General features: G+C 38.0%; 1 protein-coding gene and 1 non-coding gene across 2 annotated transcripts; one reads left to right on the top strand and one right to left on the bottom strand.

Moving 5' to 3' along the window:
- Positions 1-17,330: 17,330 nt before the first annotated feature.
- On the bottom strand, positions 17,331-18,344 carry LOC141601398 (uncharacterized). The gene has a single exon (XM_074421675.1). The coding sequence runs from the start codon at positions 18,342-18,344 to the stop codon at positions 17,331-17,333; it is 1,014 nt and encodes a 337-aa protein (XP_074277776.1).
- A 27,171-nt stretch (positions 18,345-45,515) lies between these two features.
- LOC141603962 (small nucleolar RNA R71) lies at positions 45,516-45,621 on the top strand. Its single transcript, XR_012525795.1, has one exon. It is a non-coding gene; the product is annotated as a small nucleolar RNA R71 (small nucleolar RNA).
- The last annotated feature ends 14,080 nt before the right edge of the window (positions 45,622-59,701 follow it).

The raw sequence follows: 59,701 nt of genomic DNA, 5'->3' as shown, positions 1-59,701 counted from the left end.
TATTTCTTTCTTGATCAATTGTTTGAGTCCTAACAATACTCAAAGGACTCCCACCTTGGTCTTATTGAGGTGTCTTTTATTTTTCCACCATGAAAAATCCAAAATGACAAATTTAGTTTCATGCATTGCATTCTTGTGCATGAACTTTCCTATTTTTGACATTAGCAATAGTGTCTCATTTGGTTTGGGGAAGTTCAAGCACAAGCATTTGGAGTTAATCTAAATTATGATCTCCAACCAAACAAAAATTCATGCATCATATAGTATAGTGTAGTTTGCATTCATTTGTTTATATTCCATATAGTTTGCATTTGATGTAGAAATCATGCATTCACGTATAGCTGCATAATTACCTATCGTATTGGCCATTGAGGACAATGCCCATACTAGTGTGGGGATGGAAAATTCTAACATGACTTTTGAATCAAAAATGATAAAAAATGAAAATTTTTGAAAATACAAAAACATGTCTCTTTATTTCATAAACAAAAACCCATAAAAATTTGAAAATTTGAAAAACCAAAAACATGTTCATTACTTTATAGTGTAGTATTGTATATATTGTACTTGTTTGTTTGTTTTTCTATCCTTCTTCACATTGATCGACTACGCCACATCCGAGACATGAGGATCATGAAGACCGCATGGTATGATCTTTCCAATCTCAATTTTCCTCTTTATGTTAATGGCTATGTGGCTTTATTTTGATTGATGCGGTATGAAACAATGTGATTATAGGATTGCATTTAGATTATTTGGCATACTAGTTGGTAGAAGCATTTGCATTAGGTTGTATAAATGATAGTTGCCTCATGGCATATAGCTGCATTTAGGAAAAATTTTGTGAAAACATCTACTTGGGAAACTTGACAAGTGTATATAGGCCCTTGTAGATACTTTTTGTTCTTGAGACTTTGCTCATTAGAATACTTGTAAAACACCCTAGGATGTGTCATGCTAGTATCCTTTGACCTATGGATTAAGGCCTTGTCAAGAGTACCTTGTGGTGTGATAACTCCTTGGCTACCATTTATTCCAAGGTGACCCTTGAAGCCATGCAACCATCTTCCATATTCTACCACATTTTTGTCAACAAAAGGGAATGGGCACAAAAATTGTTCAAATTTGAGTTCAAGAAATGAAAAGAAAAGAAAAAGTTTGCAATTCACATCAAACAAAAAAGAGGAGTTCAAAAATATGAACTCCTATGCTTCAAATATAAGCACCCTCGCTACAAATGGGGTGACTTTGAAAATGTGCAAAAAGTATGCAAAAAGTTAAAATTGTCAAGCGTTGAAAAGCTAAACATCAAAGAAATGGCAAAAAGAAATTGTTCTCAAAAAAGTCAAATGCCACAAATTGGAGGGATAACAACAACAAAAGCAAACTACCATAGGAAACTCAAAATACAAATTATCCCTTTTATGCATCAAATCCATTTTTGTGCATGGTAGAAAGGGGACGACCCTTCTTCTTGTCTAGGCAAGAAGGAGAATTCCGCGATCCTCCAGTGTTTCTAACACCATATGCAGTCTACTCTTAACGAAAGCATTTAACGATTGAGGACAAAGGTACCCTAGCTTGACACAACTTGGAGGTGATTTATTGCTAACCTCTTAGGCTTAGTAACTTGAATAAATTGTATCTATAATGGAGTGTGTACCCTTAGATTGCTTCCCTTATAGACAATTTCCGCCACTTAGATGAGAAAAGTGGCTATTCATTTTTGTAGGTTCATCCATTTCTTGTTTTTGTGTGCTTAATGCTTGGATGTATCGCCATTTTGGCAAGCCCAATCTTGTCTTGCAAGAAGGCATCCTACCTCATGGTTGTCTTGTTGTGAGTTGAAGGGGCGGAGTGAGACCCGCTAATTGTCTCATATCGGCTATATTAGTAGGTTAGTTTAAATAAGGGTCCTAGTTTTTGCCACCTCTTTACTCGGGATGAGCAAAGGTTCGGTTTGGGGATGTTTGATGTGACTCATATTTGAGCATATTTAGTCCCCGAATTAACCTCGTTCCTATGCTTTATAGTGCATAATTGGGTCATTTACTATCTTTAGTTTCCCATTTTGCATATTCTTTGAGGTTTTGTCACCTTTGGTAGGAAATGAGTGCTAACCTTGCATTTACATGGCGAAATGAAGCTAAATTGATCGCATCTAATGACCAAGAATCAAAGAGAAGACATTACTAGAAGGCCTAAGTAGATAATAAAGTGAATAGGGCAATGATGAAAGGATCCTTGCATCCTCAACACAATCCTTGCGGATTGTTAAAGAGTAAAAAGAAGAGAAGCTGTCTGTCCCAGGATCCGAGCGGATTGAAACCAATCCGGGCGTCTCCCAACACCACAATCCTGGCGTCTTGTGCGCAGCACAGGCGTCTCCCAACAGCTCAATCCGAGCGTCTCTTCCATGATCCGCTCGGATCACAAGTCAGAACCAACCGTGCAGCAACTCAAGACGCGCGGGACAAGCATATTGACGCGGGACTAGCAAGACGGATATGCTCATTTCTTCCGAGAGGAGCATTTCTTCGACTTTTCTTAAGGGTCTTAATAGTCATTTAAGCCCTTAGTAACCCTAATTTATGTACCTAATCTTTAGTATAAATACCCATTGTACTACCTAGATTAGCATCATCTATTAATCATCTCTTAATCAATCTTTAATCCATCTTAATTAATTCTTAATACTCTCAAATTAGTTGTAATAGAATTCATCAATATTAATCACATCTTAATCTCTTCTTAATTTCTCTATTGTTCTTCATTTATTTTGGGTAATTAGAAGATTATTTGGGTTTTATTGGGAGATTGACAACCTTCCATCAATCATCAAGCACTTCTATTATTCTTTGCTTTATTATTTTGGAATCTCCATAAGTATAATTCTCTTAATCCTTGTTTTAATTATTGTTAATCTTTCTTACTTGTTCATCATGTTTTGCCTTGTTAATATGATTGACAACCTTGTTAGCATGTTAAATTTGATAATTAGTGAGTAGTTTCCTTAGCTAGGGTTAATGGGGAATGAGGGGAAACCAACATGGGGAATGATTCATGCTTAATCTAATATGTTTTCATAACATATTTGCTTGATTGTTGTGATTTCAACTTATGCACATGTTATGTTTGATGAAATGAGAGCCTATGAATCCTTGCATTTTTTACCCATCACCTATCTTTTCAATGAGGCTTGTAAGCTTATACACCAACTCGAGCCTCATTAGACCATCCATATAGTTGGATAGGAAGGATTAAGTCGACTTGTAGGTCTTGTATAACCTAATCGATTCGGCTTCGGAACCTAAACCTTCCTAGGGATTGTAAGCTTATACACCAACTCGATCCCATCACAACAATAATTGCTTGCTTATAATTTGAGAACATGTTTGTATGATCAACTCCCATGAATCCCCTATGAACTCATGACATCCTAGTGCTTTTAATCAATTGTTCACATCTCCATTTATTTACTTTGCTTTGTTTTTACTATTGATTAGTTTTTAGTTGATCTCCTACCTCAACCCCAAATTGTGACACCCTAAGACATGACCATTTACAATTGAAAATCCTACATCAATACCCGTCCCTTGGGATCCGACCTTTACTTGCCTCTTTACTAAGAGTAGTTTGTAAAGTTATAAATATTGTTTTGCTTGGTAGCTTTTGACGATGAGTTCATACCACACCAAGCCGCCCATGGTAGAAGATCTATGGAAGCTTGGCTTTTATTTTGTATTGTCTTCTTAGTATTATTATATTTTAACTTGTTGTTTTAGAACTCGTTTTGATTTCCGTGTTGGACATGGAAATTTGTTTTATTTCCATTTTGCAAATAATGGTTGTATGAATTTTCATGACTTGGCTTTCAACCCAAGTCATTCGGTTTATGGAATTTTCTTTGTTATAAAAAAACTTGTCATTACACACCTTTTACATTAACGACATAAATTGATTTGACTTAGTTGATCATAAATGAATTACAACGATTGGATCATTATAATAAGTTCATAAACCATTAATTCGATTCCCTCTTATGATTTTATGACCAAATATCACATCTTAGGGAATTTAATAAACCAATTGAAAACACCCTTATAGTTAAGACTTGTAACCACTTATATGACTCCATACGAGCTAGGGAGGGCTTAAGACCCTAAAATTGTATAAGACATGGATATGAATCTAATCCTTTATCTTATAAAGGTTAGTCTATCTTACTACTATATTACAATGTCATTACAAGAGGGTCATCTATTTAGGTCATAATGTGCGATATTTTTTTCATTCACAAGTTTAAGTATCAAATTGTTTGTTACTTATATAGCTATTTTTCGAGAAAATTAGGTGTATTTGTCAAAAGATAGAGTGGGAGAAAATTAGCAACAAGACTAGTGAGGAGACCAAAAGAAAGCTTCTTAGGTCAAACTCGTGACTTGTGAGGAGACCAAAAGAAAGCTTCTTAGGTCAAACTCGAGAATAGTGAGGAGATCAAAAGAAAGCTTCTCAGGTTAAACTCAAGACTAGTGAGGAGACCAAAAGAAAGTGTTCTTCAATAAAGATTATGAAGTGGTTGTATCAAGAAATTTCAATTCAACTTACATAAGAGCCTAATGAACCAAAGTGAAATCTGTGCATAAGAGTTGCATAGATAGACATTAAGTTGCCTACAAAGCTGAGTTAAAGAGTAACTACGCTAAGATCCATATCATCATTGCTACACCTCAAAGTGTGAATAATCAAGTTAGATGTTAAAACCAATCTAAATAGGTATTTAGAAAAGGTGTGTGTGAGACATTAACACAAGGTTTTAATCAACACTTAAAAATTGCAACGATCATCTCAAATTATGTGATAAGAAAATGGTTTCACTTGAGTTGTCGAGAAGCCATGAGTATACATGAATTTATGTGGGAGTCAATATTGTCATGTTTAGACATGAAAGTCAATGGGAGAAATTGTCTTTCATGTTAATGTCCTTGAGGATGACATGCTAACATTACCGTCGATGAAGGAGTGTTTTTTTTTTTCAATTATCGATGAAAGAAGACATGATGCATTCTTAAATTCCAAATCTATCAGAATATAGGGAAATTTAGATTGGCACTTGGATAAGTATCTTATGATTGATAAGATTCATTATCTGTTTAATATCAACATAGGTTGAGGAGGTTATTCATTTTGATGAAAGTGGAATTACTATGAGAGAGTCATAGTCATTCACTGAACCCCATGAGTTGTTGATCACATGAAATTGATTGCTAATGTTTCCACCATTAGAACGATCATGTATGCCAATATATGCACATGTCATGATGAATCATATGCTTGGAGCATAATGAGTCAATGACAAGTTATTTCATATAAAAGTCATTTGAAAGCCTTCAAGAACATCCATTTATAAATTCCTGAGAAGGAATGAGGATCCGTTCTTGTGCTTGGATAACATACTAAGTTATGTGTTGAAGCGTTACACAGACTTTAGTATCCAAACCTATAAGGATATATTGAAATCCTAGGCTAATTTTATTGACTCAGGAGTAAGTGACTAGAAAAATATTTTAGAATCAACCATTGCAAATTCTACAAATGGACTCTGAGTACATTGTGATAAGGTGGTTCATAAAGGGACTATAGGTAGACCCTTCCACCAAGCATTTTATCACAAGTTATATGATGACAGTGGGAGCACCTTTCAAGTTAAAGAGCCCAAGTAAATGAAGAAGTCTAGACATGTACTTAGAAAAGTTCATGACATTAAAAATGACATTGAATAGAAGGAAATAGTAATTCATAAAGTTGGACTAAATGGATACATGGTACATCCACTAACCAAGATTTTATTGCACCTTGATAAGTGTAAAATATACACTTTAGATTATAAGATATGAAGTAGTAATATAGTATTGACTATTCATATATGATAATCATCGTTTGAGTTTCTTAAACTCATCTATTACTTTGTTATATCCAAGTAGGTTGTTGAGACAACATTGAACCTTATTAAAGTGAACTGGATTAACATAGTAATTGCCCCTAGTTACTTACATGAGATGACATCTCCAAGTGACTAGAGTGTGAGTCGATTGATGGCAAGTTCAAGTGTCATAGAGTCATCAGAGATGACCAGTCGATCACGTAGACAGACTGTAAGAGACACTCTGTCGGGCAGTGACCGCTTATAGAGTTGTGGTAATTAATATAGCCTGGTCGTGGCGAGAGCTACTATAGTAATCTTTTGAGTCAATTCTTTGACTAGAGATTGTTCGCCCAAGTTGGCACAATTTCTGAGTGACTTTAAATTATGCTCTACGACTATCGTAAATGAGGTAAAATGGGCGTCTCTTGGGTCATGATGAGCTATGGCTTGACAAAGGGAATAGTGTGATAGGAATTGTCCACCCCCTTGTCAGAGTTATTTAAAAATCTCAGGGCCACTCGAGGAATAGTGAACTTAAAATGCGGGGCCACGCTCGGAAGGTATCTACGGTAGATAATTCCGGTCAGACAGTTACTCTCCAGATCGAGGAAACCACTCTTGATATGATCACTTGCAAGGACGACCTGCAAGACACTTTGCATTGAGTGGGAGATAGTAATAGGACAAGAGAATTGGTGACGCACACTTGTCTCGGACAAGTGGGAGATTGTTGGAGTATGTGTCCTCAACAATAGTGCGATCACATTATTAAAACTCATAATAAGAATACATAATGGGATGATTAATTTTTATACGTCAACTGATGAACATTAATCGGTAATGATTGGTTGACTAGAGTTTAACATTACTGTGGTTTGACGGTGGTGATCAGTTGATCCCTTAAGGTCACACCTAAAGGACAATTCCCTTAAAAGATAAATTAATTAATTGTATAATGATACATATTAATTAATTTCTTAAAATGGAACAATTTATATATGTGAGTGAGAATATGAATCTTATTGTAATTCGATTAAATAAGATTCATTTTAGTAAATAAAATGTTTTATATTACTAAAACTTTGTTCATGGAACAATTAAATAAAGAATGATCGGTTAATTATAATTGCAATCTGATGTAGATTATATTAACGTAAACCATTTTATATCCTTGTAATCATGTATTACTAGTCAATTGTTATATATAATTGAATTAATATATGTAATGATATTTAATTGTTAAATATGCATTAATATTATTAATAACATGTTACATGTTACATGTTATACATTATATGACAAAATAGCAATTGACAAAATTAAAATGGACTCCATATTATGGGAACCGGTTTTTGGTGGGTAAATAGGGCGAAATAGTTAATTAATTTATATTGTGGAAAACACAATGATTAACATTGTAAGCTAATCTACACCCTATTATATTTAGAGAAGCACAACTCTAAAAAGAAAAGGTGCATGCATTGGCTCCCTTTGGCCTCTCCCATCCACCGGTTTTCCCCCCCTTTACCCTAATAAGAATTGTTCTTATTTTGACATTCTTCATTCTTACATTTTCCACAACTCACTCTTCTCTCTTAATCTCTCTAAATATGTTTTAGATAATAAATTGTTCTCATATAATATTATTTAGTTTACTAAAGGTAGTAATAAGAAATATTATTAGATTATATATATTTTAAGGTCTTTAATTTCATATATCTAGTTAATATATAAATTAGATTTATGGGGTTTGTCTTGGTGCAATTAAAAGGAGGTTCACACAATATTGAGACAAAGGGGATCATCCATTTATTTTGAGCTCAAGAACAAGTAAGAAAGGTGTTCTTACTTGTGCCCTATAAACCGTTTTTATCATTTTCAGGAACTTTCTTCTTAATCCTTGATTTATTTATGTTATGCATGCATAAGATCTATATCTATTTTAAAGAGTAAATTAGATTTATAATTAAAACAGTTTAATTTGAGGGTTAATGAATCCTTTCACCATTACCCTTTCCGAATATCGTCTTGTTAGATCACCATACACAACAAATTACACGGAATAACCAGATAACAACTTTATGACTTTCATACCATACCGCTGCTTCTGAGGCCAGAACCTCACACAAACATTTACACATATCATAGACCCATAATCGAATCTAACTAGCCAATTCTGATCACGTAAGTTACAACTTGATAAAGGTTACCTCTCGCCCGAGATTAGCTCGTATGTCCCTCATATCACATTCTCCCATTCGCATAACTATCACCTCCTGACAAATGTAACCATATCATTAATACCCAAGTACGCAACCGCCTCCTATAATCACATCTTATACTCCCTCACAGCCATACATACCAATCAGGCCTCCACAAAATCAACCTTTTTAGAACGACTAACTTCCCTATTTAACATCATCCTTAACCACTAGTGACAACATTACGACACCACCATCTTTCATGCAACTAATCTCTTACGATCACTTCTTAATATAACAATCTGTTTCTTCTCTTTGGTTATCATCCCAAATAATGAACATTAAATCCATCAACAAAATTTACCTCAACATTATTTCCAATTCTATCCTTTATTGTATCGTCACCTAACTCTCCACCAAAATCTCATATCGTGCAAATACCCTACCAGCTTCTTACTCCCTTAATACCTCAAAACTCATGGCTAACATGTCGTCCTCAACTTCTATATAACCATCAACTCACACCCTCTCATGATGCTATCGTACATTTCCATGATTCCTTACTTTCATGTCCCATAACTTTGGTCAACGTTCTCTCAACTTACTTCCATCCAATAATACCGATTAATAATTCATCTTCTTCCTTCCTCTACCTAACTCTTTAGTAATTTGGTTACCTTCTTGTTGCTCCACAACTCAAATTCCATTAATTCATATCAATATCTTCTCATTATTTCTTATCACTGATCCTCTCCCATCATACCACTCACTCACACTTGTCACCATCAAGTCTACACAACTAACGATTACTCTTCAATTAGTTGTATATCCCTTTCGTATCCCTAGAAAACAAAAAATTCACCTCATACCGTTAATTGCCCAAAGAATTACACACTAGGCTCACCTCTTGATAATCCAAATACCCAAACTCGACCACTCTCTACACATTGCGGCCTAACTCGATCTCACTATACACAATTCGTTTCCATCCCTTTATAACGACCTTCCATCACATATATCCTTAACCAACACAATCCTAACCGTCTCCCTCCATAAATCCTTATACATCCTAATTTGCCACTATTCGCATCCCTCATCTCAATGTTTGCATTCTCACATTTCTTTATACTTACATCACCCTCACCCATATTGTTGGAGTAAGTGTCCTTAACAATAGTGCGATCATATGTTTACATCTCATGATATTAATACGTAAGGGATGATTCAATTATATATAGTTAACTGATTAACATTAATGGTAATGATTGGCTAACTAGAGTTTGAAATTACTTTCGATTGACGGTGGTGATCAATTGATCCCTTAAGGTCACACCTATAGGACAATTCCCTTAATAGATTAATTAATTAATTGTATAACGATACAGATTAATTAATTCCTTAAAATTAAACAATTTGTTTTGTGAGTAAGAATAAGTATCTTATTGTAATTTGATTAAATAAGATTTATTTTAGTAATTAAAAGATTTCTTTACTAAAATTCATTATTGTTGTGAAACAATTAAATTAAGAATGATTGATTAATTATAATTGCAAAATATTGTGAATTATATTTATATGACCCATTTTAATAATTGTAATCATGTATTAATAGTTAATTTGTCACAAATAATTTATTTGTTATAAAATGATATTTAAGGGGTTAAATATGCATTGAAATATCTATGGGCATGGTCTGTGACACGTGACCTACCTTATTACAAATGACAAATTGACAAACATAAAATGGATGTCTATTTTATGAAATAGACCGAAAAAGGGTTGGGTTTATAAGTTAGTGGGTATTTTATTTAATTGTTAAATAAAACACAATCATAACCTACTTGTAAGTAAACATGCATCAACTTTCTTGTGAAGAACAAAAGCAAAAGGGTGAAGGCCATGCATTGGCCTTCTAAGACCCCCAAAACCGACTCCCCATTACAATATAGAAAAAATGGTTCTCTATTATTCATTCATGTATTTTTGTTCATTCTTACCACTTCTCCTCACTCACTCTAAAATAGTTTTAGATCTTATAAAAATTGTTCATCAAAATTCTAATACTACATCATATTATTACTAGTGTAGTAATAAAAATATTATTAGAATATTTAAGGATAACTAATATATTAATCTAGTTAATTAGTATATTAGTATTAAGGGTTATTGTCTTGGTGCAACTAAGAGGAGAGTTCCTAATATGGAGCTTGGGTTTTGGAGTATCATTATTTCACTAATTGCTCAAGATCTACAAGAGAAGGAGTCTCTTGTGGTGCCCTATTTCGAACCATAAAACAATGTAAGGAGAATTGTTTTTCTTCTCAATCTTCTTATTTTGTATAATTTCATTTTGCATGCAACTAGATCCAAGAGATAAATTAATGAGTAATTTATAAAATCTATTAAATAAGTTTAATAGGGGTTTTAGAAAATTTCAATTGGTATCAGAGCTTTGGTGTTGCCTGCATATCATTTTATTGTTTTTTATAGGTTATTTGATAACAAAATAAAAACTAAATTTGTGATTTATAAGGACAAAGCCACGAACTTTTTTGCATGTAATATATTTTGGTTCTAAAATAGTTTTAGGTCATATTGATGATTTATGGATGTTTATTGCTTATTTTCATGATTTTTAGTGAAATAATTGCATGTTAATGAAGAAAATGGCATTTTTTAACTAAAAATAGTTAAACTTTGATTCTGACCATGAAATTTTAGTATGACCTCACTTGCAAATTTTACTTATTGTATGTAAAATTTCGTATTAATGTGATTAATATTGCATGATTTATGTTTTTTATGTGATAAAAATGCTATAAATAGAGGTTGAATGACTAAAATTAGTTAAACTTCATAACAGACTACGAAATTTTAATATGTCATCACATGCATATTTTAAAGATTGTATGTAAAATTTGAGATAAATGTGATTTATTTGTATGATTTATAATTTTAATGGTTAAAATGATATAAATATTGACTATTTTTAGCAAAATAGCTAAAATAAATTTTATGGCATAAAATTTTTCCCTAATGTTGTATATATGACATGAACATCAGATCTAAAGTTGTATGATTAATTTTGATTGATTTGGTATGTTTATTGATTTTTATGTGATAAAATCGATAGAACGACAACTTTATTAGTCATAAAATTAATTCGAAATTTTTGGTTGATATTTTGTAATTTCCAGGTTCTAGAAATTTCTTAAGAATGTTCAAATTTTTGATTTTGTTTTTTTCATAATTTTTACGTTTAATTTGGAATTAAATAGTAAAAGTTATGATTTATTAATGAAGTAAATTGTAATTTTTTTATGGGCAAATTTTATTGAGTTTTTGGAATCTTTATTATATTACATTATATACAAAATTGTGATTTCAAATTTTTTCAAATTTTTATGACTTATTGGGAATTATTTTATAATTGTTATGATTAAAAGAAGTTTAATAAGCAATAATACAAAACCAAGTTGAATTATAGTCAAAAATTGAGTGAAGACTAATTTTTGAGTCCTTATTGAGTTAGGGTAATTAACTTGAGCTTAAATTTGATTTAAGTATTGATTTGTGATTTTAATAAGTTACGATCACGCATTTCCATAGAGCCGAATTATATACTATATAAAGTTTAAGTAGGGCGATTTGGCAGATTAATCTGGCATGTTAATCACATATAATAATGCTGCATTTTTATTGATGAATGTCATAATTTATTTATGTAATTTTGAATTATGTAATTTATCTTTGTATGGCCTTAGTTTTAATCGGTATCACCCGCAATGTAAGGGAATACCGATTCGGTTGTAATTTAATGTGATCTCGTATCACTTTTATTTTTACTAGTTTTTCATATTACAAATGTATAATAGGAATAGCTATGTATTTTATTATTTTTGTAATTCCGGAGTCCCTTCAAGACGGTGCCAATCAGAAAGGCGTTCCGATCAAGACGGAGTCCTTAGGAAGCGTGCCACTTGGATTTCAAGGGACCAATGGAGTTGGTTTCCGAATTTATAAATAGATTATTAGATTTTCTACTTTAGGAAGGCCATACTAGGAAATTTATTTTTTGCTTTGCATCTTTCTTTGTATGTTACATGCATTGCCAAATCGCCATTAAAATCACATGCATTTTTATATATTTATATCGTCTTTTCGACCGTGTCAATTATAATTATCGTTAGTTCACTAATATAGTTCACATAAAAGTGATAGATAATAAATCGACAAGACCTCTCACATGTTTAAAATTAGGATTAGCCTTCCCAAATAGTAGGACCCATAAATCCCGTTGACATTTGAGGTAGACTCGGTTTTCAGGGGTACTTTCATTTTTCATTGGCTCTGTGGGGTAATAACAAGTTATTACCCACGAAATTGGGTTGGACTCAACGAGACATGAAGACTAGTCTTATGTTCCGGGGCTAGAGATGAACTTAACGTAATTTTATCGACCGAGAGTTCTAATTGTAGAATCGGTTAAAGAGTTAACCCACCGAGTTATATTAATAAGGGATGTATCGGTTTCCCCGTGCCCGAGTTAATATGGATTTGGATCTCGGAATCATTTATATAATTGGGTGGAGGTCATTATATAAATGCAAATACATGCTAAAATGTTTTCATATTTTAACGATGAATGTTTTTTTTCCCATTATTTCGTTGTTTTATATTGTTCTTTATCATCGCTCCTACTCATATACGATATCATTCGATTATAACACAAGTCTCCGCTAAACCACTATTTCTAATGACAAGTATAATCTCTTTTTAAATCCTCAAATGAACCGTTTAAATAGGGCATGGACTAGTTCCATAGGAATCGTTCTATTCCATAGAACTCCATAGGAATTGTCATATGTCATATAAGATTAGCATCTTAAATTCCAAACATACCTATGTATGATTTCTAGTGAAGAAATATGAATAGAAATAATAATTAATCAAAATATGTTTTGATGAATTCTTCTATACATTCATGGTTCAACAATCTTATTGCTCAACCTAAACACTTGTCATCAAGCACTTAAGTTGTTAAGAAGATGACGATGTTAAATTGGAAAATTAATTTGGTAGAAATTTTGATTAACCAATTATCTTAATAGAGTTAACCCTTGTAAAGGATTAACTAGGAATTTATATGAAAATAAGTCTTCATCAAGTAGAAATTCTTGAAGTTAATGGGAGCAATAAGAAGTAAGTATCTATCTTAATTGTTAAAGATAGAACTAGGCTCGAAAGAGAAGGTGTTAAACACTAAAATAGATACAAACCCCAATAAGTAAAGATCAAGGAAGTTGGTCGTGTGACTCCAACATATTCCTTCTCGAATATCTATGACATGACATTGCATTCTTGCTAATTACCACATCATGAGTATTTGATACAAATTTGTGAATCATGTTAGAAATTGCCACATTTTATGATTACGAAATATGGCAAAAGGATGTCAAAACCACCTTTCTAAATGGGTATTTAGAGGAGGATGTGTTCATAACACAATCCGAGGGTTTTGTAAATCCTTAGAATCCTAACATTGAATAATCGTATGACCACTAGCAAGAATAAGTTCAGAAATTTGCATAAATGGAACTAGGGTGGTTGCCATTTCATCCATGAACATATGAATTTTGTAGCGTACACATTTTAGTTTTGTATTTAGAAATGTACCTCAATAATTGTCATGATGTACACCAACTCTAAATAAGAATATAATTCAAGTTTTTGTATAAAACACAAAGGGTTCCCCAATTATGCATTTAAAACAAGCGTTGTGCCCTAACATACCACGATTAAGTTTATGGTGAGACCATACAAATCAAGGTAATTACATTTAAACTAAAAATAAATGTCATATAGGACTCGAGTTGGTGATCCCAAATTATTTCTCATTTGAAAGTCGCATTAAAACTAGTTTTCACTAGTATCCCACACCATTTGATTGTGAATCTCATGAAATGTACGAATCTTGTATTCAAGGCAAGATATTTTCGTGACTTTTCTTGAAAAGTATAGCGAATAGAATAAGTTATTTACCAAATTACACTTCAATGTGTATGGTCGAATATATTTTCAATCTGAGAAGGTCATTATTACTTTACCGACGAACTAGGTAGATACTTGGTATCCACTTAATGAGACAAGAAGAGAAATTCTTTGAATATGTTCAATGAATGTTTAAAAGGTATCAAAACCTACAGATTATAAAACCAAAGTATTAGTACTTTGCTAAAATTGGGAACAATAAAGTAAAGACTTTGATTTACACCAAATAGAGTGTGATATGGTATCACAAGATCACTATCATAATCACATCCTATGAAGATAAGGTGTTTTATAAGGATACAAAGAATCCTATACGATATGATTGAATCTTTACTATAAAGTTGGAAGTAGTTTCTATCACAATTTGTCTAGTATTTATTTTTCCCACAAAAACAAAAGCATAGTTAAAGCAATCAAGTAAAATTCATATATAATATGATTAGGCATGACACCTATGTTTTAGCTTGTTTCAGAAGAAAGCGTGTCGCTTTGTAACCCAACTATCATGAGAACAACATGATTGTGGCTCGTTAATCACATATAATAATGCTGCATTTTTATTGATGAATGTCATAATTTATTTATGTAATTTTGAATTATGTAATTTATCTTTGTATGGCCTTAGTTTTAATCGGTATCACCCGCAATGTAAGGGAATACCGATTCGGTTCTAATTTAATGTGATCTCGAATCACTTTTATTTTTACTAGTTTTTCATATTACAAATGTATAATAGGAATAGCTATGTATTTTATTATTTTTGTAATTCCGGAGTCCCTTCAAGACGGTGCCAATCAGAAAGGCGTTCCGATCAAGACGGAGTCCTTAGGAAGCTTGCCACTTGGATTTCAAGGGACCAATGGAGTTGGTTTCCGAATTTATAAATAGATTATTAGATTTTCTATTTTAGGAAGGCCATACTAGGAAATTTATTTTTTGCTTTGCATCTTTCTTTGTATGTTACATGGATTGCCAAATCGCCATTAAAATCACATGCATTTTTATATATTTATATCGTCTTTTCGATCGTGTCGATTATAATTATCGTTAGTTCACTAATATAGTTCACATAAAAGTGATAGATAATAAATCGACAAGACCTCTCACATGTTTAAAATTAGGATTAGCCTTCCCAAATAGTAGGACCCATAAATCCCTTTCACATTTGAGGTAGACTCGGTTTTCAGAGGTACTTTCATTTTTCATTGGCTCTGTGGGGTAATAACAAGTTATTACCCGCGAAATTGGGTTGGACTCAACGAGACATGAAGACTAGTCTTATGTTCCGGGGCTAGAGATGAACTTAACGTAATTTTATCGACCGAGAGTTCTAATTGTAGAATCGGTTAAAGAGTTAACCCACCGAGTTATATTAATAAGGGATGTATCGGTTTCCCCGTGCCCGAGTTAATATGGATTTGGATCTCGGAATCATTTATATAATTGGGTGGAGGTCATTATATAAATGCAAATACATGCTAAAATGTTTTCATATTTTAACGATGAATGTTTCTTTTCCCATTATTTCGTTGTTTTATATTGTTCTTTATCATCGTTCCTACTCATATACGATATCATTCGATTATAACACAAGTCTCCGCTAAACCACTATTTCTAATGACAAGTATAATCTCTTTTTAAATCCTCAAATGAACCGTTTAAATAGGGCATGGACTAGTTCCATAGGAATCGTTCTATTCCATAGAACTCCATAGGAATTGTCCTATGTCATATAAGATTAGCATCTTAAATTCCAAACATACCTATGTATGATTTCTTGTGAAGAAATATGAATAGAAATAATAATTAATCAAAATATGTTTTGATGAATTCTTCTATACATTCATGGTTCAACAATCTTATTGCTCAACCTAAACACTTGTCATCAAGCACTTAAGTTGTTAAGAAGATGACGATGTTAAATTGGAAAATTAATTTGGTAGAAATTTTGATTAACCAATTATCTTAATAGAGTTAACCCTTGTAAAGGATTAACTAGGAATTTATATGAAAATAAGTCTTCATCAAGTAGAAATTCTTGAAGTTAATGGGAGCAATAAGAAGTAAGTATCTATCTTAATTGTTAAGGATAGAACTAGGATCGAAAGAGAAGGTGTTAGACACTAAAATAGATACAAACCCCAATAAGTAAAGATCAAGGAAGTTGGTCGTGTGACTCCAACATATTCCTTCTCGAATATCTATGACATGACATTGCATTCTTGCTAATTACCACATCATGAGTATTTGATACAAATTTGTGAATCATGTTAGAAATTGCCACATTTTATGATTACGAAATATGGCAAAAGGATGTCAAAACCACCTTTCTAAATGGGTATTTAGAGGAGGATGTGTTCATAACACAATCCGAGGGTTTTGTAAATCCTTAGAATCCTAACATTGAATAATCATATGACCACTAGCAAGAATAAGTTCAGAAATTTCCATAAATGGAACTAGGGTGGTTGTCATTTCATCCATGAACATATGAATTTTGTAGCGTACACATTTAGTTTTGTATTTAGAAATGTACCTCAATAATTGTCATGATGTACACCAACTCTAAATAAGAATATAATTCAAGTTTTTGTATAAAACACAAAGGGTTCCCCAATTATGCATTTAAAACAAGCGTTGTGCCCTAACATACCACGATTAAGTTTATGGTGAGACCATACAAATCAAGGTAATTACATTTAAACTAAAAATAAATGTCATATAAGACTCGAGTTGGTGATCCCAAATTATTTCTCATTTGAAAGTCGCATTAAAACTAGTTTTCACTAGTATCCCACACCATTTGATTGTGAATCTCATGAAATGTACGAATCTTGTATTCAAGGCAAGATATTTTCGTGACTTTTCTTGAAAAGTATAGCGAATAGAATAAGTTATTTACCAAATTACACTTCAATGTGTATGGTCGAATATATTTTCAATCTGAGAAGGTCGTTATTACTTTACCGACGAACTAGGTAGATACTTGGTATCCACTTAATGAGACAAGAAGAGAAATTCTTTGAATATGTTCAATGAATGTTTTTTTTTTTTTTTGGTAAATGTAAAAATTATATTAATAAACCAATCACCAAATACATCAACAATTCAAGCTGACATGAGAATCAGCTAGCCATGAACCTAATTACATATTACATAAGTTTCTCAAGCCAATTACGATCTCTCCTTGACATTATGCCCTTGCATTGCTGTTGAACTATAGCTCGAACTTCATACTGAATCAGTTTCAGGCACCCTGCTGGAGCTTGAATTTGCAATTCATGTCTGCTGCCATTTCGTTGCCTCCAAATGTGATAAGTAACAGCATTCAGAATGCTATTAATAATTCCAACTTTCAGTCTAGACAATCTAGCATTCCCCCTCCAATCCTGGTCTCTAGTTTCAGGCAAAGAGTAACCAGTCCAATCACAAACCAAGGCCATCACTGCCTTACTGTACTGGCATTTAAAAAACAGATGTTGCAAGGTTTCTTCCTCATTCCCACAGATGCAACAGAGATTATCACTAGCAATGTTGAGTCTAAAGAGCTTGTCCTTAGTGTTAAGCCCACGATGATGGTACATCCAGGCTATAATAGAATGTTTAGGGACAGTCCACTTATTCCAAACCTGATGATGCCACTCTATATCAGGAATAGAGTGATGTAGCCAAGCATACCCTTTAGCTATGGAATACTCTTTACCAGGGCAGGAGCTCCATTCATTCTGACTGTAAGCTGGCTGCATCTCAATTTTCAATCTGCAAACCTTCTTCCACGTCCAACTTGCTGCACTAGGACATTGATAGCTATCCCAGGTAGTCCCTCTCATATATATGCTATGGATCCATTGAACCCAAAGTTTGTTAGGGTGAGCATGGATCCACCAAAGTAGCTTACCAATTGCAGCTTTGTTCCATATGACTTCATTCTTAAGTCCCAGACCTCCCTGTCTTTTCCCAGTACAAATTTTATCCCATGCCACTGTAGGTGTCTTAAAATATTCAGAGCTTCCACACCACAGGAAATTCCTACATATGGCTTCAATCTTAGCAATGACACCTTTTGGCAAGATGAAAATAGAAGCCCAATAGGTGTGTAAGGACTTGAACACAGCTTTGACCAGGACTAACCTCCCTGCATATGATAGTTTTTTGGTCCCCAACATTCTGATTCTCTCTAACACCTTGTCTATTAGAGGCTAACAGTCTTTGATAGTTAACTTAGATGGTTTGATTGGCACCCCTAAGTATTTGAAAGGAAGGGTCCCTTCAATGCAGCCTGAAACCTGGACAATATCAGCTCTAACTTCAGGTGGCACCCCATTGAAATACACATTTGATTTGCCTTTGCTCATCTGCAAGCCTGAAGCCTTGGAAAAAGTGGCAAAAGTTCTGAGTAGCACCATAATAGAACCTATATCCCCTTTGCAAAATAGGAGAAGGTCATCAGCAAACATTAGACTACTCAGTTTCATTCTTTTACAAAGAGGGTGAAATTTAAAGTTCATAGTAGAGGTAGTGTAAGCAAGAAGCCTGGTAAGATATTCCATACAGATGGTAAACAATAAAGGGGAAAGTGGATCTCCTTGTCTCAAACCTCGTTTCCCTTTGAACCACCCAAAAGAATCACCATTCAGAGACAAAGTATAGGTGGCAGTAGTCACACACTCCTTGAGTTCAATGAATGTTTAAAAGGTATCAAAACCTACAGATTATAAAAAACCAAAGTATTAGTACTTTGTTAAAATTGGGAACAATAAAGTAAAGACTTTTATTTACACCAAATAGAGTGTGATATGGTATCACAAGATCACTATCATAATCACATCCTATGAAGATAAGGTGTTTTATAAGGATACAAAGAATCCTATACGATATGATTGAATCTTTACTATAAAGTTGGAAGTAGTTTCTATCACAATTTGTCTAGTATTTATTTTTCCCACAAAAACAAAAACATAGTTAAAGCAATTAAGTAAAATTCATATATAATATGATTAGGCATAACACCTAAGTTTTAGCTTGTTTCAGAAGAAACCGTGTGGCTTTGTAACCCAACTATCATGAGAACAACATGATTGTGGCTCGTGATGATGTATTTTGAGAAAAGGAGTTTATTTCTTAAAGACATAGTGGGAGAAAATGTTCAAGAGCCACAAACTTAGAATAAGACATAGGAAGATGTTCCTTCTTGATCAAAACCAATAATTATTGATTCGAAACCTAAGTGGACAGGAGTCATGTTATGAGTCCGAAATGCTTTATCTAGTCTCAACTCCACAAGTCCGAAATAAGCATAAACCTGAAAATGTTTATTTAGCTTGGTTGGTTAGTGGCAAAGGGTTTTGCACGCAACAACGCTTTATTGTATTTGGATATGATTTGATATAGTTGGATTTTAAAATCATCTTGCATGAGTTTTGTAAATCGCAACTATCCTAAGGTAGGATACAAACTTAAGAAGAAATCTTAAGTAGAAGTTAAGGAGTTGAATTGTATGTTTTGATCATGTGATAAACCTTTCTCGAGTTGTCGATTAGTTTTGTTTATACATGGAGTTTAGTGGGAGTAATGTGGTGGTACTAGTCTTATATGTAAGCGACATATTGATCATTGTGAATGATGAAAGACTTAGGAGAATAATAATACATCTCTAAGGTATCCAGACCTATAAAGATAGATCTAAGAGGATATTAGCGTTAAAGTTAATATTCTTATGTTAATAAGAATCTTGACAAGTTCAAAAGTATTGAACATGAAGGAATTGAATCCATTTGCTTCCGCTGCGGGATTAATTCATTACGCTAAGATCTATTACCATTCTTAAGCCTCGTATACTTGGAGTATGACGAGATGTTACAAATCGAATCCTTGAGAGAAGTCTCTATTTAGCCACATAGTTCATTAGTTAGTACTCAGGAAGTACTAAAGATATGAGGCTAAGCATTTAGAAATGAGATGGATTTATGTGCAAGGAGTTACACAAATCCATGTTCTAAACACATAAGGATGGTTAGAGAACCATCGGGGCTATATTATTTAAAGAGGATATCTGCTAGAAACATCCTAGGCAGTTGAACAATGAGATATGCACAACGGAAATTGAGTACACTTGCAATAATGAGATATGCAAGAAGGAAGGGATGATATTAGGATTCGGTTTTGTGAATTGGAGGAACTTTTGTAGTTCGTTCTAATAACCGAAGATCCTATCCCTACTCACTGTGAGGACAATGGGAGCTATTCTAATGCAAGAGAGCCTATGTCTAGATTGGATCTAGACACGTACTCAAAAGTTCTATAATAAAGATTATACATAACAAAGGGAAAAGGTATATAATATAGTTAGTTAAGTGCAAAGTGTTGCTGAGACTTACTAACCAAAGCCTTCTCAAAAGCTTAACATGACAATTTATCTCATTTCAATTCACTTGAAATTTACAACCATATACAAAATTAAAAATGGATTATAGATTATTTAGTAATTGATATTGTATCAATTTTACATATGTGATAATACATACGTCGTTAAAGTTTAATTACAAACTCTTTTATTACTTTGTTATATCCAAATAGGTTGTTGAGACAATATTGAACTTTATTAAAGTGAACTGGAATAACATGGTATTGGCCCCTCGTTGCTTATATGAGGTGACGTCTCCAAGTGACTCGAGTGTGATGCGATTGATGCTAAGTTCAAGTGCCATAGAGTCATAAGAGATGACTAGTCGACCACACAGGTAGAGTGTATGAGACACTCTATCGGGCAGTGATCTCTTATAGAGTTCTGGCAACATTTATATAGCCTGGTCGTGGCGAGAGCTACTATTGTAGTCTATTGAGTCAATTCTTTGACTAGAGACTGTTCACCTAAGTTGGCACAGTTTCTGAGTGACTTTAAATTATGCTCTACGACTTTCGTAAATGAGGTCAAATGGGCATCTTTTGGGTCATGATGAGCTATGGATAGACAAAGGGAATAGTGTGATAGGAATTTTCCACCCTCTTGTCAGGGTTATCTTGAATCTCAGGGCCACTCGAGGAGTAGTGAACTAAAAATGCGTGGCCACGCTCGGAAGGTATCTACGGTAGATAATTCCAGTCAAGAAGTTACTCTCCAGATCGAGGAAACCACTCTTGATATGATCACTTGCAAGAAAGACCTGCAAGACACCTTGCATTGAGTGGGAGATTGTAATAGGACCAGAGAATTGATGACGCACACTTGTCTCGGACAAGTGGGAGATTGTTGGAGTAAGTGTCCTCAACAATAGTGCGATCACATGTGTAAATCTTATGATAAGAATACGTAAGGGATGATTCAATTATATATAGTCAACTGATCAACATTAATCCGTAATGATTGGCTAACTAGAGTTTGAAATTACTATCGTTTGACGGTGGTAATCAGTTGATCCCTTAAGGTCACACCTATAGGACAATTCCCTTAATAGATTAATTAATTAATTGTGTAACGATACAGATTAATTAATTCCTCAAAATTGAACAATTTGTTTTGTGAGTAAGAATAAGTATCTCATTGTAATTTGATTAAATAAGATTTATTTTAGTAATTAAAAGATTTCATTACTAAAATTCATTATTGCTTGTGAAACAATTAAATTAAGAATAATTGATTAATTATAATTGCAAAATATTGTGAATTATATTTATATGACCCATTTTAATAATTGTAATCATGTATTGCTATTTAATTTGTCACAAGTAATTTATTTGTTATAAAATGATATTTAAGGGGTTAAATATGCATTGAAATATCTATGGGCATGGTGTGTTACACATGACCTACCTTATTACAAATGAAAAATTGACAAACATAAAATGGATGTCCATTTTATGAAATGGACCGAAAAAGGGGAGGGTTTATAAGTTAGTGTGTGTTTTATTTAATTGTTAAATAAAACACAATCATAACCTATTTGTAAGTAGCCTTGCACCTAGTTTCTTGTGAAGAACAAAAGCAAAAGGGTTAAGGCCATGCATTGGCTTTCTAAGACCCCCCAAAACCGGCTCCCCCCTACAATATAGAGAAAATGGTTCTCTATTATTCATTCATGTATTTTTGTTCATTCTTACCACTTCTCCTCACTCACTCTTAAATAGTTTTAGATCTTACAAAAATTGTTCATCAAAATTCTAATACTACATCATATTAATACTAGTGTAGTAATAAAAATATTAATAGAATATTTAAGGATAACTAATATATTAATCTAGTTAATTAGTATATTAGTATTAAGGGTTATTGTCTTGGTGCAACTAAAAGGAGAGTTCCTAATATGGAGCTTGGGTTTTGGAGGATCATCCTTTCACTAATTGCTCATGATCTACAAGAGAAAGAGTCTCTTGTGGTGCCCTATTTCGAACCATAAAACAATGTAAGGAGAATTGTTTTTCGTCTCAATCTTCTTATTTTGTATAAATTCATTTTGCATGCAACTAGATCCAAGAGATAAATTAATGAATAATTTATAAAATCTATTAAATAAGTTTAATATGGGTTTTAGAAACTTTCACATTTACACTTACTTTTATATTACTCAACACGCGACTATATCACTCACCACATTTCACAAGACATGCTCCCTGCCTCGATAAGCTCATCAATCTTTCCTTTCCCTTTCCACTATCCCTCACAATCACAGATAACTCATATCCTCCCTACCCAACACATATCCCTCATAAGTCGGCATTCTCTACATCATTGCATCTCGTAACTTACGTATCAAGACCGTCACATACGTAAAAGAATGCTTTAAGACTCAAACATACGTGTGCACATAACCTACGACTCAAAACATAGGTAAGAAGGTAGCCGCCGACTCAAAACAACCGCCCAAATAGATACTCGGTCGAGTGCATGCATACTCGGCCGAGTATAGGACACTCGGTCGAGTAATGAGACTACTCGGCCGAGTTCACGACTCCTGAAGCTGAACAAAATTAGCACGGGAAGATTACTTGGCCGAATATGGGATACTCGGTCGAGTATGAAAGATACTCAGCCGAGTAGGGCCTACTCGGTCGAGTATCGACACATTTTTCAGCAACGTCTAGTTTTCGTAAAGCAGTCATATCTCACTCGTTACTTGGTCATTTTGGGCGTGTGACCTATCGTTAGAATCATAAGAAGACAAGCTATCACTGAAATTGAAATTACAGCAATATCATTTCTAGAACTCGACTTATGACCAAATATAGACAGCCTTATCGAAATCAAACTACAATTCACTTTTTCTTGCTCAAACAACTTAAACAACAATAAAGCGAACATAAACAACTCAATACTTTTAAAAACAGTATACTAGATGAGCTTTTATCATACCAACATCTTATGCACATGATTCTATTACCAAACAAACAAAACATACTTTTTTCTACTAACATGTCATACTACCATCTCCACTTTTCGCAACACTTAAGGCCACTCAACCATCCCATCTCGAACCACAACATGCATATCATACTATAAGACATAAACACAAACACAAGCATACATCGATTCCCACAACACACCCCGTAGTGACCCGCTTGAACTTGTATGGGCAATATTGCGGTTTCGAGACGTCTCTCAAACTGTTGCGGTAGCTCCAAACAATTCCTACCCGAGTTCATTTTAATTAGACACCCTAAGTTCATTTGTTCATTAGTTTTAGGTTCCAAAATCTTTGCTCTGATACCACTTTGTGACACCCCCATATACCATGGTGCCTTACCGGGACTACCCTAGCATGAGAGACCGTCACCATCTCGGTTTCCCGAGGCTAGTATATCAAAGTTACCATTCCAAAACAATATTTATTAAAGTATAAAGAATTAACGGTTACATGTTCCAAAACCAAATCCAAAACAATGATCACTAGTGCTCAAACAACTAAAACTAAAACGATAAATCTCATGGCAGCGAAAGCTAGAGTCGAAGTGATGACTCCCATCTCGTCCCCAAAGCTAAAGACCATCATCACCTGTCACAATCTGCTCGCCATCTCCGAATGGATCAGTACAGGTTTAGAAACCAACAACGGGGTCAGTTTATTGCATAATCAAAATAAGACAAGTACGATAAGATAAACAGCTGTTCACAAGCCACCTCCAACTCCCTATCTCATCACGTAACTAACTACACACTAAAGTGTGTAGCCCTGCCAGTGGGGGACCGAAGCCGTACCCACCTAAGCCCCGTTCATAAATGAGCGATAACCCTGTTCATTAATGTGCACATTCCCTCCTGTGGCGGGTTCCATAGAGGGCGAAACTAGGCCGTGAAGCCACTCCCACAAGTGACTCCACTCAGCGGAGGACGCTCCTCGCGAACATCATCATCAACCATCACAACACCTACACCAAACCCCAATCCAACAACAGCAGATAATCACAATATCAATCGTACAAACAATTACAACACAATATTAAATAAATTAATCAGTAAACCGAGTAGGGAAACCCTACCTTCTCGCAATCTGTTATGCCGCAGCCAATCATACAAATGCACAACGAGTAATACATCATCACCTACAACAACGATAATCAACAATCAACAACACATACGATGACAAAACCCTAAACTCCCAAATTAACTCACACTAGGGTTTGCTAACTTATAAGAACAACAATAGATCGACAAAGATAAGACACTTACTACGGCGATTGACACAGAATAAGATGTTAGAACCCACAATCGACGACCTTTGCCATGGAATTGATGAAGATAATTAGAGGAGAATGAAACGTAGTTTATATTTTAGAAACTGACAAATGACTTATATATAATCTGTAACCAGTTTAATCAAAACCACGGAAATAACCCGTAACAGATCTGGCACTCGGCCGAGTACCTGACGTACTTGACCGAGTATGACCTACTTGACCGAGTACCAACATGATTGGTCGAGTGCTGACACTCCAGAACCCAAACTCACGACGCCAGAACACATACTCGGCCGAGTAAGCCTTACTCGACCGAGTCCCCTATGATCTGAAACTTGTGGTAGTACAACTATAACCTTGACTAAGCTTGTCTCGAACTCTACAAATTATTTTCCATCCCCAACTAACATCACCACTGACTATACAATCAAGCCAAGTCTTGCCCTTTAAATAAATTTGGTTGACCCATTTAAGCCACAACTTATCAGGACTAAAGTAGATCCACCAAACTAACTTCCCCATTGTAGCAAAGTTCCAAGCAAACTGTCTCTAATTCCTAATCCACCTTCCTTTTTGGGAGCACAGTTTTTTCCCTATTTACAGGAGGAACTCTCAGATGATCAAGTTTCCCATCCCACAAGTAGTTCCTACAGATGTAGTTCAATTTGCTCAATACTCCTTTGGGTATGATAAAAATTTGCATCTAATATGTATACAAGGCAGTAAGTACAAAGTTGACAAAAACAAGTTTGCCAGAGTAAGATAAATGCCTTCTCCCAAAGCTAGTAATTCTAGAAATCATTTTCTCAACCAAAATTTATCCCTGAGCTTTTGTTAATCTACCAGCAGTGATAGGAATACGAAGGTATCTGATTGACAGTTGCTCCTCCAGAAAGTCTGAAACCTAAAGAATATCCTCCTTAACCCAGCCAGGAACACCGTTGAAATATGAACTGGTTTTAGAAGGTTTTAGAAAGGTAGCAAATACTCTTAATAAATATAATACTTGGTCATTGTGGGACCCGTACTTGGACCTTGGGACACGTGAGAGGACCGTTAGACCCGAAAAGAGATCACTCAGGAGGGAAGAATAGCCTTATACTAGACCTAAACTACACCAAGTGGAGCTGTAGCGGACCGAGTGGGTCCACTCGGTCGCGTGAAGAGTATACTCGATCGAGTGAGTCCACTTGACCGAGTGAATTCAGCACTCGGTTGAGTGACATTGTTCAGAACATGGGATTAAACCCTTTCTTCTCTAACCCTAAAATCATTTCTATCTTTCTCCTTATCTATCCAAACTCTCTCTCTTCTCTCTTAACCATCATAAACACCTACTACTTGGGATTCAAGCTTGGATTAGAGGAGTTTCCACCTTCCTCTTCATCTCTTTCATCTAGTACGTAAAGATCTACCCTTTTCTAGTCTTTTAAACGCTAACTTTTGGGGGATTTCGTTATGGGTAATTAATTAGTATCAGTATGTGTAATAGGGGTAATTAAGGGGTAATAATAAGGGATTTTGTAGTATATATTAGAATAGAATATATTGTGATAGTTATTATGTGATTTGTATACAATGAGACGATTCCTTTAGACGGTTTCGGTACGGATCCGAGTAGCTTGAGGAGATTGCTAAAAGGTAGGTTAATCCTACTCGGTTTCAATAATGTGGTGTTGTTTATGTTGATGTTGTAATTAGTCTAACATAATTAGGGAATTTGTATTATAACATGTTTAATGGTTAATTGCATCAATAAGAGGATGATTATGATATATTGGGTTGTATTTCATGTATTGGTTATTATCATATATGTTGAGGATGTATTGTTATTGAGGAGACGTAAGATGGTTGGGAAACCGTCTTACGCTCGAGTCGCCTCTTGGAGCTTCCCACTCCAAGAGGGATATGCACATTAATGGCTTGAGTCACGGAGTGACTCGTGTGGTTGAGACACGACGCCTGGTAGGGGATTCGACTGGCTTCCGGACCCGGTATGTCTGGGCGTGTCCTGATACCTGTTTGTGGTTGTTGGTATGTCCGTGCGTGTCTCGGTACCAGTGTGGTTGTCGATATATCTGGGCGTGTCCCACTACCATGGTAGTGGTGGTTGTTTGATAGCGTGTCATTCATATTATAGTCATGTTGCATACTCACACACATTCAGTTGAGTCACACTTTATTTATTTATTGAAACTAACGTTTGTGTGTCTGTGTAATTGTCACCTATTTCCGGGGTGGCCTGTGTCGATCCATATGTTATTTCCGATCATATGGGGAGCAGGTTAAATACAGGTTTGCTTATTGACGTGATCGGGATTCGGGTCGCGCTATGGACTTTGGAGTAGAGTACATAGACACATGGTAGTAGATGACATAGTCATAGACGAGTTGTATTTCATTTATTCATTAGTTTATGTTTGTAATAATTAAACTTGTCATTTAGTTAAGGAAGTTTATTAATTGTAATTCCGATTTCACTGCCTCAGGAAACCAAGACAGTAATATTTCCTAATTACCCTGGCCGGGTAAGAAGGGGGTGTTACAAAGTGGTATCTAATTCACTCAAGTTTTATGAATTATTGGCATACTTGTGTTCAATTCATGTTGCAACTTAGCATTCTACATCATTATTGTTGCTAAAAATCAAATTTTTATGTCAAAACAGTGGTCACCATTAAGGAACACTAAATTGCTTAATAATCAACTTATATGTGGATTTTTGTGCTAGTTGTTGGGTAGTTGAACAACAAAGGCCTAACCTTTGTTGTTATGGATGGATCTCGTTGATATGTGAAAATTTTGTCTTTAAACTTTTGTCTTAAAATTTCGAATTTTAGACAAGTCATACCCAAATCTTGATTTTCTTGGGTAAAAGTTGCTTTAATTGCTTTATAAGGCTACCATCATAATTGGTAATGTGGTATGTGGTCTCAAAACGAAATTTTCCGTCCTGAAATTTGGGTGAAATTCTTGAAAACTTCCTAAGTAGCCATGAACAACTTTGATTTCCGTCTTAAATATTGTCTAAAAGTGTTGATAAGCTAGGAATTTGATGGTTATTATTACACCATGAGGTAAACGAAGAAATTTTCATCTTAAAAATGTAAATAATTTCTCCAAAATGTTACACTAATCCATGGTTAACTTATCCATAGTTATCTTAAATCTTAAGTTTTATTACCTTAGGAAGCTCCACATTGATAATTTTTCCGTCTTAAAGGCCTTGAATGTGTTGAAAATAAGCACTATAATTATCCGGATTTTTGATTTTATAGAAACAACTCTTGTCCTAATTTTTCTCCTTGATAATTTACATTGATGTGTAATAACATGTAACCTTTCATACTAGAGTCTCCAATCTTAAAATTTTAAGATTTTCAGAATGAACAACCGTCACCTTGGAATTTGGTTATGAATAAGATTTATGCTCATGTTTAAAGGATATGTTTGGAGTCTCATGATGTCGGTAATGTGGAATATTTTAGTATGGGTTAAAACATAACAACACTATATGAGAACTTCCTAAGAGGTTAACTAATAAATTGAGGAATTAGGAGAAAATTTCATCCATTTTCAAAGTTAGTTCCAAGTCTCATCATTCCCTTCGATGTCTTGTTGTGTGATTTCTCTTGTAGCATGTCAAGGAACACGAGGAGCAACCGTGGGACAAACAACCGCCAACCTCAACCCGAACCGGCGGCACCACTCCTCATTACCCATCCGGGATACCCGAGGTTAGAGTTTGAGAGAGAACCCCATAAGAATACCTTCTTAGCCCTCACCGAAAAACATATGAACGCCACTAGATGTGTATCGGAGAGTTCCTTAAAAGCCTTGGGGATAGAGGTGCAAGTGCATGCCATTTTTTGTGTACTTGGCATGAAGGGATTGTAGGAAAAAGGGACACCCTTACTCTTGACAAGGTAGGGAAGATATCTGTAAAGAGTCCGTCTATTTGGTCACAAAATGGGGGGGGGGGGGGGGGGTTATAATTGATTTCTAAACTAATTAAGGCTTTAAAGGAAGAGAAATAAAGAAGAACGACAAAGGCAGAAAATGAGAATAAAGTGATCAATAAAGAAGGGACATGTCAGGATTTCGGTTCACTACGGTAGTCCAGTGACTCAACTGTAAAGAACTTAGATAAATTACTGTGAGCCGGATATGGAAAGGTCCTTCTGGTCCACTTTCTATCCTAAATTTCAACTAACTTAACTTCCTTCCTCGTCAGGGTATTCTACGGTTCATAGCAGGTCTATTTAGTCCAATCTTCCGATCGAGAATTAAATTTAACCAGATTATAAGGTGACTCAGAAGTGTGCACTCAACTAAGTCGGTAAATACAATTATATTGCCATGGGGACAGAATCTCACAAATAATTCATCTAACCTACTCACTACATCGTCACATTTCTATCGTAGATCCCCTAATCCCAACATGAAATGATTTAGCTACTCATGCTATTAATATTATCAAAACTAATAATAATGAAGGAACTAATAAATAACATATTGAAATGATAATTAAATTGCATAAAAGAAATTAGGGCAGAAATTGAAGAGAGCAAAATATGTAATTAAAGTAAATAAATGAAGAATTATGATTAAAAGAGAGTAGAGATTACAATCGCAAGAATCCGGCGTAAAGAACAACTAAACCCGAGCGAGAGAATCCGAAAGCAAAAGTTACAGTGAAAGAAGAAAAGCAACGCAGTCTTTTTTACAGTGAAAGATGAATAATAAGATAATCAGATCATTCGATTCCTAATGACCTAATTAATGTACATTTAAATAGGAAATTGCTAAGTCCAATAACTAAAAACAAGTTCACAGACTAATTAAAGCCCATAGAAGACAAAACCACTCGATCGACTAGTCTGAAACAGCTCGATCAAGTACTTCTCCAAGAAATCTACTCGATCGAGTAGAATTAGTGCTCGATCCAGTAACCTCTATTTCCAGCACTATTTGATCGAGTGAAATACTGCTCGATCGACCATCCTCAGCCATAGAAACCACTCGATCGACCAATAAAAGGGCTCGATCGAGTGTTCTTCCTCTGAAACAGCTCAAACTCGTAACCGACTGCTTCGTAGACCGTTCCTTCACTATCCCAATGCAAGATCTCGCTCCGAAAATCCCGTCTCCTCAAAATGCATGCAAAGAAGGACTAAAATGGTACGATTCCACTACTTTCACGTTCATTTCTACAAAACGGACAAAACGAACCAAAGTAGCCAATTCGGGGCATAATGCGATATAAATAGAACAAAAGTACATGGAAATACGTGCTAAAATAGGCTAAAAAGACTATACAAAATGCAAGTATCAAATCTGCCCAAACCGAACCTTTACTCGTCCTCGAGTAAACTAAAATGCAACTAATGGAACGGAAATGAAAACTCAGAGCTGCCTTAACTTGTCTACTTGAACCAGTTTAATACAACAAAAATTAACAGTTACAGCTATGCAGTAAATACGCAAACGAGTTATAAGTTGTTCAGAAATATAGACGACCTATCGACCTTGCAAGACCAACAAAATCGGACTCTCACGTGGTCACTCTTCTCTCATGAAGCAATGGGTGAATAATATATATGAAAGAGAGAAAGAGAAACAGTCACTCAACTAACTGCGACCTACAGAGCATGCATGCAACAAAAATGAAAGACAATTCAAGTACTAATGCACACACTCCAACCGATAATGTCCGTCACAGCCGAGGGCTTACAAATGATATGGGAATAGTGAGGTTCAGGTGAGAAAAGGCAAAACAAGTTATGGAAATGTGGAGGTAAAAGCGCCAAGCTAGTTCCTAAATAGGACCATATAAGACCGTCCAAATCTCAACTGACTGAAAAGTAAAGTACAAGTGCCTTTCATTTGGCACACAACTCACTAATAACATACACTATCTCCTCAAAAATATGGAATGAGAATGGAGGAGTTAGACGGTCACAAACTTCCCTTATTAATACCGTCTTAATAAATCAATTGATACAAATCAAAAATTATTTCCAACTTTTTTTTTTCATTTTTTCTGACATACGTGAATCATACAATTTTCATTTTTTTTCTTCTATTCACGTTTTTCGTTTCTTTTTTTTTCAATTTTTTTTTCTTTTCTCCTTCCTATTTTTACACCAACTCCAATCAAAATGATACGGGCCAAACTGCAGACGGAAAATCATACCACAAAAGACATACTAAACTAGCTTAACTAGGCAGGCTCAGTTTGGGATGTAGCTAATGGGTCAAAAAGGGAAGTTTTGGCTTAAGTGGAGCTAAATGAGTGAAAAATATAAGAAAAGGGGAAAATTTGCAAGCAGCTCCCTGTATGTGACACCGACCACAAACCCGAATGTGTGCATTTGACAAGAAATCGAATGTCATAAAAGTGCAAAAACGATGAACATGCTATGCAAGGAGTACTACTCTCAATTCCTAATGAACCGGTCATGAATGTCACCAGTTATGGGCTCTAAATCTTAGAAATTGTAAAGTAGGTTGCCAATTTATCAGGTCAAGTCTAAACAGTCAGCTATATTTAAACAAAAAATCGTAGACTATGCGTATGACAAAGGTAATAACTGTCAATAAAGTGCAAGGCTCAAGTGAAGTGACAAGTTAAAGTGCAATATCATCACGGAAATCAACCGTTTCGACTCAACCTATATACAAAAATAAACGTGAATATTTTTTGAATTTTTGAAATTTTCTAATTTTGTTTTGTTTTGTTTTTTTTAATTTTATGAAATAAATAAACAATACAAGATGAAAATATAAACGTAAATGCAAAACAAATGCAGATGCAGAATCAAGAGGATGCAATACCCTCCCCAAACCAAAACGGACAACGCCCTCGTTGTCCTCCAGCATACACCAGCAGATATATACAAGGGAACGAGAATATACAACCAAAAAAGAATGAAAAACAATAAAATAAAAAGGAGACAAAAGAAATAAAAAAGAGAGGATAGACATACAAAACACGAACTTCCCCAAACCAGCCTGAAAACTGGGGAAGTGAGTAGACCAACAGCTACTCGTCAGCCTCCTCCGTCACGTCCTCCACCTTCACAGTGTAGTCCGGGTCCACCTCCTGCTCTCTCCTCCTCCTCTCCTCAGCTCGAGCTCTCTCCACCGCAGCCGCCGGGTCCTCGTCGTCGTCCTCCTCCTCACTAGCAAGCTCCGGGTACCCTTCAGCTGGGTACGGGTAAAAGGAAGGGTGTGGCCAACCCTCTGGGCTTGGACGGTGTCGCCTCATGTGATACTCGTATAGAGGGAACAAAGTCAAAGCTAAGTCCCGCTTCATACGAGCCTGTCTCTCTGCAATCTTGATCAACAAACCGTCACGGCGCCCTTGGTCCATCGCTGAGGACGCCCCAAAGGGTGGAGGAGGTACTAAATTAGCCGGTAGGGCCGGCTGTGTCTGGTCAGCAGGCGCGGGGTAGGAGTAGGAGTAGGGATCGGGGTAGGTGTGGCTGTGGAAGCCTGACCACCCGTGGAAGGTGCGGATCCATCTCCGGTCTCAAGTCTACGCCGCTTCTTAGCAGCGAGTAAGGTTGTAGGTGGTCGGACCGGTAGGTGGTACTCTGGTAAAGGTGGTGGTCGGGCGCCTCGTGCAACAGTGGGCAAAGCGGCTAGACGAGGGAGAGTGGTACAAGGTAGGTCTACGGACAAGGAACCATCTATCTTATAGGTCCGGTAATCAGAAGTCAGCCAGGTCTGAGAGTGCATAGACGCTAGGCTCAGGTACCTATCTCCCTCGATGTACGGTAGGTCACGAGGCAATGCCTGGAGGAGAGAGCGGGTAAGAATGGTGGCTATGCCACTGCAGACGATAGTGCTAGTGATCTTCTCTCCCTGAGCCTGGAAGTACTGGGCGGTCAAGTATGCGATGTTGAGGATAGAGGGACCCTCGCAGTCGATGTTCAGGTAACCGCCTAAAATGGAGAGCTCGTTGTTGTTGATGTTGTTTGGCTCCTTTCGGCCAAAAATAGTGCTCCCCATCAGTCTAAGGAAGTAACAGGCAAGGGAAAGGTGGACCTTAGCGAGTTTTCGCTCGGGAAAGTTGGTCTAGGCCAAGGTCCGCCAAAGCTGACGGATGACCTTCGTAGGGGCAACAGTGGCACCCGTAGAGGAAAGTCTAAGCCTAGTACCAAACTCCTCCAATGTCATCGAAAAAGTCCGGTTGAACAACCGGAAGGACACAGAAAGACTAGTGGGGGCAGCATCGTGTGCCCCGGAGGAGAAGGTGAAGGAGCTGAAGAACTCAAGACTAAGCTCCCGAAAAGTATGGCCACTCATAGTGATGAGTCCATCCATCCCCGTGCCCCGTAAATGCTCACAAACCGGCTCATAGAAGCTGAGCCTCTCAAGTGACGTACGACAAAGAAAACGCGTAGGGAGAAACTCGCAGTCAACTAAGTTATAAAATCTAGTACGATGTACACCATTGACAAAAATTACCTGCGGGTACTCAGGGTGGGAGTAGAGGGTGTCGTCCACTCGAATCGTAACACGGCCAGCAGCAGGTGTAGCACGACCACGACCCCGGCCTCTAGAACCTGAAGTAGAAGATCGTCCACTAACGGTATGAGATACTAGGGCCACTCTGAAAGCAGCTGCGGCTGCAGGTGAAAGTGAAGCTGCAGCAGTGAAGCTGCAGTAGTGGACGCAGCAGTGATATATTGGGTTGTATTTCAGGTATTGGTTATTATCATATATGTTAAGGATGTATTGTTATTGAGGAGACGTAAGATGGTTGGGAGACCGTCTTACGCTCGAGTCGCCTCTTGGAGCTTCCCACTCCAAGAGGGATATACACATTAATGGCTTGAGTCACGGAGTGACTCGTGTGGTTGAGACACGACGCCTGGTAGGGGATTCGGCTGGCTTCCAGACCCGGTATGTCTGGGCGTGTCCTGATACCTGTTTGTGGTTGTTGGTATGTCCGTGCGTGTCCCAGTACCAGTGTGGTTGTCGATATATCTGGGCGTGTCCCAGTACCGTGGTCGTGGTGGTTGTTTGATAGCGTGTCATTCATATTATAGTCATGTTGCATACTCACACACATTGAGTTGAGTCACACTTTATTTATTTATTGAAACTAACGTTTGTGTGTCTGTGTAATTGTCACCTATTTCCGGGGTGGCCTATGTAGATCCATATGTTATTTCCGATCATATGGGGAGCAGGTTAAATACAGGTTTGCTTATTGACGTGATCGGGATTCGGGTCACGCTATGGAATTTGGAGTAGAGTACATAGACACTAGGTAGTAGATGACATAGTCATAGACGAGTTGTATTTCATTTATTCATTAGTTTATGTTTGTAATAATTAAACTTGTCATTTAGTTAAGGAAGTTTATTAATTGTAATTCCGATTTCACTACCTCAGGAAACCAAGACGGTAATATTTCCTAATTACCCTGGCCGGGTAAGAAGGGGGTGTTACAAAGTGGTATCTAATTCACTCAAGTTTTATGAATTCTTGGCATACTTGTGTTCAATTCATGTTACAACTTAGCATTCTACTGTTGGAGCTTGTGTCCTCCACAGTTAGTGTGATAACGTATATAAATCTCTTATAGGTTCACAAGGGTATACTTAGTATTTTTATCAGTTGATTAACGTTTATTAATAACGGTTGGCTTGCTAGAAGTTTGACGTAATTATCATACTGATGGCGGTGATCAACTGGTCCCTAAAAGTCACACCTAAAGGATGTGTTTGACAGATGTGATTATATGAAAATATAATCACATTGATGCCTTATATGACTAAAAGGTTAGTTCATGTATTTGACTAAAAAGTTAGTCAATGTGATGATGAGACGATCATTTAATACAATTAAATAATACCAGCTGAGACGAATTAATTGTTAAATTCGTAAATTGAGTATAAACTCTTATATTTAATTAATGTATATAATGTTAGCTTAAACGAATTAAGATGTTAATTCATAATTATACGTAAGCGGTTATATTTAATTAGCAAATTATAAATATGCAATATTTATAGTTAATGTATATATTATGCGAAATTGTCATAATAAAATGTTGACAGACCGGTATTAATAAATCGACTGCAAACTGTTGTGTGTGGACTTATTAATACGTGACGACATAAATGACAATTGAGATATTAATACATATTTTATACAAAATTAGAACAACCGAAAATAAGAAGATATTCTCCTTATTTTTTTTTGGTTGTTACACGAAAAAAGGGAAAGAAAAAATCTTCCCTTATTCTCCTCCCATTTACACGGTTTAAAGAGGGAAGAGGGGAATCATTTTCTAACCGAATTTTTGACCTAATTCTCACATCACAATAAACCCTAAAATCATTAGAAATTAGGGATCTATTCTAGCAAAGAAGAGAGGCATTTCTCAAAGCATTTTGGGTGCAACGATTAGGAGAATATCGATCTCGATATTTGTTCTTAGGCCAAATTGCTACGACCAAAGGTTAATTCTAATCTCTATACTTTTGTTTATGCAAATTCGTTTATGACTAGTTATTTCATAATTGTAATTTCGTTATAATCCGAAATTTTCTTGATGAAATATACCGATGTTTCCTCCATCTACATCATTATTGTTGCTAAAAATCAAATTTTTATGTCAAAACAGTGGTCACCATTAAGGAACACTAAAATGCTTAATAATGAACTTATATGTGGATTTTTGTGCTAGTTGTTGGGTAGTTGAACAACAAAGGCCTAACCTTTGTTGTTATGGATAGATCTCGTTGATATGTGAAAATTTTGTCTTAAAAATTTTGTCTTAAAATTTCGAATTTTAGACAAGTCATGCCCAAATCTTGATTTTTCTTGGGTAAAAGTTGCTTTAATTGCTTTATAAGGCTACCATCATAATTGGTAATGTGGTATGTGGTCTCAAAACGAAATTTTCCGTCCTGAAATTTGGGTGAAACTCTTGAAAACTTCCTAAGTAGCCATGAACAACTTTGATTTCCGTCTTAAATATTGTCTAAGAGTGTTGATAAGCTAGGAATTTGATGGTTATTATTACACCATGAGGTAAACGAAGAAATTTTCATCTTAAAAATGTAAATAATTTCTCCAAAATGTTACACTAATCCATGGTTAACTTATCCATAGTTATCTTAAATCTTAAGTTTTAATAACTTAGGAAGCTCCACATTGATAATTTTTCCGTCTTAAAGGCCTTGAATGTGTTGAAAATAAGCACTATAATTATCCGGATTTTTGGTTTTATAGAAACAACTCTTCTCCTAATTTTTTTCCTTGATAATTTACATTGATGTGTAATAACATGTAACCTTTCATACTAGAGTCTCCAATCTTAAAATTTTAATATTTTCCGAAATGAACAACCGTCACCTTGGAATTTGACTATGAATAAGAATGATGCTCATGTTTAAAGGTTATGTTTGGAGTCTCATGATGTCGGTAATGTGGAAGATTTTTCTATGGATTAAAACATAACAACACTATATGAGAACTTCCTAAGAGGTTAACTATTAAATTGAGGAACTAGGAGAAAATTTCATCCATTTTCAAAGTTAGTTCCAAGTCTCATCTTTCCCTTCGATGTCTTGTTGTGTGATTTTTCTTGTAGCATGTCAAGGAACACGAGGAGCAACCGTGGGACAAACAACCGCCAACCTAAACCCGAACCGGCGGCACCACTCGTCATTACCCATCCGGGATACCCGGGGTTAGAGTTTGAGAGAGAACCCCATAAGAATACCTTCTTTGCCCTCACCGAAAAACATATGAACGCCACTAGATGTGTATCAGAGAGTTCCTTAGAAGCCTTGGAGATAGAGGTGCAAGTGCATGCCATTTTTTGTGTACTTGGCATGAAGGGATTGTATAATTCGGCGGAAATAAGCTACTGCAACCGTACCTTAGAATTATTGAGCTCTTTCATCTATAATCCAACGGACCATGCCGTGAGCTTTCGACTCAAGAACACGTCCTTTCACCTATCTAGCGATGTCTTTGTGAAATGATTAGGTGTAGGAAAAAGGGCCAACCTTACTCTTGACAAGGTAGGGAAGTAAATAAAAGACACGAAATGCATCTATCTTTCTACGGGTAACTGACAGGGCAGTCGTATACCTATCAAAAATAACTAACTAAACTAACTATATAACTACGTAAGTTAGGTCGATCTCCTCAGGGAGGCAAGATATCTGTAAAGAGTCCGTCTATTTGGTCACAAAATGGGGGGGGGGGGGGGTTACAATTGATTTCTAAACTAATTAGGGCTTTAAAGGAAGAGAAATAAAGAAGAACGACAAAGGCAGAAAATGAGAATAAAGTGATCAATAAAGAAGGGACATGTCAGGATTTCGGTTCACTACGGTAGTCCAGTGACCCAACTGTAAATAACTTAGATAAATTACTGTGAGACGGATATGGAAAGGTCCTTCCGGTCCACTTTCTATCCTAGATTTCCACAAACTTAACTTCCGTCCTCGTCAGGGTAGTCTACTGTTCATAGCAGGTCTATTTAGTCCAATCTTCTGATCGAGGATTAAATTTAACCAGATTAAAAGGTGACTCAGAAGCGTGCACTCAACTAAGTCGGTAAATACAATTATATTGCCATGGGGACAGAATCTCAAAAATAATTCATCTAACGTACTCACTACATCGTCACATTTCTACCTTAAATCCCTTAATCCCAACATGAAATGATTTAGCTACTCATGCTATTAATATTATCAAAACTAATAATAATGAAGGAACTAATAAATAACATATTTAAATGATAATTAAATCGCATAAAAGAAATGAGGGCAGAAATTGAAGAGATCAAAATAAGTAATTAATGTAAATAAATGAAGAATTAAGATTAAAAGAGAGTAGAGATTACAATCGCAAGAATCCGGCGTAAAGAACAACTAAATTCGAGCGAGAGAATCCGAAAGCAAAAGTTACAGTGAAACAAGAAAAGCAACGCAGTCTTTTTTGTAGTGAAAGATGAATAATCAGATAATCAGATCATTCGATTCCTAATGACCTAATTAATGTACGTTTAAATAGGAAAATGCTAAGTCCAATAACTAAAAACAAGTTCACGGACTAATTAAAGCCCATGGAAGACAAAACCACTCGATCGACCAGTCTGAAACAGCTCGATCAAGTACTTCTCTAAGAAATCTAATCGATCGAGTAGAATTAGTGCTCGATCCAGTAACCTCTAATTCCAGCACTATTTGATCGAGTAAAATACTGCTCGATCGACCATCCTCAGCCATATAAACCACTCTATCGACCAATAAAAGGGCTCGATCGAGTGTTCTTCCTCTGAAACAGCTCAAACTCGTAACCGATTGCTTCATAGACCGTTCCTTCACTATCCCAATGCAAGATCTCGCTCCGAAAAATCCCGTCTCCTCAAAATGCATGCAAAGAAGGACGAAAATGGTACGATTCCACTACTTTCACGTTCATTTCTACAAATCGGACAAAACGAACCAAAGTAGCCAATTTGGGGCATAATGCGATATAAAAAGGACAAAAGTACATGGAAATACGTGCTAAAATAGGCTAAAAAGACTATACAAAATGCACATATCAAATCTGCCCAAACCGAACCTTTACTCGTCCTCGAGTAAACTAAAATGGAACTAATGGAACGGAAATGAAAACTCAGAGCTACCTCAACTTGTCTACTTAAACAAGTTTAATGCAACAAAAATTAACAGTTACAGCTATGCAGTCAATACGCAAACGAGTTATAAGTTGTTCAGAAATATAGACGACCTATCGACCTTGCAAGACAAACAAAATCGGACTCTCACGTGGTCACTCTTCTCTCATGAAGCAATGGGTGAATAATATATATGAAAGAGAGAAAGAGAAACAGTCACTCAACTAACTGCGACCTACAGAGCATGCATGCAACAATAATGAAAGACAATTCAACTACTAAAACACACACTCCAACTGATAATATCCGTCACAGCCGAGGGCTTACAAATAATATGGGAATAGTGAGGTTTAGGTGAGAAAAGGCAAAACAAGTTATGGAAATGTGGAGGTAAAAGCGCCAAGCTAGTTCCTAAACAGGACCATATAAGACCGTCCGAATCTCAACTAACTGAAAAGTAAAGTACAAGTGCCTTTCATTTGGCACACAACTGACTAATCACATACACTATCTCCTTAAAAATATGGAATGAGAACGGAGGAGTTAGACGGTCACAAACTTCCCTTTTTAATACCGTCTTAATGAATCATTTGATACAAACCAAATATTATTTCCAACTTTTTTTTAATTTTTTCTGACATACGTGAATCATAAAATTTTCATTTTTTTTCTTCTATTCACGATTTTCCTTTCTTTTTTTTCAATTTCTTTTTTTTCTTTTCTCCTTCCTTTATTTACACCAACTCCAATCAAAATGATACGGGCCAAACAACAGACGGAAAATCATACCACAAAAGACATACTAAACTAGCTTGACTAGGCAGGCTCAGTTTGGGATGTAGCTAATGGGTCAAAAAGGCAAGTTTTGGCTTCAGTGGAGCTAAATGGGTGAAAAATATAAGAAAAGGGGAAATTTGCAAGCACCTCCCTGCATGTGACACCGACCACAAATCCGAATGTGTGCATTTGACAAGAAATCGAATGTCATAAAAGCGCAAAACGATGAACATGCTATGCAAGGAGTACTACTCTCAATTCCTAATGAACCGGTCATGAATGTCACCAGTTATGGGCTATAAATCTCAGAAATTGTAAAGTAGGTTGCCAATTTATCAGGTCAAATCTAAACAGTCAGCTATATTTGAACAAAAACTCGTAGACTATGCGTATGACAAAGGTAATAACTGTCAATGAAAGTGCAAGGCTCAAGTAAAGTGACAAGTTAAAGTGCAATATCATCACGGAAATCAACCGTTTCGACTCAACCTATATGCAAAAATAAACGTGAATATTTTTTGAATTTTTGAAATTTTCTAATTTTGTTTTGTTTTTTTTGAATTTATGAAATAAATAAACAATGCAAGATGAAAATATAAACGTGAATGCAAAACAAATGCAGATGCAGACTCTAGAGGATGCAATACCCTCCCCAAACCAAAACGGACAACGCCCTCGTTATCCTCCAGCATACACCAGCAGATATATACAGGGGAACGAGAATATACAACCAAAAAAGAATGAAAAACAATAAAATAAAAAGGAGACAAAAGAAATACAAGAGAGAGGATAGACATACAAAACACGAACTTCCCCAAACCAGCCTGAAAACTGGGGAAGTGAGTAGAAAAGCAGCTACTCGTCAGCCTCCTCCGTCACGTCCTCCACCGTCACAGTGTAGTCCGGTTCCACCTCATGCTCTCTCCTCCTCCTCTGCTCAGCTCGAGCTCTCTCCACTGCCGTCGCCGGGTCCTCGTTCTCCTCCTCTTCCTCACTAGCAAGCTCCGGGTACCCTTCAGCTGGGTACGGGTAAAAGGAAGGGTGTGACCAACCCTCTGGGATCGGACGGTGTAGCCTCATGTGATACTCGTATAAAGGGAAAAAAGTCAAAGCTAAGTCCCGCTCCATACGAGCCTGTCTCTCTGCAATCTTGATCAACAAACCATCACGGCGCCCTTGGTCCATGGCCGAGGTGCCCCAAAGGGTGGAGGAGGTGCTAAATTAGCCGGTAGGGACGGCTGTGTCTGTGTCTGGTCAGCATGCGCGGGGGTAGGAGTAGGAGTAGGGATCGGGGTAGGTGTGGCCGTGGAAGCCTGACCACCCATGGAAGGTGCGGATCCCTCTCCGGTCCTAAGTCTACGCCGCTTCTTAGCAGCGGGTAAGGTAGTAGGTGGTCGGACCGGTAGGTTGTACTCTGGTAAAGGTGGTGGTCGGGCGCCACGTGCAACAGTGGGAAAAAGGGCTAGACGAGGGAGAGTGGTACAAGGTAGGTCTACGGACAAGGAACCATCTATCTTCTAGGTCCGGTAATCAGAAGTCAGCTAGGTCTGAGAGTGAATAGACGCTAGGCTCAGGTACCTATCTCCCTCGATGTACGGTAGGTCACGAGGCAAGGCCTGGAGGAGAGAGCGGGCAAGAATGGTGGCTATACCACCGCAGACGATAGTGCTCGTGATCTTCTCTCCCTGAGCCTGGAAGTGCTGGGCGGTAAAGTATGCGATGTTGAGGGTAAAGGGACCCTCGCAGTCGTTGTTCAGGTAACCGCCTAAAATGGAGAGCTCATTGTTGTTGATGTTGTTTGGCTCCATTTGGCCAAAAATAGTGCTCCCCATCAGTCTAAGGAAGTAACGAGCAGGGGAAGGTGGACCTGAGCGAGCTTTCGCTCAGGAAAGGTGGTCTGGGCCAAGGTCCGCCAAAGCTGACGGATGACCTTCCTAGGGGCAACAGTGGCGCCCGTAGAGGAAAGTCCAAGTCTAGTACCAAAATCCTCCAATGTCATCGAAAAAGTCCGGTTGAACAACCAGAAGGACACAGAAAGACTAGTGGGGGCAGCATCGTGTGCCCCGGAGGAGAAGGTGAAGGAGCTGAAGAACTCAAGACTAAGCTCCCGAAAAGTATGGCCACTCATAGTGACGAGTCCATCCATCCCCGTGCCCCGTAAATGCTCACAAACCGGCTCATAGAAGCTGAGCCTCTCAAGTGACGTACGGCAAAGAAAACCCGTATGGAGAAACTCGCAGTCAACTATATTATAAGATCTAGTACGATGTACACCATTGACAAAAATTACCTGCGGGTACTCAGGGTGGGAGTCGAGGGTGTCGTCCACTCGAATCGTATTACGGCCAGCAGCAGGTGTAGCACGACCACGACCCCGGCTTCTTGAACCTGAAGTAGAAGACCGTCCACTGACGGTACGAGATACTAGGGCCGCTCTGAAAGCAGCTGCGGCTGCAGGTGAAAGTGACGCTGCAGTAGTGGACGCAGCAGAGACTGCCACTAAGAAAGAAAGGCTAGGAGCAGTGCTAGCAGCTGTGGCCGAAACGGGGCTAGCAGCAGTGCTAGTAGGAGTAAAGATAGTACCGGCAGCAAAAACAAGAAAAACAGAGGTACTGGCAGGTGCGGAGACGGTAGTAGCAGCAGGGACTACTGTCTCGGACAAAGACAGGGACGGACTGGCAGCACAGCTCGTAGAAGGCATAGAGCTAGAATCCATCCTAGTCAAATAGGGCAGGGGAAACTGATAAGAAAACAAAGATGAAAACAAATTTGAAAATTTCCCTAAACAAATCGAAATTTTCGATTGGCGAAATTTAATTCCCAAATTTTTCCTCAATAATTCGAATGAAGCAGGTAATCAGCGATAGGGGAAGGGTAGCAAATGACAAGTGCAGCAAATTAAGCAACAATTGAAGCAAATTAGGCATATGACAACAGGAAAAACCCAATTCACAGTCGAAAATTTCGACTAACAAGAATCCTAATCGCAAATTTCCCAAAAAATTCGAAGTAAACATGTGAAAATCAATGAGGTAAGGGAATTAATCATCAAGTAAGGCAAATTGGGCAGAGAATCACAATTATAGTCGAAAAATTCGACCCAATAAGGACTACCCGAACCCTAATTCCTAATTATCTTCATAAAAAGCAAAATTAATGAAATTAAAATGCAAAGAAGTATTGAAATTACTTACTTGATGATGAGAAACCTACAAATTGAGCAATTAATCGACAAAACAAGCTAGAATGGCGATTTTTGATCGAAAAATCGCAAACCCTAATTCCTCTAATTGACCGTGTAAAACAACAAGTATCAAGGGGAAAGCAGAAAGAAATGGACGATTAAATAGCAATGAATAAAATGTAGGTGGTGGATTTGGTATAAGGGCAATAAAAATGGAGATATTGGGGATTTTTGGTCGCAAATAAGATGAAGAGAGGACGAAATAATGAAAGAGAAAAGGAAGTAATAAGAAAAAGAAGGAAGTTAAAGAGACTCCCTGCGTGTCCTTTGCAAAATCACTCGATCGAGTGATTTAAAACCACTCGATCGAGAGTTCCTGTATATATTTCACTCGATCGAGTACTCCCCTTTTCAGCTTTTGTCGATCGAGCAATAAGAAACCATTCGACCGATCAACTTTCACTTGATCGAGTACAAGAAGTACTCGATCGAGCTCTTTTCCTCGTGTAAGCCTTTGAATTTGCGTGTAATCTCCCCAAACTTGCATAAAAACACTCGCAAAAATTTCCCAAAATAATAAATATGAATAGTAACAGTCTATAGTCTTCTAAGCGACGCTAAAAATGTGTAAATTCTATTTGTCCTAATTAAATGAAATAAATAAAATCCGATGGAAATTAAAAATTGTTTACACAATTTGTTACACGGGGCATTTCCCCGCTGACTCTCAAAGCAATTCAGCAGCCCCTCGGAGGGCTCCTGACTGGAGGACGTTACCTCAGCAACATTAACCATCCTCTTTATTCTCCACGAGCTTGTATTTGAATCATTAGGACGATAATAGTTGACGTCCACATACGCGCGTACTTTCCTCGTCCTTACTCCTTTCTTACCAGCTTTAGCGTCATCACTCCCACTTTGACTGACATTAATTGTACAATAACTATTGACAGCTCCTGCATTATTTTCATCTGTACCTGTAGCAAGGAAAACAGACGAACTTTCCTCCTTCTTGCTCTCACTCTGAGGCGGAGGGGTCACGATAGCAGCACAATGTTCTAAATCTTCATTTTGAGTGTCAATAGAAGGGCCCGTAGAAGAGAGGTCATTGCAAGGCTGAGCTTGCATGGGAGCCCTTCGGGACTTAGAATGATGGAATGTCAATTCCTCGTCCCAAATCTGAAAAGTCAATGTCATGCGCCCGACGTCTATCACTGCAAGAGCAATGAATAAAAATGGTCTCCTTAAAATGATAGGGGTATGTGTGTCCTAGGGGATGTCAAGTACAACGAAGTCAACGGGAATAAAGAATCTCCCGATCTTAACAGGTATGTCTTCTATCACACCTAATGGCCGTGATATACTACGGTCGGCCATCTGAACATTTATATTTGTGCAATTAAACTTGGTCAAACCAAGTCTCTTAGCAAGAGACAGTGGTAAGACACTCACGCTAGCGCTAAGATCGCATAACGCGTTATCAATTAAGTGGGTACCAATGTGACACGGAATCGAGAAACTACCCGGGTCTGACGGTTTGGGAGGTAACTTATTCTGAACTAGGGTCGTCCCTACCTCGGTCAAAGCTACCGTCTCATGATCGTTAATGTGCCTCTTACGTGAAAAAATTTATTTCATAAATTTAAGGTAAGAGGGTACCTATGTCAACAGCTCGGCGAACGGAACGGTGACATGCAAGCTTTTCAGGAGTTCGGCAAATTTACCGAACTGTTGATTAGCCTTTGTGTTCTGTAGTCGCCTCGGGAAGGGTACCGTGATGGGTATCTCGAGCCCCTTGTTCCTCTCTTCCAACGTATCAGCTGGATCATGCTCTACATCCTTCGATCGAGACTTCTTTCCTGTCGAACGGGGTCTATCAGGCGATATTTCACTCGATCGAGCACTAGCAGGCTCTCGATCGAGGTCTTCTTTATCAGCATCACTCAATCGAGCAACAATATCACTCGATCGGGCAGAATCCTGAATAAAATCACTCGATCGAGCTGTTTATGTTACTCGATCGAGCTGTTCTTTTTCCTGGTCACTCGATCGAGCAGAAATTCCACTCGATCGAGTCCTTTCTTCAGCTTTTTCACTCGATCGAACTCCTGAAATCAGTCGATCGAGTATCTTCTTTGTCGTCAGCTCTTTTTCATCAACAGTACACTGTTCATTAGCAGTAATTACCTTCCTCGGGTCTGATTTCAACAATTCTGGTCCCTCATATGAACGATCGCTTCTTAGATTTATTAAATTCACCGTCTCGTGTGGATTCTTATCAGCTTGTGACGGTAAATGACCCTGCTTCCTCGTGGATTGGTTTGCCGCTAATTGGGCAACTTGAGTTTTAAGTGACTTGATGGATGCATCTTTCTGTTGGTCACTCAGTTGTCATTGCTTTGTCAAAGACTGTAACATCGTCCTCAACTCAGATAACTCGCTCACCCCACCTGAGGATGATGCACCGTGATTAGGTCTAGGAAAGAAATGAGGCTTCTGAAAGCCTTGTTGAGCCTTATGAGGAGGGACATATGGCTGCTGCTGCGGAGGAGGAGGGGTAGGATTGAGCACATTTTGACTTGTCCACCTCAAATTGGAATGGACTGCCCCTTGGTTATTATAATAGGAAACCCCTCCTTGCCTGTATTGTTGAAAAGCAAGGACCTGTTCCTTCTCTATAAGACAACAAACAGCAGTATGACCGTCGTTGCTCCCACACCTCTCACATGTGACGGTCTCTCCTCTAGTTAGCAAATGGACCGTCTGAGGCTCCCCAGCAGAATGCAGCTCCAATTTATCAAAACGAGCATTCATGGCTTCCAGCTAAGCCACGACTGCCTTATCAACCGCATGAACTGTTCGAATACCATCCCTCGGGTTCCCATACTCGGCACAATGGGTCGCCATCTCCTCTCCTCAATAATCGCCCATCCCTTATCATCATCGGTATTCTTTTGGAATCTTCCGTTGGATGAGGCATCAAGTATGGCTCTGTGGTCATCGTACAACCCATTGTAGAACTGATTGGACAGAAACCACGGATCAAAACCATAGTGAGGAAGAGACCTCGCCAACCTCTTGAACCTGCACCAAGCTTCATAGAAAGTTTCATCAGGTGCCTGCTTGAAACTAGTGATCTTTGCCCTCAGCTGATTGGTGCGCTGCGGAGGGAAATATCTCTTATAAAAAGCAAGAGCAAGGGTCTCCTAGTCTGTGATCCCCGCGGCCGTACGGTCCAAGTCAGTCAGCCACTCCATGGCTGAGTCAGTCAAAGAAAAAGGAAACAACATCTCCTTAATCTTGTCTTGAGTTACCCCCTTTGTGGCGGGGATAGTAGAACAGTAGTCCGTAAAGACCTCCATATGCTTCCTCGGGTCTTCACCTGCCACACCTCTAAATAGATTTCTCTCCACCAGATTGATATAGGACGGACGGATGTCAAAAGTATTCTCATCCTCAGTCTGGAGATTGAAACCTTTAGGAATAGATGATGCTTTAGGCTTCGAATGACTTGCAATATTCGACATCTTTACTGGTTGGTTTACAGAACTGAGACTATCTTCTACTAAAGATTTATCTTCTGTAAATAGGAAATGCTGAAGTTCGGGTTCGAAAGTACTCAAGTCTTCTTTTCGTGATTCTCTTTGCAGACGGAGTCTATGCCTGAACAGTCTCTCTGGCTCAAAATCTGCTGAAACTAACTCCAACCTGTTTGACCTGGGAATACACAACAATAAAAGAAAATAAATAAGAACTGTCTCAAGGAATAAGCATTCCTTGAGACGGAGAAAATAAATGAAACAAAAAACAAATAGGGCAATTGCCTCCCCGACAACGACGCCAAAATTTGACATGGCAGTCGTATACCTATCAAAAATAACTAATTAAACTAACTATATAGCTAGGGAAGTCAGGTCGTGTTGGGGTTGGTGTCCTTAACAGTTAGTGCAAGGACTTATAAATCTCTAAAAGGCTCAAAGGGCATACTTTTGGTATTATTATCAGTTGATCCACGTTTATCAATAACGGTTGGCTTGCTAGATAAGTTTGACGTTATTGTCATACAGATGGCGGTGATCAACTGGTCCCTAAAAGTCACACCTATAGGATACGTTTGAGAGATGTGACAGTATGAAAATACTGTCATGTAGATGCCAAAATTGACTAACCAGTTAGTTCGAGTTATTTGACTAATAATAAGTCAAAATGTGATGTTGAGATATGTTATTTAATACGGATTAAATAATAATGGCTAAGGCGAATTAAGCAGTTAATTCGTAAATTGAATATAAGCGTTTTATATTTAATTAAATGTATATTGAATATAATTATACAATATCGTCTTTGTCGGACATGTATTAATGTTTCAACTAATCCGTATTATTAGTTGATGCTTTAATAACCGATAACCGATGACGATTTATAACAAAACCGCGTCATATACATTTTAGCGATTTACGAACCGGACCATGAGCTAATTCAAAAAGGAAGTGGAAGCCCACTTCCCAAGGCCCCTCTCGGTTTGGCCGAGATTAGGAGAACAAAAGGAGAGCTTCTCCTCTTGCTTAACCTACTAATGATTAGTGAAAAACAATTAGGGTTTCAGTGCAACTTTCTCTGAAATTCCTAGATCTCACATCGGTAAAACCTCACAATAGCTCTCTCGATATTGCAAGTCAATTAGAGAGCACTTCTAGCACAAGGGCATAGTCTCAGACGGTCTTGGGTGCAACAATTAGGAGGGAATCTCTGTTGATTTCTGTTCTTTACGCCGCACTACAAAGGACCCGAGGTTGATTCTTTATCTTTGTCGTTTCTATATTGTATTTCGTTTATGACCATATTTCACATGTTAAATTTACGTTATAGTCCTAAATTTAAAGGGTCTTATACGGACATTACCCCTCAAGTGGTATCAGAGCGAGGCCACGTAAATTTTCATCGTGATTTTTCATAAATCGATTTGAAACGATTTTTGTTTTGTCTAAAAATCCGTGCGGCAGCAGTAATTCTCACGGCAGAATTTTTTTTGTTTTGGCTGTTGCGGTTTTAAAACCGTGTCTTGTGTTTACACGGATGTTTGATTTTGTTTTCGTGTTGATATTATGCATATTGTTATTTTACACGATCATTATAGCAATATGTTAATGTCTTGCAATTTGTAGAATTGATTTTAATCAGTTTTGATCAAAATTGCGTTTGTTTTGTTTCGTCAAAATAGTTTTCACGAGGGTTTTGCATTTCCAGAAATTTTTGTACTCGATCGAGCATGTTTTTAATCGATCGAGTGGTTTTTCTGTCTTGTTTTTACTCGATCGAGTCCTTGCTGCACTCGATCGACCACTTTTAAAACCCTGACTGCTCGATCGAGACCTCCTCGTACTCGATCGAACAGTGTTGCTAATAAAAGTACTCGATCGACCTCCAGTTTAGTCGATCGAGCATTTTCTGTTTGGCAATCCTCTCGATCGACTAGCAGTTCAGTCGATCGAGCTCTTTTATTCCTCGGTCGAGCACTTATGTCCCTGGATCGAGTGATTTTTGGTTTGGCAGCTTTGAAAATTTATTCTTTTGTTTTAAATTTTCTTTTGGCCTTAATATGTACTTTATACGGATATTGTACACTCGCTATGATTGTGAAACGGTTCACACACGTACCATTAAGTTATTTTAAAGCGTATTTAAAGTATCGGATTGTATTAGATTAAAGTTAAATTGATAGAAGCGGTTTTATCACATGAATTTTAATCATTAAAAGGTGGTTTGGATAATTTAACATGATTACGGAATTATGTCACGAATAAATTTAATTTAGTTGATGCATTTTCTTTTATCGTTGATTTGAATGCTGTGAATGATTTATATTACGTATTTATTTATTTTACAAACGGTTGTAACTTAGTGTGGCCTTAGTAGAACGTGTTACCGTAATGATGGAACACGGTCTTGGTTGTATTTTGAGATCTCGTATCTCCGTTTTGGAATTTTCACTTGTAATTACAGTTTTTAATTAGAATGTAAATAGGTTTATATTTTGTAATTTTAATTGTAATTTTTGAGAAGACCAAAGATGGAGACCGGATGCTCACTCCCGCTACATGGATCAAGATGGAACATCAAGACAAGCTTCTCGGGTCCAACGGTGGATTCCAAAGTTGTTTTATGTTCTTTTTATTAGGATAGGCCACACTAGGAATTTTATTTACGTATTGCATTCTTTTATTTATTTTTCGCAACGATAATATGCATCATATTCCGCCTAAAAACCAAACCACCTATTTATTGCATGAAAACTGACACATATAGAGGTCACGAGTTAGTTTTCTTTGACATTCTTATGTCACATGATTTTAAGCCATCACCCAAATTAATTCATTCACGCAGACGCTAGTTATTCGTTCACTTAAAATGAATTAAAATTAAGTTGATGGGATCTTCCTCGTATAAACCAAAATTGAGAACGGACTTTATAGGTCAAACTCCAATGAGTCCCTTCTTCGTCGGTAGGCATAATATGACCCCTTCTACGTCGGGTAAGTTGGAACCGATTGACCTATTTTATCTCAACACTATGGTCACTCGTACGATCCTGTGATCATGGTGGACTATAGATAGGATTTACGGAAATCTATCGACCAAGAGTTCTTACGGAAGAATTAGCTAAACAGTTGGCTTATCAATTTACGGAAATTGAGTCTTGGGATCACTTGTATCATTCTTGAGGAAGATCAATTATGCAAGTGCTTGAGTCTACACGTTAAAATACATTTTAAATAGACTTAAATCACCTCGATGAGTTGCTTATTTCGTTTTGTTTTTCTTTCTTTTTCAGTGTAGATCACGAATTTTTAAACTGCTAATAACAAATGGTCTGTTCTACGATAACCCAATGCCAAGTGCCACATTGGATCGTGAGTCCCGGCTTCGGATCTTCATGAATCGGATGAATCGGTCCACTCGATCAAGAATGATGGATCAAACTTCGCGGACTGGGAGGCGGCATTACGGAATGCTGCCGCTGCTGACGGGAAGCTCAAATATCTATTAGAGCCCATCCCGGCAAACCCAGGTCCCACGGCTAGAGCTGCTGAAATCACCAAGTTTAATGATTTCTGTATGGAAGCGGGTGCGATTAAAAACGTACTCATTTTTGCAATGGAACCCAATTTGCAGAAACGCTTCATAGCCCATGGTGCGAACAAGATTTTCACCACGCTCACCAAGGAATTCTCGAAAGCACCGAGAATCGTGACCTATGAGCATACCACTCGCTTCTTTGATGCGAGACTCCAGAAGGGCCAACCGGTTAGCCCACACATTCTCAGCATGATTGAGAATGTCGAGAAGCTGGAGACCTTTGATTGTAAGATCAGCGAGAACATTGTGATCGACCGCATGCTTCACTCACTCCACGATGGTTTTTCGCAATTTAGAGCGAATTACTATATGAATGATTTGAAGAAAAGTCCCCATGAACTGCACTCCCTTCTCGTACGCACCGAGAAGGACATGAAGTTCAGTGGGAGCTTGAAACGGGATGTTCTCGTTGTGACAAACAAGGGGAAAGGTAAGGGCAAAGCTCGTGCAAACCTAGCGAGGGTAAACCAAGTTCAAGAAGTCGGGTTCAGGTAAGAGTGGGCCTGGTGAGTCGAGCACCTCATCAGGCGCGACAAAGAGCAAGAATGAAAACATGGAATGCCATCATTGCCACAAGACTGGGCATTGGAGGCGTACATGTCCTGTTTATTATGAGGACTTAAAGGCAGGTCGTGTTAAACCTGTTGGTATGTCTTCTTCTTCTTCTTCTACTTTTATTCATATGATTGAGATTAACCACGCAAGTTACGGAACTTGGGTACTTGATACTGGTTGTGGTTCTCATCTGTGTAATCATGTGCAGGGGCTCCGAAACATCGAACCCCTCGTAAAGGGTGAGGTGGACCTGCGTGTTGGGAATGGAGCAAGAGTGGCTGCCATCTCAAAGGGGACATATGTGATCCAGCTTCCTAGCGGATTTGAGTTGTCATTATATGACTGCTATTATGTACCTAGTCTTTCGAAAAACTTTATTTCAGTTTCTGCACTTGACAAACTTGGTTTTTCATTTGTAATAGAGAATAATACTTGCATTTTCTCTTTACACGATATGATTTATGGCAAGGCAGTCTCCATGAACGGAATTTATGTTTTAGATCAGACCACCGAGATATTACACGTAATGAATAAAAAGTTAAAGGTTGGTGACAAAGATCAAACGTATCTATGGCACTGCCGTAGGGGACACATTAATGAGAAACGCGTAAAACAGCTCATCAAGAATGGAGCTATCTCGGCCTTTGATTTTCAATCATTTGGCACGTGTGAATCATGTCTCATCGGTAAGATGACTCGTATTTCCTTCAAAGGTGTTGGAATGCGCGCTGCTGACCTATTAGGACTCATACACACGGATGTATGTGGTCCTATGTCAATCACCGCACGAGAAGGCTATAGGTATTTCATCACTTTCACGGACGATTTAAGTAGATATGGCTATGTCTACTTAATGAAGCACAAAAGTGAATCCTTTGAGAAATTCAAGGAATACCAGAATAGGGTACAGAACCTATTGGGTAGAAAGATTAAAACACTGCGTTCGGATCGTGGTGGCGAGTATCTTTCTCACGAGTTTGATCAACACCTAAAGGACTCGTGGGATTGCCCTACGCTTAACTCCACCGGAACACCTCAATTGAATGGTGTGTCCGAACGGAGAAATCGAACACTACTTGATATGGTTCGATCCATGATGAGTCACACCGTGTTGCCTGACTCATTGTGGGGTTATGCTCTTTTGTCGGCCGCTCTAATACTTAACCAAGTCCGTCTAAAGTCATTGACAAGACTCCATATGAACTATGGAAGGGAACGGTCCCTAACTTGTCCTTTATACGGGTTTGGGGCTGCGAGGCTTATGTCAAGTGGAGACAGGAGGATAAGCTCGGCCCACGATCGGTCAAGACGTACTTTATAGGTTATCCTAGAGGAACACTTGGTCATTACTTCTATTCGCAAACCGAACAACGCGTTTTTGTTGCGGCTAGTGCGACATTCTTAGAGAAGGAATTTCTCGAGAATGCAAAGAGTGATAGAACCTTCGAACTGTCGGAGATTCCAGAACCAAGTACCGAGCAACTATTGGAGGAACCTATTCCTTCAATCCCGCTGCGTTAACATTCCCGAGGAACCTAGGAGGTCGGGAAGAGTCTCTATTCCTCCGGACAGATACATTGGTATGGTCGAGGAACATGACATAGATGACGTTCTACTCTTAACGAGTAGTGAACCCGCAACCTATAAAGGTGCCATGACTAGTTCCGACTCAAAGCTATGGCTTGAGGCCATGCAATCCGAGATGGACTCTATGTATGAGAACAACGTATGGGATCTTGTTGACTTACCTGCTAAGGTTCGTCCCCTTCAATGCAAGTGGCTTTACAAGATAAAGCATTCTGTGGAAGGTCAACAAGATATCTACAAAGCACGACTAGTTGCTAAAGGTTTCACCCAAGTGCCAGGTTTGCACTACGATGAAATTTTTGCACCCGTAGTCATCTTTGCGTTCCATTCGGATTATCTTAGCGATTGCCGCTTTTCATGACTATGAAATTTGGCAAATGGACGTGAAAACCGCCTTCTTAAACGGCTTTTTGGAGGAAGAGTTGTACATGGTACAACCCGAAGGTTTCATCGATCCAGAACATCCTAAGAAAGTGTACAAGCTTAAGCGTTCCATTTATGGACTTAAGCAAGCATCTCGGAGTTGGAATCATCGCTTCGACCAAGTGATTAAAGAGAATGGATTCACTCGATCGGTCGAGGAACCATGTCTATATATCAAGTCGAGTGGGAGCAAGATTGTTTTCCTAATATTGTATGTAGACGACATACTCCTGATTGGGAATGACATACCTCTCTTAACTTCGGTGAAAGTATGGTTTAAAAACCATTTCCAGATGAAAGATCTGGGAGAGGCACAAAGAATTCTAGGCATCCGTATCTATCGAGATAGATCACGACGGATGTTATCTCTCGATCCCGGAGTCTTACATAGACAAAGTCCTAGAGAGATTCAGCATGACTAACTCCAAGAAGGGGTTTCTTCCTATGGCTCCGGGGTGCACTTGAGCAAGTCTCGGTCACCGAGACACCGGAAGAGAAAGAGCGCATGACACGGATTCCTTATGCCTCGGCTATAGGATCAATCATGTATGCCATGATATGCACACGTCCGGACGTGGCATATGCATTGAGTATGACAAGTCGATTCCAACAAAGATCCGGTGAATCACATTGGCTGGCAGTCAAGAACATTCTTAAGTACCTACGGAGGACTAAAGATTGGGCATTGACTTATGGAGGCCCTCAAAAGCTATGCGCAACCGATTCTGCAGATGCTAGCTTCCAAACGGATCGAGATGACTCGAAATCTCGGTCCGGATTCGTATTTACTCTTAATGGCGCTGATCACACCGGAAGAGTTCCAAACAAACTGTTCATGGGGATTCTACGACCGAGTCCGAGTACTATGCCGCATCTGAAGCTACAAAGGAAGTGATATGGATGCGTCAATTCTTACATGGACTATCTGTAGTGCCTAGTTCGAATGACCCGATCACCATCTATTGCGACAATAGTGGTGCCATCTTCCAAGCTAAGGAGCCAAAGTCTAGCAACAAGTCTAGACATGTACAACGGAAAGCTCATCTAATCCGAGATTACGTGGAGCAAAAGGAAGTAGTGATAGAAAAGATTGCTACAGATGATAACATAACAGATCCTCTCACTAAACCATTACGACAAGATAAGCATGAAGGGCATGTAAATTCCATGGGAATTAAACGTGTTCCTAAGTTGTAGTACTCTTTTATGGATTAGATTCATTCGCTTTTGTACTCTGTACGACATCATCGTTTTGATATTTTATATATATTTTGTTTTTCATGTGGATTTGTACGACAAATTTTGAACACCACAAAGTGAACTGAACAAACATTATATTTTTGGTCCTTAATTGCCCATATGAGCTGATAACTCTGGCAATTATTTTGTGACGTTGGTTGATGGTGGGTTCAACGAGCCATAAGTCAACCGGTTGACTGACCAATCACAGAGGCGATTTATACGGATATTTCGTAGGACACAATTGTGACATCGACGTGGAGTCCTAAAATGTTTTATAACATTCGCTGCCCGGTCTTGGATAGGACCTCCATGGTGATCCTAAGACTCGATTCTTTTGACTATCGACTGTCTCTTGAGACTACGGCAGATTTTTGGTGACTTTGGTTTCTTTCTCACGGTCATCCGTAACAGGGGGCCAAGTAGATTTTTTCTGGGACATTTCATGCTGTGCTTAGATCGGAAGGAGTCGAGTTGAAGGAAATATTCAGCCTTTATCAGGTACTCGATATTTCTCAGGGCCACTCGAGGAGTTGTAACTGAAATGCATGGCCATGCTCGGATACGGATTCGTTTTATCAGTTAAGTTACTCTCTAGTCGGGGAAACCACTCTAGATACAGATCGATTGTAAAATATGACCTTTGCGGATCCGGATCTGCAAATTGTTTTACATTGAGTGGGAGAAATTTTAAATAAATATGAGAATCGGTTATCGCACATACACTTGTACGGACAAGTGGGAGTTTGTTGAGCCGTGTCCTCCGGTTAGTGCGGATAACGTCATTGCACATACACTTGTACGGACAAGTGGGAGCTTGTTGGGGTTGGTGTCCTTAACGGTTAGTGCAAGGACTTATAAATCTCTAAAAGGATCAAAGGGCATACTTTTGGTATTATTATCAGTTGATCCACGTTTATCAATAACGGTTGGCTTGCTAGATAAGTTTGACGTTATTGTCATACGGATGGCGGTGATCAACTGGTCCCTAAAAGTCACACCTATAGGATACGTTTGAGAGATGTGACAAGATGAAAATACTTGTCATGTAGATGCCAAAATTGACTAACCAGTTAGTCCGAGTTATTTGACTAATAATAAGTCAAAATGTGATGTTGAGATATGTTACTTAATACGGATTAAATAATAATGGCTAAGGCGAATTAAGCAGTTAATTCGTAAATTGAATATAAGCGTTTTATATTTAATTAAATGTATATTGAATATAATTATACAATATCGTCTTTGTCGGACATGTATTAATGTTTCAACTAATCCGTATTATTAGTTGATGCTTTAATAACCGATAACCGATGACGATTTATAACAAAACCGCGTCATATACATTTTAGCGATTTACGAACCGGACCATGAGCTAATTCAAAAAGGAAGTGGAAGCCCACTTCCCAAGGCCCCTCTCGGTTTGGCCGAGATTAGGAGAACAAAAGGAGAGCTTCTCCTCTTGCTTAACCTAATAATGATTAGTGAAAAACAATTAGGGTTTCAGTGCAACTTTCTCTGAAATTCCTAAATCTCACATCGGTAAAACCTCACAATAGCTCTCTCGATATTGCAAGTCAATTAGAGAGCATTTCTAGCACAAGGGCATAGTCTCAGACGGTCTTGGGTGCAACAATTAGGAGGGAATCTCTGTTGATTTCTGTTCTTTACGCCGCACTACAAAGGACCCGAGGTTGATTCTTTATCTTTGTCGTTTATATATTGTATTTCGTTTATGACCATATTTCACATGTTAAATTTACGTTGTAGTCCTAAATTTAAAGGGTCTTATACCGACATTACCCCTCAGGTCGATCTCCCCTAGAAAACTCAACTCCTCGGAAGTACTACGTCTAAGCTCCTACCTCAATCCATACTATAAGAGACATTTTTACTTTAGCCCCGTGAACATGGTGATGCGTGTCATTTATATGATGTTTTACACCCTATTTTACACGCATTTCAGAGCTCAATTGAGTAGTTTATGCTACTATTTCCCTTGTTTCGTGTATTTCTTCCTTTTCTTGTGATTTTGTAGGAATATGAAGATTTCAGTGGAAAATAAGCCGAATCCATCCCTAAGTACTTAGAATTGCATTTGACATGGAGTATTGACTCGAGGAATGAGCTTGGTGCGCGTTTCAAGGCCTAAAGATAGCAAAAGCAAGGGTGCGTACGAATTTAACAAGCAAAGAAGCATTTCACGATATTGCAGCCTCGTTCAGTTGGCTATATCTCGAGTTCTAGAGACGATAATCGAGTGATTCCAATTGGAGGTGAAAGCTTATCCTCTTAGCTTTCCAGCGCCGCATAGAACGCCTGATTTGACCAAGTAACGAAGAAACGACAGCTGTTTTAAGATCGGTGCGCGCTGCAAGAATCGTCAGAATGCAATTCAGTACAGCACCTTTGGTCGATCGACTGGCCTCTTTGGTCGATCGACCACCACGCGAGCTGATGCGCAAATTAAAAGATCGAGAATTAGAAAGCCCGATGTATTCTTAGGTTTAGGAATAAGAGTGCGTGATATTCCTATATAACTAACCTATGTTTTCAGAATAATAATCAGTTTTTAGAGGAGAGACATTAGGTCTCGAGTTTAGCATAGTTTACATTCAAATACTTTAGTTTCTCAATAAAGTTCTTCTTTGCATCCGGGTTTGTTCTTCCTGCTTTCTTTATTTCTGGTAATTCTTGCTCTGAATTTTGTTCTTCCTTCGTAGTATAGAATGGTTAGTTAGAATCCCTAAGCCCTAATTTCTCTTTATGCGATTTTACTGTGTATTTAATTTAATTATGAATTCCGTTATTTGCATCTTTAGTTTTGTTTTCATTATTATCGTTGTTATGTCTAGCTAAATCAACCCCGCTAAGATGTAGGGGATCTATGGCGTAGATGGCATTAGAATAGGTGACCCCGCATTAGGGCTTGGTCGATCGACTGGCTTAACTAGTCGATCGACTGAGCCGGTTGGTCGATCGACTGGGATAGCTGGTCGATCGACTGACTTCGCGTCTGGTTTTGCTTTGTTTGTTTCGTTAAGTGCTTTATCTTTCAAAGAGACCGAGAGGAGACTTGATAGATGCTTAAACTTGACCTTCCTGTAGATCGAGAGATAGGAATGGACAATAATTAACGAATTATAACGAATAAATTGCTAAGATCGAGAGATAACGTGATTTAGTTTGCATTAGGAATCATTAATCAAGAACGAGAGTTAGTATTAATGAGACTTAGGGAATAGTAGCATAGGCCGAGAGGTAGTTACTATTTGACATGGACCGAGAGGACTTGTTTTCCCCATCCTTTGCGACGGTATTTCGAAGTTACCTCGGATTATGTGCCATCGCAGCTATAGTGAACAGACCGTCTTAGCATTTCTTTTATCATTGTTTACCGTCCTTATTTACTTTTACTTGTTTATTTAGTTTATGTCATTAGAATTAGTTATAACTCTCATCAAAACCCCCACATTTGCTACCCTTAGACTAAAATAGAAAGCAACTATTATCTCCCTACCTCCCTGCGGATCGACCCTTACTACCGCTTGCTAGTAGTAGTTTGGAAAATTATAAATATTTTTTTTGGTACTCACTTCGACAGGTATCAAATTTTGGCGCCGTTGCCGGGGAGGTAGCGCTAGTTTTAGTTGTTTTTTTTTTATTTTAGTCTGTTTTTCGCCTCAAGGGAAGACTGAGTACCTTGAGGCAGTTCTTACCATCTTCTTTAGTGTTGTTTTGTTAGGTCCTACAGGTCCTATCTACAAGATTGAGAAGGGTGTAGCCATGTTCCATTCTCGGGAGCAAGGCGGTGCCGTTTTGTGGGAGATGCGGCGGAACGGGACACAGATCTGAGGCATGCAGGCATCCTAAGGAGAAGATGTTTGCTTTTCATCAACTTCAGCTCGACAATTCATATAATTACGCTCCTACTTCACCGCATCAACCATAGGAGCCTCCTTATGAAGCCCCACCACCATCCACTCCGTCATAACAAGAGTTGAAAAACGAAGTTGCAGAGTTGACGAGTCTAGTGCAGCTTCTTATGGCGGAGGTACAGAAAAGCAATGCAGCGAATCAGGCCTTAATCATGAAGCTGATATCTCAAATTTCTACATTAGACGAGAATGCAGCTGAGATACCGAGTCAATTTCACTCTCTAAATCAGCGTATTGAGACCGTACATGCAATGACGATGAGGAGCGGGTCCGCTCTTGATGGACTTAAGAAAGCTGCTGGAAAAGGAAAGAAGAAAAAGAGCGTGAAGAAGACGGACAGCAGTGATTCCGGTCGATCGACCGCATCACCTAGTCGATCGACCACTCCGCGATCCTCAGTGACACCTTCTGATCTTTCTGTCCATTTTGGAAAAGAAGAAGTCAGTCGATCGACCGACCACACTGGTCGATCGACCGATGATGCTGCTGAAGATGAGCCAATTCGTCCTCCAATGCCAGATAACTTGAGGGATTTCTTGTTTCGGGGTGATCCGATTCCGAAATTATTGAGGCACGACCCAAATGCTGATGGGTCAGTTCCGGTTTCGAAGTATGACCCGATGTCGATTGATGGGTCATTTCTGAGACGGTCTGAAGAAGGGTCAAGCTTCAACAAAGAAAAAGTGGTGGATTTTCAGCCCAAGTCCACCGATGCCGGTTTAAGAGACCTAGAGGAGACGGCTAAGTTACTTTTGCAAGCCCCATATCCAGAGAGGATGGTACCAACGAAAGATGAGGTATACTTTGAAAAATTTAAAAATGTCATTCATAGTCTTAATGTGCAAGTACCTTTTCTTGAGTTGGTAAATCAAGTTCCCGCTTATATGAAATTCATGAAACAACTTTTAAACAAGAAGCGGAAACTTGATAGGGTCGAGTCTGTTAATTTAACTGAAGAATCTAGCTCTTATTTGACTCGCACTGCTCCACACAAGTTAGCTGACCCGGGTAGCTTTTCAGTCCCTTGTAATATTGGTACCTTCTCAATTGAGAAGGCATTATGTGATTTAGGGGCTAGTATTAGTGTCATGTCTTTAAGTCTTTCTAGGAGATTAGGATTGACTAGATCTGCGGTCACTAATATGACAGTGCAAATGGTTGATCGTTCTGCGGTCCAGCCCGTAGGAGTCCAAGAGGATATTCCTGTGCAAATAGGAAAATTCTTCTTCCCAGTTGACTTTATTGTGTTAGACATACCCGAGGATGCCCACATTCCTATCATTTTGGGTAGACCCTTTCTGCACACTGCTGGTGCAGTTATAGATGTTGGCTCAGGGACATTGACCTTTAAAGTAGGAAAGCAGTCCATTAGTTTTGCCCAGACTTATAAGAAGAAAGATGCTATGTGTCCTGTGACTTGTAATGCGATTTTTACTCGTAAGTCTTATGTTGTCATTACTGACACTCCTACTCCCTTGCCTGTACCTATTCCTGTTATGACACCTCCGCCCCAGATTGGGAGCAAATTGGAGGAAGATTCTTCTGTTTTGGATATTGCAGGAAATGGTTTGGGGAAGGAGGAGCCGCTCAATGCTCCAGCTGTGAAGGAGCCCATTGTTCAGAGAGGCGGTTTGGGATGTCTTAGCTATGGCACTGACGAGGAGCCAGATGAGGAGCCCAAGAAGAAGGAGCCAGTCAAAATTTCGGAGTCGGATCTCGAGTGTGAGGAGCTAGAAGATGATGGCCATGCTTGGGAGGATGCTAGAGATGATCCATTGAGCATCCCAGTTGGAGTAGAATTGAGTCCAGCTTCTGAGATGAGCACTGCGGAAGCTACTTCATGTAGACATAAGCCTTGGTCGGAGATTTTCCGCAGTTTCCGTTGATCTATTCGTTTTTTTTAGACCTTTTTAAAGACTATTTATTGCTTTAGGCTATTTATCGTTTTTCGTGTGCGTGAGACTTCGCTTCTATTTGCGTTTGCTTAGGATTTAAGACCTTTAGACTTTACATTTGGGTTTTGCGCAATTTTGGGCGCGTTATTATGTGCTTTTGCAGGTATAAAGACCATATTAGCTCTCTTTATTGAGCTAATTAGACGAAATCAGAAAGTTACAGCAGTTATTTCAGTCGATCAACTGGCATGTGTGGTCGATCGACTGAGTTGCGCATCTCAGGAGTTTCTGTTCCTGTTCACTTTGGTCGATCGACTGCAATATATGGTCGATCGACCACAACCGCTATTGTACCTGTTCACGACCTCTCCCCTGCCGTGTTGGGTCGTTTTGCGGGATTAAGGGAGTTTTCTACTCTATTTTATTTTCCGACTCATTTCTGATTTCTTCCATTTTC

This window comes from Silene latifolia, chromosome 9, assembly GCF_048544455.1.
Source record: "Silene latifolia isolate original U9 population chromosome 9, ASM4854445v1, whole genome shotgun sequence".
NCBI lineage: Eukaryota > Viridiplantae > Streptophyta > Magnoliopsida > Caryophyllales > Caryophyllaceae > Silene > Silene latifolia.
Note: the sequence above shows the minus strand (reverse complement) of the source record. Positions and strands in the feature narration are given on the sequence as shown.

Excerpts from the sequence above, each read along its gene's own strand:
- LOC141601398 (XM_074421675.1), bottom strand. The coding sequence starts at position 18,344 with ATGTTGGGGACCAAAAAACTATCATATGCAGGGAGGTTAGTCCTGGTC.